This window comes from Simochromis diagramma, unplaced genomic scaffold, assembly GCF_900408965.1.
Source record: "Simochromis diagramma unplaced genomic scaffold, fSimDia1.1 OVJJ01000197.1, whole genome shotgun sequence".
NCBI lineage: Eukaryota > Metazoa > Chordata > Actinopteri > Cichliformes > Cichlidae > Simochromis > Simochromis diagramma.
In genome coordinates, this window is record NW_024386935.1 from 836655 (window position 1) to 906765 (window position 70111).

Genomic DNA, 70111 nt, shown 5'->3' on the forward strand with positions numbered 1-70111 from the left:
TCATCTGATTATTGGGGTTTCTTTCTAATATTGTAGGATTAACTTGATAATTCCAAGTTTCTTGAGTACTACTGTTTTTGTTCTGATCATGAAATGCTGTACCAGCTCTTTATGCTCTAGAGTATTCCAGAATGCCTAAACAGCTTACATGTGCTTTGTCACACTTGGAGAAAGCATTTTGTGCCTTGTGGGCAGTTCTTTTCAAATGAAGGTTTTCTTGGGGGAACTGTGGCTCAGGAGGTAGAAGGGGTTGTCTAAAAGTCATAATCATGGCTGGCTTCCTGGCTCCAGTCTGCATTTTCAAAGGATCCTTGGGAAAGACACTGGACCCTGATGTATCCACTGTGAGTGTGTGAATGCTAGACAAGGCACTTTAGTACAGATAAGGTTTGTATGAATGTTTTTGTTATTGGGTGAATGAAACTAGGTTTCCCCCTGGCGAGGTGTTTAAGGCATCTCCTACCAGGAGGACGCCCTGGGCACCAGAGAGAATGAGCTGGAGATGGTGGCTGATGAGGGAAGTCTGGGCTTCTCTGCTAGCAGACGATAGAGGCATGGATGTGGATAGATGTGTACGTCAAGTTGTACGTCATGTCTGGGCTTTAATAACTTCCACATTCATTATTCTGTTATCTTTATCCAGGCTATGTAAGGTAACCAAAACAAGTTGTGTAAAATTTCTAGAAAAGTTATCTTTGCTCCTCCCTCAGAACCTGAAGGCTGCAGACAACGACCCAACAGCACCCCCTTATGACTCCCAGATGGTATTTGACCACGAGGGAGGTGGTTCTGATGCAGGAAGTCTCTCCTCTTTGAACTCTTCAAGTAGTGGAGACCAGAACTATGACTGCCTCAGTGAGTGGGGCCCTCGCTTCAAGAAACTGGCCAACATGTACGGAGGAGGAGAAGATGATGATATGCTGTAATCATACCACATGGCATGGCCTCATGTTTCATTCAAAGCAAGCCAGAAGGGACTTTCAACTACACATTAGTGTTTTGTCTTGTTTTTCATAGATATATATATATGCATTGTGGTTTGCCTTCTCACTGAAATGCCATTATCAGTTATCGGCCACTGCTGAGAAGCCAAAGGATGAGCGCTTTTGTTTTGTTGTTTTTGAATTTCCTGTTTTGATTGCATTAGGCTCTGTGTGCCTTTTTTACATCCCTGTTTGACCTGCAGGCTGAACACATAAATACTTGGGTAGTTTTCTGTTGAATGAGTGCTGGAGCCATGTGTTGCCTTTTTCATAGGGTTTGTGTTTCTGGTCTCTATCTGTTTAATAAGTACTGTTGGGATTCAGAGATTCTTTTATTGCTACCATATAATCTGCCTTATGAAGAATGTATTAATAACATGTTTCACAGTATCATTTATCGGTAATATTTCCTACAGGGTTTATATTGCATTGAATATGTCTGTCATCACATTGACCTTTCTATTTTTATAGGTTGAGTTCATTTTATACACAATGCATAAATGTGCTTGGTTAGAGTTGATGTTCCATTCTAGAAGGTTTTAAGCTTCACTGGTGAGAGTGTCCAGATGATACATGCTGAGGGAAACTAGAACATAGAAGGATAACTGCAATGCATGCTTACAGTACATATAATACATATAATCTAGGAATAGGCCTGAGCAGAGGCCCCAATGTTTCCAGCTTCTTGTTGCAAACCTGTTGCATTTTATTCTACTTGGTAACAGATGAGCAGAGTCAATAATTAGCCTCAGAGACCCTGAGGGCTTAAGATTATTACCTTGTATGGAAAGTGTTATAGAAAAGAGAAGTTCTATGTCTGCTTATAGCTATTAAAAGATGTACAAGATGTACGATTAACTGTGACTAATGTCTGGAACCTATTCTAATCTGTCATTGACGCCATGGGGGGGCGTGTACCCCACTGCTTTATAAGTATCCACAACATGTATTTTGGTCAGAAGACATATGTTGATGTTTTCTCCGGGCTGTTAATAAACTCATCGTTTGATTGCACTTTTCCGGAGCCTCCGTAGTTTGTTGTCTGGTCTAAAGTTGATCGATCTCGCAAAAGTACTCTTGTGTATTTTCATTTTTTCATTTGAACACAATAACACACTTTAGTTCCTGATCAGCCATTATATATATCCGTGTGTGTCATTTCCTGTTTAGGTCAGTTATGTTTGTTTGGGCAGTCATTTGGTAAGTTTGCAGTTCTTTGCCTGAGTTTAGTTTTGTTTCTCTGACCTCTTTTATGAGCTCAACATTTATTACTTTTGTAAATATAATTTTTGGGTTAAATAAATGGAAACCCTATTTTTCTGATAATTCCTGTGACTCCTCTCGTCCATCACAGACAGTAATCTAACCTTTGATAAACAGATTAATGCTGTAATCAAGACCCGTTTCCTTCACCTCTGGCTACTTGTAAAAGTGAAGCAATTCCTCTGTTTTAGAGACTCTGAGAGAGCTATCCATGCTTTCATTTCATCTCACCTCAACTTTTGTAATAGTCTTTACTCAGGTGTCAGTCTGTCATCAGTTAGCTGCCTGCAGCTGGTCCAAAAAGCTGCAGCATGGTTACTAACTGGCACGACATATCTCACATACTAGCATCCTTACACTGGCTGCCAGTTAGTTTTTGAATTGATTTTAAGATTTTATTATTCGTTTTTAAGGCGTTGCACGTGTTAGCACCCTCATAACTTTATGATCTTTTAAATTGGTACACTCCTGCAAGATCACTGAGGCCTGCAGATCAAATGCTCCTGGCTGTCCTGAGGTCCAGATTAAAGCACAGAGGCGACCGGGCCTTTGCTGTGACTGCTCCTAAATTGTGTAACAAAGTGTCCCTTCATGTCAGGGCCTCCTCAACATTAGACACTTTCAAAACGCATCTGAAAACCCACTTTTATTCCTTGGTTTTAAATCAGAATGATTTTGTACTACTTTTGTCTTGTTTCTTACTCAAATCTTCTCATTTCATGCTTCTTTTTCTTATTTTTTTGTCGTGTATTTATAGAGATAAAAATCTTTTTTGATTATCTTAAATGTTGTTCAACAGTTGTTTTAAATGCGCTATAAAAATAAATTTGACTTTAACTTTAATACGACTGGATTTGTGTGGTCTCTAATTTCATGTGAGCTTGGTTCTGTCGGAGGTTTCTTCCTGTTAAAAGGGAGTTTTTCCTTCCCACTGCCGCCAAAGTGCTTGCTCATAGGGGGTCATATGATTGTTGGGTTTTTCTCTGTATCATGAAGCGCCTTGAGGCGACTTTTGTTGTGTTTTGGCGCTATATAAATAAAATTGAATTGAATTGAATTTGAATGGAGGTCTCGCTGACACAAAGTACAGGTTTTCATTTTGTGAATAACTTGAAAATCTCAGCTCAAACAGCTGCAAAACCGATTTCCCCAGCATGGAGATGCTGAATTGTATAAGGCAAAACCATAAATATGTGTCTGAATCTTCTATCAAGAGTTACAGCTATCTCTATGAAGTCGTACAAAAACGCTTTCTTTCGCCAAAGACAGTGCGTTTCTCACTATTGCATGCATTTGAAACAAAGTATACGTTTTCATCTTGTGAATAACTTGAAAATCTTAGCTCACACAGCTGCAAAACCTGTTTGCACAACAGCGGGATGTTGAATTCTATAAGATAAAGCCATAAATATGTGTAAACTTCAAATATCTGAGCCGACCGACACATCGTCTTCAAACCCCCGTGGTCTTTTGCTACTCAGGTTAAACATGATATATAAGTCACTTTGATAACTTAAAAATTTTATTGTTTGGCTTTTTCAGTGTTTTATTTGTTCGTGAGTAAATCGGTTTGGCTGAGATTAAAGTTATTAGATTAGATTAAATTCAATTTAACTGTATTAATCCCTCGGGAGGGTTCCTCCGGGGTTTTCACACAGCTGAATAAACGTCAAACAGAAAATGATTAAACAGAAGAGTGAGACGGTCGAGAGTTTATGTCAGTGCCCGGTTATATTTTAGATAGCAAGGAGCAGACAGCAGAGTTTCACTCCACCGAGGGAGCCTGTGATATACTACCCGGCTTTCTTTAGAAAGCCCGGAAACCCGCTGTTTCCGGGCCGGCCAATAATAACGGTGACATTTAACGTATTTTATCTGATAAATAAACCCTGTAAAATGTATTTACCCCCCCCCCCCCCCCCCCAACAGCCCTTTTGAATGTCTCCCTAGTATGGCCACAAGACCTCACTCTTGGAGCACTTTTTTTGCCACATGTATCGCAAACGACGTCTCAGCTGTTTGTGGAGGTAAAATAAGTCCGCACATGACCCCAATTACGCTCAGCCATAGTTGTGAGTAGTGATGCGCGAATCATGAACGAATCGTTCAGTACTCGAGAATCACTTTACTGACTCATGAATCATGATTCACAAGCCTGGGACAGTGGCGCGGCTGCCCCTCTGTTGGTCTTCCTTGGTCTCTTGTGTTCTGGGGGCCTCTGGATGTCTGGAGTTTTGATCTCCTCCATACCTGCTTCATGCCCTGGAGGACGGGGCTGTGGCCCCCCCACACCCTCTAGCAGATCATTACATGAAGGAACCTTTTAAAAAAACAAGCGCGTCCATGCTCACAGGTGTACACACAGGTGATCACACCCACAAACTACACCCTTTTTGGCTCCTACCTCAAAGCACACTGTGTTCTGTTGATCTTATGTGCTGCACAATAATGTTTAATATTTAGTATTTACTGTCATATTCCCATATATCATTGTGATGTTGTTTATTCTATTACTCTTGTTCTCTTCTGCTTGTTTTCTTTTTTCTTTCTCAGCAGGTGATCCAGGTGATCAATAGATGCATTTTTTTTCTTTTTTTTTTTCCTGCTCATTCTGTTGGTTTTTGTCTTTTGCCCTTCTCCCCCGTCCCTCTTCTCAGCTGTTTCTCTTTCCCTCTTTCTTTCTCCCCTTCTTTCCCCCAGTCAAGTCTGTCCCGTATTCAGTAAGTGAAAATAAAATAAACAATAAAAGGTGAATCAAATGGACCATTACGGCAAGGCTGGGATGGTCAATTTGGTAAAGTAAATCCGTTGGGCATCTTTCTTTGCCTTTAGACAATAATTCTGATGCAAAAGAGCCAAACGGGACAGGCAAAAAAAAAAAAAAAAAAGATTCACAAGCCCAACTGACTCACTGACTCATCCCTGTTGCTGTTAGCAGCAATGTATCTAGCTTATAATTAAAATTGCCGAGAAAAACACAACATTACAGCAGAGAGACTGGATGTGATGTCAGAACCCTCTAAATCTTGTAATTTACAGATGGTAAATGGCCTGTATTTGTACAGCGCTTTACTAGTCCCTAAGGACCCCAAAGCACTTTACACATCCAGTCATCCACCCATTCACACACTGGTGATGGCAAGCTACATTGTAGCCACAGCCACCCTGGGGCGCACTGACAGAGATATTTAATTCCAATGATTTGACTGCATCATTGTGTCTTTGAGTTATGACCCAAACTCTCTATCGACTTTGTGAGAAAAATTCATGTGTGCCCAGGTGTATGATGTGGCTCTTTGCGGTGACACAGTAAAAATTGTGGCTCCTTGTCTGTGACTGGTTGGCTGCCCCAGCCCTGGCCCTTCATGTATTTCAGTAATGTCTTTTTCTCCCGTCTCCTCCTCTCGTTTACATGCTTTGCCCTTGTGACCCATTCCTTCTGTCATGTGTGTTTTCCCCCCCAGCCATCATGTTCTGTTTGTGCTTAGTTATGTCCATGTCTCATCTCCAGTCCCCTTTTCCCTCTGTATGTATTCACAGTGTACGTGTTCCTCGTCGGTTCGTCATGCTAAGTCTGCGTGTCTTATTCCGTCATGTGTCATGTATCACTCCAAATCTCACTGACTTTAACTAATAATAACTGTTTGCTGAGTGTTATGTCTAAAAGGCATTGCACAATCGCCTCTAGTAGAGGATCAGGTTTGTTTTCCACTGATAATGGATTTTAACATGACTGACCAATGATTGTGGAGCACGTCCATGTAGGATCTTATAAATACAACGAGCAAACTTAAATGTTTTAAAATGTTCAAAACTTAATATATTATATTTCTGAAGTATGACGGAAGGAACTCTAGGCCTCGACTTTTATGGAGCATGTGAAGTTTGGGGCAGAGTGGACAAAGAAAAGTTTCTCAGCAGGTTCAACAGGTTGCTACAACACAGGCCGATGGAGTATTGCACTCACTCATCCAAACTGGCAAACATGTAACATACACTCTAAGACTGATCCTGCTTTTTACTCCTTTGCTATGATTTAATTTGATATTATGTAGCCTTGGAGACAGTTTGCATAGATTAGAATGTTAGATTCCTGTGATGTCATCAATGCCCGATGTTTTGTTTTAATGTCTTGTGATAGTTCTAAGTGCAGACAAAGTCAGAATTCAAGTGAGTTTAGTCCAATTTTGATCCAGTTTCTGACATGTGGTCAAAATCTTGGCCGACCTTTACCACACCACGTGCTGTGGGTGTGCGTAAATATCTAGGTGAGTAAAGTCTCCTTTACCTGTTAAATTCAATTTGTTTTGTCTCTCTGTAGAGGACTTTGAAGAAGACATTAAGCCAGACAATATTGTGTTTGACACATCGCCTGATCATCCAGCATTTCTATGTGTCAAATTCATCGATTTTGGTGTTGGAGTCCCTTTTAGACCAGAAGCAGTCACACGAAGAAATGGTAGGTTGTCAGCCTCACTGTTTAAATGTCCTTTCCTGCCCACACGCTTAGTGTCCACATGAATTCCTTACCATGAATAATTACTTTCTGGATTTTAGGGACCAAATCAGCCGCTGTAAACTGGCAGGACTTTAATGCCACCACAGCAGATTGCGTCACAGTTTTGCAGCTGGGTGCGGTGATGGTTTGGCTGGTACGTCACATCATCCCTGATGACAACAACACATCTGAGATGCACACTGACATTTCAGAGGGTAGAAACCTCAGGACTCCCTACAGTTTCTGCAGAGCTCCAAAACCACCGCTTGTCATGGTCCTGGGTCATTTTGACCCAGCGTTTTGTGTTTCCTTGAAGTTCATTTTTGTGCCTTGTGTTTATTCTGATTTTGTACTAGTTTAGGGTTGAACCTGAAGTTTGGTGTATATTCAGCCCTACCTGTGTCTGTCCTTGGTGCTCTGTTCGTGTCCCCGTGTTGTGTTGTAAATCAGTCTGTGTGTTTCCTGCTTTACTTTGAAGGCTCGTGTTCTGGATTTCCTGTTCTATTCTGAAGGTCTGTGTTTGTTGTCATTGTGTTCAGCTTGTGTCCTCCAGTCATCATGTGTATTCAGATCAGCTGTTCTTCCCTCCTATGTGCGATTACCCGATTACCTTGTGTGTGTATATATAGTGGGTGTCGGTCTGTGTTCGTTGTCGGCTTGTCTGTGTTTCTTGGTATCCTGTTCCTTAGTCTGCGGCTCTCTGCCCCACACCCCTTTTGTATGTTCTCAGGTTTGTCATTTAGTTCTCCCAGTTTAGGTTTCTTCAGTTGTTTTCTCATGCTTCGTTGTCTGTTCTGCCACTGTCACCTGTAAATAAACCCTCACTCATATCATCAGTCGGCTGCCTGCATTTTGGGTCCTCCTTTTCCTCCAACACCACACGGCTCACCCCGCCAGCCGTGACACCTCTGCCACAAACAGAAAGATCAAAAATGTGCGCTGCGAGCTTCATGGCATGGATTTCTACAGCCAAGCAAATCTATATGTATGTGGCCAAGAACCTCGTGTCAGTTAGGTCAGCTAGTGGGAGGGCAGAGAGGGCAGCCTTTACATTATTTTATTGTGGAGTGACAGGAAGTGCCTATGAGCTTCTAATCAGGCAGAAGTATTGACAGAAAATATATCAAAGGAAATACATTGATGAAAATCAAGGAAGAGAAATATTTATGTGATGTTCCATTTTCCTGAGAGCTGATTGGCTGTGATGACTCCTTCAAGTACTACATGCTACTTTGTCCTGCTAGTTAAGCCTGCTGTCTGTTCTCAGGCCTCCTCCTGTTTCACTGCCATATATGTCTGTGAAGGTTCTCAGTCATCCAGGTCATCGTAGTCAAAGGAGCTTGCAAAGAAAAGCGTCTGGACTTCTTTAAGTTGCTTGAAGACGTTTCACCTCTCATCCGAGAAGCTTCTTCAGTTCTAAGGTCAAATGGTGGAGAGTCCCAGATATAAACCTAGTGGGAGTATCCCCCCACAGAGGGACAAAAGGACCCCCTGATGATCCTCTAATCGCCTGAGCCAAGGTGTGAAACTGGGTGTGGGTCACAATCAGCCAGAGTTTCGGGTATGTTCATTGTGAAACCTGGCCCCACCTTATCATGCGAATTCCTGAGGTCAGATGGCCCAGGATGTGAGTGGGCGTTAAGGCGTCTGGGAAGGGATCTCAAAACTGGATTATAGATGGCAGAGAGTTGGTGTCGTAAACCCCCGCCTCTGTTCAAAGATGGTTGCTCACAGTGGACATAGATGCTTCTTTCACTCCTCTTTCAAACCATCTGTCCTCTCTGTCCAAAATGTGAACATTGGCATCCTCGAAAGAGTGACCTTTATCCTTAAGATGCAGATGGACAGCTGAGTCTTGTCCTGTGGAGGTGGCTCTTCTGTGTTGTGCCATGCACTTGTGAAGTGGCTGTTTGGTCTCTCCAATGTAGAGGTCTGGGCATTCCTCGCTGCACTGTACAGCATACACCACATTGTTAAGTCTGTGTTTTGGCGTTTTGTCTTTCAGGTGAACCAGTTTTTGTCTGAGCGTGTTGCTGGGTCTGAAATGCACCGGGATGTCATGCTTGGAGAAAACTCTCCTGAGTTTCTCTGATACACCGGCTACATAGGGGATGACAATGTTGTTGCGTCTGTCCTTCTTATCCTCCCTCGCTGGTGTCTGGTCACGCTCAGACAGAAACTGGTTCACCCGAAAGACAAAACGCCAAGACACAAACTTAACAATGTGGTGTATGCTGTACAGTGCAGCGAGGAATGCTCAGACCTCTACATTGGAGAGACCAAACAGCCACTTCACAAGCGCATGGCACAACACAGAAGAGCCACCTCCACAGGACAAGACTCAGCAGTCCATCTGCATCTTAAGGATAAAGGACACTCTTTCGAGGATGCCAATGTTCACATTTTGGACAGAGAGGACAGATGGTTTGAAAGAGGAGTGAAAGAAGCCATCTATGTCCACTGTGAGCGACCATCTTTGAACAGAGGCGGTGGTTTACGACACCAACTCTCTGCCATCTATAATCCAGTTTTGAGATCCCTTCCCAGACGCCTTAACGCCCACTCACATCCTGGGCCATCTGACCTCAGGAATTCGCATGATAAGGTGGGGCCAGGTTTCACAATGAACTCACCCGAAACTCTGGCTGATTGGGACCCACACCCAGTTTCACACCTTGGCTCAGGCGATTAGAGGATCATCAGGGGGTCCTTTTGTCCCTCTGTGGGGGGTTACTCCCACTAGGTTTATATCTGGGACTCTCCACCATTTGACCTTAGAACTGAAGAAGCTTCTCGGATGAGAGGTGAAACGTCTTCAAGCAACTTAAAGAAGTCCAGACGCTTTTCTTTGCAAGCTCCTTTGACTACGATGACCTGGATGACTGAGAACCTTCACAGACAATAAAAACTACAAAAAACCCAAAATGAAAAAAGCATACAGAGCCTAATGCATTCATAACACAACAAAAACTCATCCTTTGGCTTCTGATCAGTGGGCGATAACTACTAACGGGATTGCAGTGAGAAGGCAAACCACAATGCACATATATATCTATAAAAACAAAATGTGTAGTTGAAAGCCCCTTTCTGGCTTGCTTTTACAAATTAAACATGCAGCCATGTGATATGGTATGATTACAGCATGATTACAGCATGATTACGGCCAGTTTCTTAAAGCGAGGGCCCCACTCATTGAGGCAGTCATAGTTCTGGTCTCCACTGCTTGAAGAGTTCAAAGAGGAGAGACTTCCTGCATCAGAACCACCTCCCTCATAGTCAAACACCAGCAGGGAGTCATAAGGGGGTGCTGTTGGGTCGTTGTCTGCAGCCTTCAGATTCTGTTGGAGGAAATTTTACACAACTTACTTCAATTACCTCACATTGAGCACAATAATGTAACAGAATAATAAACGTGACCATTATCAAAGCACAGACATGATGTACTCTTAGCCAAAACATCCATCTTCTGCCACTTATCTGGGAGCAAGTTAAACAACTCCCTCTTTTTCTTCTCTTAAAAACTAAATAAATTAAGATTCCCGTCACCATGACTGGAGCCAAAGTAATGCCATGCAGCTTAAGTATGTCTAAGATTTTAGAGCAGGTCACCTACCAATCGGAAGGTTGGTACACTGCAGACCAAATATCCTTGAGCAAGATACTAACATGTGTGATAACATTAGACAAAAAGCAATGAAAATGTATGCACTCCCTTCAAATGACATAAGTGCTTCCATGAGGCAGTAAGAGCTGCTTAGGTTCCCATTTTCTGTAATACTGTGGTCAATGTTATCAAATGATGCACTGAATTCACACCTCAGTACCACATTTCATTAAGTTTTAAGGAGCTTTAGAATCTCACTCACATCTTCAATGAAGTTGCCAATCTCCTCGGGGTTGGCAGGCCGTGGCCGGTACTGAGGAGCAGGCATGAAGTTTGGCACCACTTCATTCCTTAACACATCGGGGCGGTTGTCCAGGCCACGGTGGAGAACACCCAGGTCATAGTCCTGAAAGAAGGTGATTTAATGATGCATTATTACATGGAATATTTTTGCTGTACTTCTGCAATCCACTCTCTTCATCCACTTAGCCCATTGTCTACTCAAACTTTTCTATCAGTAAAAAGCCTGGGTCAAATCACTGAAATGGAACAAATTTGATCAGCCTTTTTAAACATTTCATCTCAAAAAGAAAATCTCAGGTTTTCTGTTCCTGAGACTTGTGTGTGTGCAGCTTTGATTAATGTGTAATCAGAATGAGTGACCCTTTACCTGATCATCCTCGCCACCTCCTTCTTCATCATAGTAATAGACGTTGTCTCTGACACCATCATCCAGCAGGAGTGGCTCCTTTTTCTCCCTTTTCCTCTGTTTTGTAAACAGCAGCACTAGCAGCAACAGCGCTGAACACAGAGCACAACGTTTAGCACACAGTAACCAACCAAATCCTACTTAGCTGGGAAAGGAAAGAGATGCACCGTCCTGAGACTACAGATGTGTGACTCACCGAGCAGCAGGATGGCTCCAAGTATTCCAAGGATAAGGGGCAGGTTGCTGGCAGCTGCACCATAGCGTCCTGGACCTGAGCATGCAGTGAAGTCTGTGCCCCTGCAGTCACACACTTTAGCTGTGATGATGTTGTCCTGCCCCAAGCCATGTTTGTCTGCCACTGTCAGTATAACACTGTACTCTCCACTGGGGAGCTCAGCGGCTAAATTCAAGATGATGCCCGTTTCTGAAATAAGACAGCAGATATTTTACTTAATAATTCTGTGTTCATGGATTTGCTTTGTCTCACTTTCACAAAGCTTTACCACCTCTTCAAAGCCATGTTGCACCAATTACTCTAATGTCAATGTTCAGTGGTGAACACTGAATCATGTCCGACCTAAACAATCCTGACATTTGCAAATCACATGTTAGCAGGAAAAATACATATTTTGGTTTCTGAACCAAAATATTTAAAAGTCTGGCCATCTTATCAGTTTATACTTGTCACATGTTAGCAGTGTACATACTGGTGTCGTTCATCCTAGCGGTCCAGTTGGTCTTTGACATGCCCTGTAAAGACACCGAGTAGGGAGCTCCAAATTCTGGTCCGTCTTTATCTGTTACTGACAGCAGCTGAGGAGCTGGATCCTTGTTGCACACCTGAGGAAACAAAGTCACAGTGAAGCTTTTCTTCATGCTGATGACCATCCTGTAGTTGGAAATCTTACAAACACACCCATCCTGCACCACAATTAGACAAGTTCAACACAAAACGACTCTTGAGCTATTGGAAATAAGACACACCGTGATTTCACGCTCTTCAATAAATGGAGCATTGTCATTGACATCTTCCAGCTGAATGATCAGAGTACCAGTTCCTGTAGCCGGGACAGCATCTGGTAACAGAACAAACATCAGGAGAACAACATTTATTACAACGATATTTCACTTTATTGAAGAAACCCAAGTTCATAGTAATGCACACAGACTTTCCTCTAGACCTCTGATCCTCATAACTGGCACTTGGCTTTTAAAACAAAGATTTGAGGGCTAAAACTAATGGCTAAGATCAAATTAATTACTGAATTACTAATTATTAAATTTTTCAAATTAAGGGTTGCAATGTTATTAGTTGGGAATGTCCCAGGAAAGGCCGTTTGTGCTGGAATTTGAAAAAAGATTCCATCATTCAGTGATCAGTCTGTGCAACATAGGATTTCTTGTCCTGCAACTTTATCGGGACATTATACAGGCTAGTCCAACTTATCCAATTAAACAAGTGTTCCTCCATAACTTTTCAGAAATGGGAATTTTATTAAACGTTATAAATTGTAATAGTCTTAACTGCCACCTACCATTATCATAGGCACCAATGGTTGCAGTGTATCTGTCGTTTGTGACAAAGATACCCTCTCTGTCCATGGACGCTCTCACTTTAATAAGACCTGTGTCCTTGTCCACGTTCAGCCAGCCTGCTGGGTCAGTCAATATTTTGTACCTGTACAAGACAGTCACAGAAAAGATGGCAATACTGTGCAGGCAGGATGATTACAATTAGCATGTTTCACAATATGGCACAGTGTGTTATTCGATTTTGGACATCCTCTACTTTCTCCTCAGGCTAAATACACGGTGACACCTTAGCGAGAATTAAACACATTAACCGTTACAGGATTCTTGCATCATTTAAAAATACTGGTGGCCAATAGTACCATCCATCAGCCTCCTATATGGTATGAATTTGAATGTCCTAAGTTGCCTCATTCTTAGGTTATCAGATTCACAAACTTTGGTGTCCATGTAATCTAGTAGGGTGGTGACAATACCTCATGAGCTTTTTACAACTAAGGGTTTAAAAAAAAAATGCTTTAAGACCTTAACATTACAAATTAAGACAATGTCAATATAATTAACTGTATTTGGGTCTTTTAAGGGCCTAATATACCATTATGGTAGACAGATGTTTAGTGTTTTATAGCTATAGACAGTATTCTGTAATTTTATCTGCCCAACATAAGGACAGTGAATGAATTTCGACCATCAGACAGAACAAAGAATCTAAATACTCGACATTTATCTGTGAGATTTAACCATTTAGGGTTTCATCCACAAATTTAATCCACTCTATCGAAGGCCTGTTGTCAGCAATACAGACTTGTAATTCTTTTTTAATCTCTTGTACCACAGATTCATTGTTAAGAATACCAGTATTTAATTTCCACAATGATTTCTTATTCTGATTATATAAGTGAATAGTCAAGTGTATGGCGCTGTGATCCGACAGATCAGCTATACCGATATTACACTCTATGACTCTATGTTTATCGCTTCTATTTATCAAAAAGAAATCTATCCTTGAGTGTACCTTATGGGCTACTGAAAAATGTGTATAGTCCTTCTCCAGAGGGTGTAATTCTCTCCATACATCGCAAAGATCCACTTCCTTTATAAGTAAATTAAGAGCCTTGGGTTTATTATTTTTGCGTCTTTTTAAGCTTGTAGTATCTTTAGTATGATTTAATACACAGTTCCAGTCACCCCCACATATCAGAGTCCCTTCACTAAAACTAATAATTTTTTCAGATAGTTTTTGATAGAATTTTGGGTTGCCCTCTGGAGGGGCATATACAGCTCGAGGGGCTTAAGAAGCTGTCTGCCTTATATGACATCATACTGTATGCCTGAGTGAGAGTTCAACCTCCAAACTGAACCCAGTGTGTTACTCGCAGAATCACAGATTTACTCACATTTACTGATTGTTCTGTAGGGTCTTTACAATTTTCAGCCCCTTCAGGTGACTTAACAGGAGAGGAATGGGATGGGATTTGTAGGCAGCAGTGGTCAGTAACAAGCTCCCCCTCGTGGAGGGAATTCAGCTGGAAGAATGTATTTCGTTATTTTATTACCCCAGCCCAAAAATCCAATTATTCTCAGAATACAACATGCTGGAGGCATTGTGGACATGCAACAGCAAATCATTTTCACATTTTTTGGGAATGTCCCCGTGTGGTTCCATTTTGGAAGGAAATACATAAGGTCATGGAAACAATCTTTCAAAAGAAAATACAATTTCATTTTGCATTATTGTACCTAGGCAACCTAGAGAGTCTTAATCTATGCAAACCGGATAAGTATTTGTTCAGTGTGCTGTCGGTAGCTTGCAAAAAGGCCATAACTCGCCTTTGGATTAAAGAGGATATTCCTACCATAGATGAATGGATTGATGTGATATATAATATTTTTGTTATGGAAAGAATAACTTTTAGGCTAAAATGCCAGGCGGACGCATTTGATGAATATTGGTTGAAATGGTTGAAATATGTACAAAATGGGAGGCCCGATTTTGTATAATGTCATTGTATTTCTTGGTTTGTTTATTCTTGTGTTTTGTTTGGTCTTGTTTTGGTCCGTTTGTCTCTTCTGTTGTTGTTCGGTTTGGTTTTGCTTTCCCCCTCACGGTGATTAAATTGAATTTGTTGTATATGTTGTATAAATAAGAAAACTAATAAAACATAAATTAAAAAAAAAAAAAAAAAAGAAGTGTGTGTTTCTGTCGTCATTATTTTACGCATCGGGAGTGAGAACGGGTTGATTTCACTCACATGTGCTGTACCAGTGTACCTGCACATGTGATGTGACAATAAGTGATTTGATTTGAGAGTTCAAACTCACTGCTGTAATAACTTATAATGATTAATATAATAACTAGAATATTGGCCACATATATTTACACTGACTTTAGTCTCATGAATAACATTAACTAATTGTTCAGGGCCCTAGAGTGCGACCAACGGTTCCGGTAACAAACAAAAAAAATCTCTGCAACTCTCCGTGTGGTCAACAACAGACACACATTATGCCCCTATCGTGGACTAAACCAATCAGAGATAGTCAGGGGCGGGACCTCTCTGATTGGCCGTGGTCCAGTTGAAAGTGCAGGTGGAAGAGAGAGGTGAGTAGCTTGAATAAAGCGATATTAATTCATTAACGGATTCCACACAAAGACCTAAACGCAGAGCGGACCCGACACATCAGAATCAGCTTTGTCTTTCTCGGCTTTCTCACCCGACGGCCCGAACACGGACACGCTGTCGGGGCTTAGCGATTCTTCGGGTCCGCTCTGTGATGCAGCCATAAAAACCATGAAAAAATGTTGCCGTAATATGAAGCGATAGACTTTTTCATATCGTCATCCATATGTGTCGTTATATCGAACAGCCCTATTTTGAACTCTCCTCGTCCTTTGAGTGCGCAGTTGCCTTTGTTATATAGCAAAGTATTTAAAATGAATAAATAAATATCCCGTTCATTTCAATACGCATGATCTGAGCATGCGCGGAATGACACGGAGCTATTCTTTGATCCTTTGATCTTCTCAAAGGGGAGACTGTGACGTGACGGTCGACGTCACCATCTCTGCCACATGAGTCCATAAATAGAGGTGCTTTAACACAGTTTACCTTGGTGCTTTTCAGACATGGCCCTGCAGCAGTTCCAAAGTGAGTCAATGGAGAGAATAGCTCAGCGTTTAGAGCTTCTCATAGAGCAAAATAGAAGGCTTAATGCTAGGATGGACAACATTCAAAGGGAGTTGAATGAACTAAATGAAGAGACTGAGAATGTGAGGCATGAGAAAGTACCACAGAGTGCTGTTGCCAACTTCGTGCGTTTCGTAGGTCTAGGTCTAGGTCTAGGTCTTGCCATAACGGGCACTATTCTCGGTGCAGTTTGGGGCAAGTTGTCTCATTAACATGCCATGATCCTGGGCCATGTTGGCCCAGTATTCTTAGTTTCTTGTATTTTGTTCCTTATTTAGGCCATGTTTCCTGAGTTGCCCTGTTGTGTTGTTCCCTAAGTGTTTTCCCTTCATGACTCTTACCCCCTGTGTGCCCCTCTGTGTATTTATGAGCCCTCGTCTCTCTTTGTGTTTATTCCATGTTTCCCCTGCCCATTATGTCTATGTTCTCCCTGTGCTCTCTCTCTCTCTCCTCCTGTCTGAACCCCCGTGTACTTCCTGTTTTACTTTGTGACTCTCGCGCCCGTATACGTCATGTTATGTTCACCCCGCCCTGTCTCGTTATGGTTATCTGTGTCAGCTGTGTCCCCGTGTGTTCCCACTTCCCTCGTTAACCCTCTGTGTATTTATGTGCATGTCTCCCCCAGTCCAGTGTTGCGTCGTCAATGTCTCCTCCCCGAACCTGTGTGGCTTTCTGTTCCCTCGGTCTTCTGTTAATATTTCCGCTTTGGTTCTGTTTCATTACAACTCCTGCAATAAAGCAGTCTTTTGAGTTCAGTTCCTGTCTCCGTGAGTTTTGCGTTTGGGTCCTCTTCTGCCTCCACACAGCCAGTTCATGACAGTACGACGCAACCAGTAATGGACCCAGCAACTCACAACCCCTCCGCTGAGCTCCGGGAGGATTTAATTTATACAGTGGAGTATCACTGTCAGGAGTGGGTGGCGCTGCCAGGGGACGAATACCGGGAGATCGTAGCCGTTCGTCTACAGCGGATGGTGTCCGGACTCCCGTGGCTATTCGGCGCGCTACGCCCCCGCATCCAGGACTTCCTCGTCTCCACTGTAGGCATCCGCCCGGAGCAGCTGCTCCGGTATGAAGAGTCGGAGGATGTTCAGCCCGGTCCGCTGACGGATTCGCGGCCTGGCTTGTCTCCTTCCCCTTCCCGGAGAAAACGGCTTTCACGCCGTCGGCGTTCCCGAGCAGCGGAGCAGTTTTCATCCCTGGGTGAGAGTGACTGTGCGTCACACACTCAGCCCAAGTTTTCTGGACCCGGACTTCATGACTTAGCTACACAAGCCAGCAAGTACCAACGACCGGATTTGGTGTGTGGTAGTAACAGGTAAATGAACTTCTTTTTTAAATTATTTGAATATATATGAGTGCCTATGTATAAATACACAAACAATACACATATGCTTTCAATTGTGTAATTTAAGTGATCTAGTAGCTCTGCTTTGGAAGTTCAGTTCATGCTAGAAATGTGTTTTGGAGTTTGTACGTGTTTTGTCTCTAGGGGCCACCGCATATATTTATATATAAACATATATAAATAAAACCACTTTTTTTTTACATTAGTAATTCGTTTTGTGCATAATTTTATATTATTGTTAATAATAAATTAATTAAAGCAACAAAACAACCTGAAGAGCCGGTTCGGAGCCGAAAGAGCCGGCTCTTTTTAGTGAGCCGAACCGAAAGAACCGGATCTCTAAAAAGAGCCAGAAATCCCATCACTAAAAGAAAATACAATTTCATTTTGCATTATTGTACCTAGGCAACCTAGAGAGTCTTAATCTATGCAAACCGGATAAGTATTTGTTCAGTGTGCTGTCGGTAGCTTGCAAAAAGGCCATAACTCGCCTTTGGATTAAAGAGGATATTCCTACCATAGATGAATGGATTGATGTGATATATAATATTTTTGTTATGGAAAGAATAACTTTTAGGCTAAAATGCCAGGCGGACTCATTTGAAGAATATTGGTTGAAATGGTTGAAATATGTACAAAATGGGAGGCCCGACTTTGTATAATGTCATTGTATTTCTTGGTTTGTTTATTCTTGTGTTTTGTTTGGTCTTGTTTTGGTCCGTTTGTCTCTTATGTTGTTGTTTGGTTTGGTTTTGCTTTCCCCCTCACGGTGATTAAATTGAATTTGTTGTATATGTTGTATAAATAAGAAAACTAATAAAACATGAATTTAAAAAAAAAAAAAAAAGAAGTGTGTGTTTCTGTCGTCATTATTTTACGCGTCGGGAGTGAGAACGGGTTGATTTCACTCACATGTGCTGTACCAGTGTACCTGCACATGTGATGTGACAATAAGTGATTTGATTTGAGAGTTCAAACTCACTGCTGTAATAACTTATAATGATTAATATAATAACTAGAATATTGGCCACATATATTTACACTGACTTTAGTCTCATGAACAACATTAACTAATTGTTCAGGGCCCTAGAGTGCGACCAACGGTTCCGGTAACAAACAAAAAAAATCTCTGCAACTCTCCGTGTGGTCAACAACAGACACACATTATGCCCCTATCGTGGACTAAACCAATCAGAGATAGTCAGGGGCGGGACCTCTCTGATTGGCCGTGGTCCAGTTGAAAGTGCAGGTGGAAGAGAGAGGTGAGTAGCTTGAATAAAGCGATATTAATTCATTAACGGATTCCACACAAAGACCTAAACGCAGAGCGGACCCGACACATCAGAATCAGCTTTGTCTTTCTCGGCTTTCTCACCCGACGGCCTGAACACGGACACGCTGTCGGGGCTTAGCAATTCTTCGGGTCCGCTCTGTGATACAGCCATAAAAACCATGAAAAAATGTTGCCGTAATATGAAGCGATAGACTTTTTCATATCGTCATCCATATGTGTCGTTATATCGAACAGCCCTATTTTGAACTCTCCTCGTCCTTTGAGTGCGCAGTCGCCTTCGTTATATAGCAAGGTATTTAAAATGAATAAATAAATATCCCGTTCATTTCAATACGCATGATCTGAGCATGCGCGGAATGACACGGAGCTATTCTTTGATCCTTTGATCTTCTCAAAGGGGAGACTGTGACGTGACGGTCGACGTCACCATCTCTGCCACATGAGTCCATAAATAGAGGTGCTTTAACACAGTTTACCTTGGTGCTTTTCAGACATGGCCCTGCAGCAGTTCCAAAGTGAGTCAATGGAGAGAATAGCTCAGCGTTTAGAGCTTCTCATAGAGCAAAATAGAATGCTTAATGCTAGGATGGACAACATTCAAAGGGAGTTGAATAAACTAAATGAAGAGAGTGAGAATGTGAGGCATGAGAAAGTACCACAGAGTGCTGTTGCCAACCTCGTGCGTTTCGTAGGTCTAGGTCTAGGTCTTGCCATAACGGGCACTATTCTCGGTGCAGTTTGGGGCAAGTTGTCTCATCAACTTTGGGGCAAGTCGTCACATGTGACGTCGTCGTCACGTCGTCACAGCCTCGCTGCCCATGCCCTCCCAGGCTAAAACTCCGCTGTCAACATTATCGGAACCTGAGATCGCTGCGGCGGGTTTCTGGACCTCCTGAACCCCGAGCGCCAACTCCAGCTCCCGCTAGGATTGGCCTGGTGAACGCCAGATCACTTTTAAACAAAACTTTTATTCTTCGGGACTTCTTCAGTTCCCGTGATCTGGATTTTCTGTGTGTGACTGAGACATGGCTGAGTGTTGGTGAGTCCAGTGTTCTATCTGAACCACCATAACATCCTTTTTGTTTTTGTTTTCATCACCTGTTGAATTATACTGTGAGAAAATAAAGGATGGGTCAGAAATCATGGCAGTGAAAACAGATCTAAAGCCTCCTCATTAGGGATAGAGAATAACGGGCTCATTTTATAGTCTGTGTCATTATATTAGGTTCATTACTTAATGCAAGTCTGCAACTAAACGTGTGGGGAAATATTGTTTTTAAACTGCATTTGCACATTTTACATGTGCTGTCAAAGACTCACCATTCTCTATAGAAACAAGGCACGCAGTTGTTTTGGCCAATCAAACAAGATCATTTTTTTTTGTGTCTTTTGGCACAAAAAAGCCACAACTCACAATTTATGGCAACTGTGACCCAGAGTGAGAAGAAGCTATCATGCAAAGACTTTAAATACATCTGAGCATCACTGAGCATCGTTACTTGTTAAGAATTTTCTTGCTGTTTGCTTTGAAATATTTAGATTCAATGAAACCATTTATTGGAAGATCATTTTGCATGTACACATGATCTTCCAATGTAATTTTGTCATGAACATAAAACCATCCATCCGCTTATCCTTTTCAGGGATGCGGGGGGCGCTGGAGCCTATCCCAGCTGTGATAGGGCGAGAGGCGGGGTACACCCTGGACAGGTTGCCAGTCTGTCGCAGGGCCAACACACAGGGACAGACAACCATTCGCACTCACATTCACCCCCACATTCACACCTAGTGGCAATTTGGATTATCCAATTAACCTGTCCCCACAAGCTGCATGTCTTTGGATGGTGGGAGGAAGCTGGAGTACCCGGAGGGAACCCACGCAAACATGGGGAGAACATGCAAACTCCACACAGAAAGACCCGGCCTAATGGTGGAATTAAACTCAGGACCTTCTTGCTGTGCGGGAACAGTGCTAACCACCGTGCCACCGTGCTGCCTAATGAACATTGTGGGTTTTTGCTGTGTCAGTATGTGTGAGTGTCTTTATTTCAGGTAATAACAAGTATAACATATGGAGGACACAACGTATTGCAAATTCAAAATACAATGTAACGGCGTGTCAAATTAAACAGTTAAGATACATATCAACATTAAAAGGGGAGATAAGAAAAGGAAATAAAAAAATAAATTAAAGAAAATAATGAAAATTGAAAAAAATTGAAAAAGCGAGAGCTACAGTGACATTTAATAATTAAACAAGGACGTTAAACATATTACCAACATTTACAGTTTTTACAGCTTTCATGTTGCGAGAGGAGTAAATTGTATTCACATAGAGTCCAATTTCTTTCCAAAAAGTGAGAAAGTGAGGTTCCTTGCTTGAGAACTTACATTTATGGATGTGGTATTTGGCGAGGAGTAAAATCAGATTAATGAGGTAAAAAGCATTCGAGTCTTTTCGACTAAAGTCAGTGTAACCAAATAACACATTTTGGTAAAAAAGCACAAAATTTGATAAGATACTCTTAGAGATGAAACTAGCGATATCTTTCCACAAATTCACACCTTTACAAGAGGAGAAACAAACCTGACCTAAAGGAGCCTCTCAGGACAGGGCGGCACAAGAACAGGAGTGGGGAGGCAGTGGTATTTCTAAACAACATGGACAGACCAGACGGTATGGCATCAAAAACAATACAAAACTCCCTTGGGGATACTGGGATGTTATATCTGGATAGGAACTCTGAGTAACTGTATAACAAGCTTGCGGTATTGAATAGTTGACTCACCAGAAGAATACCATTATTAAACCAGTTTTCAAAGATCAGCGACTTATTCTTGTAATTAGTGTTACAGTTGTTCCAAATATAAAACCTTTGTGAAGAAAAGTTATGTTTATAGATTAAGGACTATGCCAAAAGAGCTTGTTGATGAAAGTTTGAGAGTTAATTGGGATTTTCTGAATATTGTACTTGCAGAGTAGCTGAGATGTTTTTTAATCCAATTTATTTCGAAAGTGTAATTTAGGGAGCTGAAATCTATAAAATCTAAGCCACCATTGTTATAATTGTTCATAACTACGGATTTTCAAATGTAGTGAATTTTGTTTTTCCACAGAAAAATAAATAATATTTTATCAACAGATTTGCATGCAGAGTTATTGACATGTAAAGATTGAGCAGCATAGGTCAGACGAGACAAACCCTCGGCTTTGGTGAGCAGTGTTCTACCCTTTAGGGACAAATCCCTTTGCAACCAATTGTTGAGAACATTTTGAGTTTTATTGATGATAGGGTTAAAGTTTAGAGCGTTCCTAGAATTCATATCCTTGGTAATAACGATTCCCAAATATGTTACACAACTTTTCACTGGGATACCGGAAACATAGGACATGGTACACTTGTTCACTGGTAGCAGTTCACACTTGTTGAACCTGCTGAGAAACTTTTCTTTGTCCACTCTGCCCCAAACTTCACATGCTCCATAAAAGTCGAGGCCTAGAGACCTCTGCATAGTTATTGCAATTAGCATTAGGTTATCAGTATCATCTGATATATATGACATTTATAGTACAGTACTCACACATGACATACGAGGGAATAAATATGAACTTTTTGACATAAATTTGATCATATGAAATTGGATTTTTCTTTTTTTTTTTTAATATGAAAAAACTTCCGTCATACTTCAGAAATATAATATATTAAGTTTTGAACATTTTAAAACATTTAAGTTTGCTCGTTGTATTTATAAGATCCTACATGGACGTGCTCCACAATCATTGGCCAGTCATGTTAAAATCCATTATCAGTGGAAAACAAACCTGATCCTCTACTAGAGGCGATTGTTGTTCTGACTGTTGTCAAATTTGTACATGTTTTGTTTTGTTTGGTTAGTGCACTGGCCCTTTAAGAGAAAGGCATGGTCCGTGTGCAGACAGGGGAAGTGTAAGAGGGACTCAGACAATCTACTGAATGTGATCTATGCTGTGATCTACACTGTGAAAGGCTGATAAAAAGCCATTCCCTGTGAGTATGCATTATTGTTTGGCACTTTATATTGATTAATAGCAGTTACTTAGATGCTGTATTACACATGCTAATTTATGGTTGTAGATAGTTGTTTTTGTGTTAGCATTAGCACTTGGTCACGCAGCTCCTCAAGTAATTATTTTAATTTGACAGTCATATACGCTGTATTTTGTTGTTACAGTTTCACACCTGCCATATAAAGCAAAGTCTAAACCTACTCTGGCGTCAGTGACTTTTGTGTAACTCCTGGATAGTAGAAAGTGGTTCTACGAGGCCAGTACAATTGTGCAATGCCTTTTAGACATAACACTCAGCAAACAGTTATTATTAGTTAAAGTCAGTGAGATTTGGAGTGATACATGACACATAACAGAATAAGACACGCAGACTTAGCATGACGAACCGACGAGGAACACGTACACTGTGAATACATACAGAGGGAAAAGGGGACTGGAGATGAGACATGGACATAACTAAGCACAAACAGAACATGATGGCTGGGGGGGAAAACACACGTGACAGAAGGGATGGGTCACTTAATGATTTAATTTTAGATAATAAACTTGACTGTTTATTTTTAACTGAAACATGGCTGGGTTCGGATGCACCAGTTGTTCTCACTGAGGCCTCCCCACCAAATTTTAATTTCTCTTTTTCTATTAGAAGTGGTAAGAGAGGTGGTGGGACTGCATCTTTAGCCAACAACACACTCACCTCCAAACAAATTTTATTTGATCATTTTACCACTTTTGAATTCCACGCTATTGTTTTCAGCAGCCCTTCAGTTTTATCTGTCACAATTTATAGACCACCTAAAGACAGTGCTGCTTTTATCAAGGAATTCTCAGAATTTTTAACAAACATACATTCAAAATATAATATGATCATTTTAACTGGTGATTTTAACCTGCACATAGATAATCCTTCTGACCCTGCAGCAAAAGAATTCTTAAACATTCTTCACTGTTTGGATTTTACCAGCACGTCACACAGCCGACTCATAACAGAGGACACACTCTGGACCTGGTCATCACCCATGGGCTGTCCACCAGCGTGTCCTCTGTTGTTGACTTGGCTGTCTCTGACCACTACTGTGTGTTTTTTAACATCACCGGTTTTATTCAGCGGGAGACCTCGGTGCGAACTGTGAGGAGGCGCTATCTAACCTCTGAAGTGGCTGCAAATTTTACCAGGGTTTTAGACGAATGCCCCCCTGTGATTCTACCTGCACCCTGCGATTTGATTTTTAGTTATTTTAACAGCAAACTGAAGAAAAGCCTTGACTCCGTTGCTCCACTCACCACCAAAAAGATTAACGTAAAACATGCATCACCCTGGAGAAACGAAGAAGTCAAAAAACTCAAAAGAAACTGCAGGGCAGCAGAAAGGAGGTGGAGGAAAAATAAAAATACTATCAACCATCGAATATTTTGCGAGCAACTTAAAATGTACAATAATACATTAAGGAACTCAAGAAATTCATACTTCGCCAAAATAATCAGTAATAACAAAAATAATCCCAAGGTCCTGTTTTCCACCATAGATCATTTATTTAACCCTGATTTTAACAGCTCCCAAAGAAGCCCCACAGACTCACTCTGTGAGCAGTTTGCAGACCACTTCAGGGGAAAAATCAGCGCCACCAGATCTGATATTTTATCTAATCGCGATATGTTTGTAAACACATCTGAGGGCTCGATTGTACCTGAGGAGACACTGGACAGCTTTGTCCTGGTTAATGCTGAGAACCTTCAGAAAGTTTTCTCCACAGTGAGACCCACCACATGTCTTTTAGATCCAATCCCTTCTTCACTCTTTAAAACACTTTATGGATTTTTTGAGGCTGAGCTTTTATACATGATGAATTGCTCTCTTCAGTTGGGTGTCTTCCCTGCAGCCTTTAAAACGGCGGTGGTGAGGCCCCTTCTGAAGAAGAGCAATTTGGATTGTAATGATTTTAATAACTACAGACCTGTATCCAACTCACCATTTTTAAGTAAAATCTTAGAAAAACTTGTTTTTACTCAGATTAATGACTTTTTGAATGATAGACAGATCCTGGAGATATTCCAGTCTGGATTTAGGGTGAACCACAGCACAGAGTCGGCTCTCCTAAAGGTTCTACATTTACCATCTTAGATGTAACTGGGACTCCCAAAAGCTCTCAGTCCTGGTGCTACTGGATCTAAGCGCAGCCTTTGATACAGTAGACCACGCTATTCTTTTAAACAGACTGAAACACATGGTGGGCCTCTCTGGTGCTGTACACAACTGGTTCACTTCCTATCTCTCTGACAGAACTTTTATGGTGAGTATGGATACATGCTCCTCTAAGATCCATAAAATGACATGTGGTGTGCCTCAAGGGTCGGTTCTAGGCCCTGTACTTTTTGATTTGTATATGCTCCCTCTCGGCGGTGTCATCAGGAGGCATGGAGTGAACTTCCACAGTTAGGCTGATGACACGCAGCTGTACATCTCTGTGTCTCCTGATGACACCAGACCAATGGATGCCCTTTTTAACTGTATTTTAGATATAAGATCTTGGATGGCAGAAAACTTTTTACAGCTTAACCAGAACAAAACTGAAGTTTTAATCGTCGGTCCCGAGGTTCAGAGAGATGAGAGTGTGGGGAGTGAGTTGGAGGGTGGGGTGGGCTGCTTTTAACTATGTAAAGCACTTTGTGCTACATTTTTTGTATGAAAAGTGCTTTATAAATAAAGACTGATTGATTGATTGTGGTTAGTGCCTTCTATTCGATGTACAGACTGAATAATAACACCTTCTAATTAGTATGCGGCCTGTTCTGTCTCCTGTTGGTGCTCTTCTACGAGTAATCAGTGCTTGATGGCTTACTAAGCTTAACTTTTTTCACAATATTGATAACAAACATACACAAAACAACAACAACATATATTATCTAAAAAAAACTTGATTGGACCAAAGTTTTGATGTTCATCCTACATGTTTATTGAGATTGTCTAGTGTCTGCGACGGTATCTTCTCCCACGTCTGCGGACACCCGAGGCCTTGTGGGGTCTCTTGTGTCTGCGAGCGGGGCGAGAGGACCTCGCATGTTTGCGTCTATGCCTGCGTCGTGGCATTGTCCAAAACGGCGGTACCTGCTCCACGTCACGGGTTCTATTTATGGACTCACCTGGCAACTTTAGTGATGTCACTGCTGATGTTGTCACTATTGGCGTGACTCATTCATGCTATCTGAACTGTGGTGTAATTATGAGGTCACAGGGGGACGTGAATTTATTCACAAAGTTGATAGAGAGTTTGGGTCATAACTCAAAGACACAATGATGCAGTCAAATCATTGGAATTAAATATCTCTGTCAGTGCGCCCCAGGGTGGCTGTGGCTACAATGTAGCTGCCATCACCAGTGTGTGAATGGGTGGATGACTGGATGTGTAAAGTGCTTTGGGGTCCTTAGGGACTAGTAAAGCGCTGTACAAATACAGGCCATTTACATCTGTAAATTACAAGATTTAGAGGGTTCTGACATCACATCCAGTCTCTCTGCTGTAATGTTGTGTTTTTCTCGGCAATTTTAATTATAAGCTAGATACATTGCTGCTAACAGCAACAGGGATGAGTCAGTGAGTCAGTTGGGCTTGTGAATCATTTTTTTTTTTTTTTTTGCCTGTCCCGTTTGGCTCTTTTGCATCAGAATTGTTGTCTAAAGGCAAAGAAAGATGCCCAACGGATTTACTTTACCAAATTGACCATCCCAGCCTTGCCGTAATGGTCCATTTGATTCACCTTTTATTGTTTATTTTATTTTCACTTACTGAATACGGGACAGACTTGACTGGGGGAAAGAAGGGGAGAAAGAAAGAGGGAAAGAGAAACAGCTGAGAAGAGGGACGGGGGAGAAGGGCAAAAACCAAAAACCAACAGAATGGGCAGAAAAAGAAAAAAAAAAAAAAAAAAAATGCATATATCAATCACCTGGATCACCTGCTGAGAAAGAAAAAAGAAAACAAGCAGAAGAGAACAAGAGTAATAGAATAAACAACATCACAATGATATATGGGAATATGACAGTAAATACTAAATATTAAACATTATTGTGCAGCACATAAGATCAACAGAACACAGTGTGCTTTGAGGTGGGAGCCAAAAAGGGTGTAGTTTGTGGGTGTGATCACCCGTGTGTACACCTGTGAGCATGGACGCGCTTGTTTTTTTTGTTATTTTAAAAGGTTCCTTCATGTAATGATCTGCTAGAGGGTGTGGGGGGGCCACAGCCCCGTCCTCCAGGGCATGAAGCAGGTATGGAGGAGATCAAAACTCCAGACATCCAGAGGCCCCCAGAACACAAGAGACCAAGGAAGACCAACAGAGGGGCAGCCGCGCCACTGTCCCAGGCTTGTGAATCATGATTCATGAGTCAGTAAAGTGATTCTCGAGTACTGAACGATTCGTTCATGATTCGCGCATCACTACTCACAACTATGGCTGAGCGTAATTGGGGTCATGTGCGGACTTATTTTACCTCCACAAACAGCTGAGACGTCGTTTGCGATACATGTGGCAAAAAAAGTGCTCCAAGAGTGAGGTCTTGTGGCCATACTAGGGAGACATTCAAAAGGGCTGTTGGGGGGGGGGGTAAATACATTTTACAGGGTTTATTTATCGGATAAAATACGTTAAATGTCACCGTTATTATTGGCCGGCCCGGAAACAGCGGGTTTCCGGGCCCACTGTTTCGCGGTCTATAGAAAGCTGGGTAGTATATCACAGGCTCCCTCGGTGGAGTGAAACTCTGCTGTCTGCTCCTTGCTATCTAAAATATAACCGGGCACTGACATAAACTCTCGACCGTCTCACTCTTCTGTTTAATCATTTTCTGTTTGACGTTTATTCAGCTGTGTGAAAACCCCGGAGGAACCCTCCCGAGGGATTAATACAGTTAAATTGAATTTAATCTAATCTAATAACTTTAATCTCAGCCAAACCGATTTACTCACGAACAAATAAAACACTGAAAAAGCCAAACAATAAAATTTTTAAGTTATCAAAGTGACTTATATATCATGTTTAACCTGAGTAGCAAAAGACCGCGGGGGTTTGAAGACGATGTGTCGGTCGGCTCAGATATTTGAAGTTTACACATATTTATGGCTTTATCTTATAGAATTCAACATCCCGCTGTTGTGCAAACAGGTTTTGCAGCTGTGTGAGCTAAGATTTTCAAGTTATTCACAAGATGAAAACGTATACTTTGTTTCAAATGCATGCAATAGTGAGAAACGCACTGTCTTTGGCGAAAGAAAGCGTTTTTGTACAACTTCATAGAGATAGCTGTAACTCTTGATAGAAGATTCAGACACACATATTTATGGTTTTGCCTTATACAATCCAGCATCTCCATGCTGGGGAAATCGGTTTTGCAGCTGCTTGAGCTAAGATTTTCAAGTTATTCACAAAATGAAAACCTATACTTTGTGTCGGCGAGAACTCCATTCAAATTCAATTCAATTCAATTTTATTTATATAGCGCCAAAACACAACAAAAGTCGCCTCAAGGCGCTTCATGATACAGAGAAAAACCCAACAATCATATGACCCCCTATGAGCAAGCACTTTGGCGACAGTGGGAAGGAAAAACTCCCTTTTAACAGGAAGAAACCTCCGACAGAACCAGGCTCATACGAAATTAGAGACCACACAAATCCAGTCGTATTAAAGTTAAAGTCAAATTTATTTTTATAGCACATTTAAAACAACTGTTGAACAACATTTAAGATAATCAAAAAAGATTTTTATCTCTATAAATACACGACAAAAAACTAAGAAAAAAGAAGCATGAAATGAGAAGATTTGAGTAAGAAACAAGACAAAAGTAGTACAAAATCATTCTGATTTAAAACCAAGGAATAAAAGTGGGTTTTCAGATGCGTTTTGAAAGTGTCTAATGTTGAGGAGGCCCTGACATGAAGGGACACTTTGTTACACAATTTAGGAGCAGTCACAGCAAAGGCCTCTGTGCTTTAATCTGGACCTCAGGACAGCCAGGAGCATTTGATCTGCAGGCCTCAGTGATCTTGCAGGAGTGTACCAATTTAAAAGATCATAAAGTTATGAGGGTGCTAACACGTGCAACGCCTTAAAAACGAATAATAAAATCTTAAAATCAATTCAAAAACTAACTGGCAGCCAGTGTAAGGATGCTAGTATGTGAGATATGCCATGTAGTCGTGCCAGTTCGTAACCATGCTGCAGCTTTTTGGACCAGCTGCAGGCAGCTAACTGATGACAGACTGACACCTGAGTAAAGACTATTACAAAAGTTGAGGTGAGATGAAATGAAAGCATGGATAGCTCTCTCAGAGTCTCTAAAACAGAGGAATTGCTTCACTTTTGCGAGTAGCCAGAGGTGAAGGAAACGGGTCTTGATTACAGCATTAATCTGTTTATCAAAGGTTAGATTACTGTCTGTGATGGACGAGAGGAGTCACAGGAATTATCAGAAAAATAGGGTTTCCATTTATTTAACCCAAAAATTATATTTACAAAAGTAATAAATGTTGAGCTCATAAAAGAGGTCAGAGAAACAAAACTAAACTCAGGCAAAGAACTGCAAACTTACCAAATGACTGCCCAAACAAACATAATTGACCTAAACAGGAAATGACACACACGGATATATATAATGGCTGATCAGGAACTAAAGTGTGTTATTGTGTTCAAATGAAAAAATGAAAATACACAAGAGTACTTATTAAACAGATAGAGACCAGAAACACAAACCCTATGAAAAAGGCAGCACATGGCTCCAGCACTCATTCAACAGAAAACTACCAAAGTATTTATGTGTTCAGCCTGCAGGTCAAACAGGGATGTAAAAAAGGCATACAGAGCCTAATGCAATCAAAACAGGAAATTCAAAAACAACAAAACAAAAGCGCTCATCCTTTGGCTTCTCAGCAGTGGCCGATAACTGATAATGGCATTTCAGTGAGAAGGCAAACCACAATGCATATATATATATCTATGAAAAACAAGACAAAACACTAATGTGTAGTTGAAAGTCCCTTCTGGCTTGCTTTGAATGAAACATGAGGCCATGCCATGTGGTATGATTACAGCATATCATCATCTTCTCCTCCTCCGTACATGTTGGCCAGTTTCTTGAAGCGAGGGCCCCACTCACTGAGGCAGTCATAGTTCTGGTCTCCACTACTTGAAGAGTTCAAAGAGGAGAGACTTCCTGCATCAGAACCACCTCCCTCGTGGTCAAATACCATCTGGGAGTCATAAGAAGGTGCTGTTGGGTCGTTGTCTGCAGCCTTCAGGTTCTGAGGGAGGAGCAAAGATAACTTTTCTAGAAATTTTACACAACTTGTTTTGGTTACCTTACATAGCCTGGATAAAGATAACAGAATAATGAATGTGGAAGTTATTAAAGCCCAGACATGACGTACAATTGACGTACACATCTATCTACATCCATGCCTCTATCGTCTGCTAGCAGAGAAGCCCAGACTTCCCTCATCAGCCACCATCTCCAGCTCATTCTCTCTGGTGCCCAGGGCGTCCTCCTGGTAGGAGATGCCTTAAACACCTCGCCAGGGGGAAACCTAGTTTCATTCACCCAATAACAAAAACATTCATACAAACCTTATCTGTACTAAAGTGCCTTGTCTAGCATTCACACACTCACAGTGGATACATCAGGGTCCAGTGTCTTTCCCAAGGATCCTTTGAAAATGCAGACTGGAGCCAGGAAGCCAGCCATGATTATGACTTTTAGACAACCCCTTCTACCTCCTGAGCCACAGTTCCCCCAAGAAAACCTTCATTTGAAAAGAACTGCCCACAAGGCACAAAATGCTTTCTCCAAGTGTGACAAAGCACATGTAAGCTGTTTAGGCATTCTGGAATACTCTAGAGCATAAAGAGCTGGTACAGCATTTCATGATCAGAACAAAAACAGTAGTACTCAAGAAACTTGGAATTATCAAGTTAATCCTACAATATTAGAAAGAAACCCCAATAATCAGATGACCTCCTGTGAACAAGCCTCTGGTGACAGTGGGAAGGTGAAACAGGACCCGTCACTGCTTGCCATGTTGCCAAGGGAAATTCCAGACTAGAGTAGAGTCTAGCTGTTTTCCAGGACACTGGTTCCAAGTTGTGAACCAGATTAAACTTTTAAATTCATGCACTTGCTCAGGCTCCTTTCTTACCACGCAACCAACTCCATCATGTCCTCAGAGCCAGTCTTAACAGCCAGGGATCAGACTGCCAGGGCCTGCACACATAACAGCCATCCAACACACAATGCACCTTAACCCCTATGGTACCTCCCGTGGGTGGTGAGCCCACTTAAGTGAAATCTTGTAACCATGCTTGAGTAAGTTTCAAGGTACTTTAGAATCTCACTCACATCTTCAATGAAGTTGTTCATGTCTTCTGGGTTGGTGGGCCGAGGCCGGTACTGAGGAGCAGGCATGAAGTTTGGCACCACGTTACTTCTTAACACCTCAGGCCGGTTGTCCAGACCACGGTGGAGAACACTCAAGTCATAGTCCTGATAGAAAGTGATTTAATGATGCATTATTATATGGAATATTTTATGCTGTACTTCTGCAATCCACACTCTTCATCCACTCACTGCTTTAGGCCTGTTGTGTACTCATACTTTTCTATCACTAAAAGGCCTGGGTCAAATCACTGAAATAATACAGCAAATTTAATCAGCCTTTTAAAACTCTCCGTTTTTCTTTTTGGCATTTCACCCAACTCCCCTCCTTTTTCATCCAGGCTTGGGAACGGCAATGGCAGAATTCTCCAGTACTCCAATAAACACAGTGACATATTTTCCAAGGTTTTCTGCTCCTGCGTGTGCAGCTTTGATTACTTTGTACTTGTGTAAATGTGTAATCGTGTAAATGTGTCCATTTACCTGATCATCCTCTCCACCTCCTTCTTCATCATAGTAATAGATGTTGTCCCTGACACTATCATCTAGCAGCAGTGGCTTCTTTTTGTCCTTTTTCCTCTGTTTTGCAAACAGCAGCATTAGCAGCACCAGTGCTGAACACAGAGCGTAAAGTTTAGCACACAGTAACCAACCAAAACCTGGGAAAGGAAAGAAATGCTCTGACCTGAGACTACAGATGTGTGACTCACCGAGCAGCAGGATGGCTCCAAGTATTCCGAGGATAAGGGGCAGGTTGCTGCCACCTATAGCACGGTCTGTGCATGTCGCCTCTGCTCCCTTGCCCTTGCAGTGGCAAACTTCAGCTTTGATGATGCTGTCCTGCTCCAGGCCATGCTTGTCTGCCACTCTTAGTATAACACTGTAATCTCCACTGGGCAGCTCAGTGCCTAAATTTAAGATGACCCCTGTTCCTGAAATAAACAAGACAGCAGAAATGTAGCTTTATAGTTCTGTGTTGATGGATTTGTTTTCTTACATATTTTTGAAAATGAGACATCTGAATAAAGCCAATCCTTCTTTTAAGTATGTTGTGTTAGGGTTTCTTTTCTGGCAGTACTCACTCTCCTCACACAAGCACCAATCACTCTAATCTCAGTGATGAAAACTGAATCATGTATGAGCTAAACTTTAGCCTTTGGAAGGAAGCAGCCCTGATGTTCACAACAGGAAATATTTTTGTTATCGCAAAAGAACACAGCTGATAAAATATCAGTGAAATTTATGAACCAAAATATTTCAAATTCTGGCCATCTTATTGGACAGCACAAGTTTGTACTTGTCACATGTTAGCAGTTTACATACTGGTGTCGTTCATCCTAGCGGTCCAGTTGGTCTTTGACATGCCCTGTAAAGACACCGAGTAGGGAGGTCCAAATTCTGGTCCGTCTTTATCTGTTACTGACAGCAGCTGAGGAGCTGGATCCTTGTTGCACACCTGAGGAAACAAAGTCACAGTGAAGCTTTTCTTCATGCTGATGACCATCCTGTAGTTGGAAATCTTACAAACACACCCATCCTGCACCACAATTAGACAAGTTCAACACAAAACGACTCTTGAGCTATTGGAAATAAGACACACCGTGTTTTCACGCTCTTCAATAAATGGAGCATTGTCATTGACATCTTCCAGCTGAATGATCAGAGTACCAGTTCCTGTAGCTGGGACTGCATCTGGTAACAGAACAAACACATCAGGAGACCAAAATGTATTTAAATAAAATCTGTATTATTGCTCAAAAACTTTGCTCTGGACTGATTCTTATAACTAACATTTGGCTGTTAAACATAAACAAATAAAGGCAGAGCAATTAAGGGCTACAGTGTTATTAGCTATGAGCATCCAAGGGACGTCAGTTTGTACTGGAATTTTGTTTAAGGAGAAGAAAAAAACTTCAGGGCAATAACACACTTTCATATCACTATTATTTTGCTACTGGGAACTTCAGACCAGCTATTGCAGCTTTTACACTGATTTCAGATGTGATATCCAATTTAAGCTTGAGCCTCTGTTTTTTTAAAGATACACATCGTTTCAATACTTGTGAAGATCAAAATAGTATAATCAACAGAAAGTATTGATTTCTAATAATTTCTCATGAAAACTGTTTTAATGTCTTTATTATGGAAGCGAATTAGATGACAATACCGCAGATGTGTTAAAATATATTTCTTTCAATTCAGCTCAAAATAAAATGAGGTCAGTCAGCTGAAACCTGTCTGAGGCACCTTTTTTGTGCTTGTACTGCACATCTCTCTTTTTGTGAGAACCAACAGTATTCACCCATCATACTCAATTTTCCCTGATATTGGTTGCATGAATGCTTCACAAACTGATCGTTTAGTTGGCCTCAGTTTCCTTTTGAGCTCAATGTCAAGTATGAGTTCACAGATTTCAGGACAAACCTAATTTTAGCTTCACTTTTTTTTCACTTTATTTCTAAAGACAGAACATATTTCTTGAAACAAAACGTATTTCCTAAATGCTGAAACGCGCTGCTGTTTCTGTCCATTCATCTTCGTTGTTCAGTACTTGGAACATCATACTGTAAACCAGGATGTGTTAGACAAAAACAGTTTTCAGATTCTTATTCAGCAAGTGAAAGTTCCTGAAGTAAAGGTGAAGGAATCCCAGAAGCAAAACTCTTGTTGACCAGTGTAATTATTCAGACACTTGTAATTTAATAAAATCATATCAGTGGTCATTGTGTATGGGAGTCAAATGATGATAATAGTGTGCAGCAGTCTGAACTCCCACCTACCATCATCACATGCACCAATGTTTGCGATGTATCTGCTGTTTGTGACAAAAGGAGCTTCTCTGTCCATGAATCTTCTCACTTTAATAAGGCCTGTGTCCTTGTCCACATTCAGCCAGCCTGCAGGGTCATTAATCATTTTGTACCTGCACAAGACAGTCACAGAAAAGATGGTAATACTGTGCAGGCGGGGTGATTACAATTAGCATGTTTCACAATGTGGCGCAATGTGTTATTTGATTTTTGACATAGACTTACTTTTTCCTTAGGCTAAATACACAGTGACAGGTTAGGCGCAGAATGCCATTTATTCAGTATTCAGTATTATTTATATTGTGATAAATCACAACAACAGTCAATTCAATTTGCAAAACCTCATGAAACACATTAACTGTCACAGGGTTCCTGTATCCTACCAGTGCTACCCCTGAGCTCATTAGTAGACACACCTATTAATCAGGATTTTACGGCTGAAGGGTAAAAAAAAATGCTTTTCTTCAGAAAAAGAAATAAAAAACAGAGAAAAAATAGAAATAATAATAATATTAATAATGGCTTTTAAGACCTTACTGATAACGATAATCCAAAGTAGTATTAGGAGTCATTAAAAATCATGAGGGAGGTGTGGTCTGTGGCTCTGCTGCAGAGGGGGTTTGGTTCAGCAGGCCCAAGGGACAGTACAAGAGAGGCTGGCAGGGCAGCTGAAAGCAATTCAGTTATTTCAGGGGCATCAGGACCAGAAGGAAGATAAACGTCACGGGGCTTCAGCAGCAGACCTTGAGCTTATTTAAGATGCTGAAGGCAGGAATCTGATTTACCAAAAAAATTATTGGAGGCCGGAAAAAACAAAGGCAAAAGCGCACTGAGATAAACTAACTAAAAATCTAAACTGGGAATAAACTATGATTAACTGTGACTTTAGAGCATAAACATGAATCTGAAACGGTGCATGTGGAAAAGAAAAACATGAACATGCACCTGAGCAGAAAGCATGGAAACAACCATCCAGTCACTTGGATGAGTGACCAAACATTTCTCCCACAAAACGCTACGTCCAGATGAACAGAATCAACTTTTTGGAGATTTACTTTCCTGGATGATTGAGAGTGCATCAAGACGTTTTCACTAGCAGCAATGCGAATGTTGTTCGTGTGACCTAATTATCTCACATTAGGCCTGAGAAAATGAACTCTGGCTTTAAAGATTCTAAGACTGTTTACTCAGACTCTGAGAACTCAAAGACTCCTTGCTCAGGATCTGTGATCATTAAGACTGTTCACTTTATTGGCACTTGTTTAAAAGCTGTGGGCACTAAGGACTGTTTTTTCACCTGCCCTCTCAGAGTGTGGAGTTATGTCCCAACAGACTGTTTCCCCTCAGGCTTCAGCTCGGCTACCAGCTCAGCCTCCTGTTCAGCTCTCTGATTTGCCAGGGGTCTCCATACCGGTCCTGCATCAACTTCTGCTGGACGTACAGGTCAAGCCCAGCAACCAGTGGCCCCAGTACCATTGTCTGCCTCAGCTGGAGGTTCAGGAGACAAGCAGCCAGCATGTCTCGTCGGCTTGGTGACCATGGACTCTTGTGCTGTTGTTCAGGTCACCCACTGACCTGGTGGCTTTTGGTTTTTGGCCATGACACCCTGGGTTGATGAGCTCTTGGACCAGTTTGGTACTGCTCGTATTTTGACGACACTGGATTCAACTAAAGGCTACTGGAAGATTCCCTTGTCTAGTGAGTCTAAGAGAAAAAGCGCCTACCCCACAAAGGCCTTCTCCAGGTGCAGCTTTCTGCACCATCTTTTCAAAATCGTCATATTTACCACCACAAAGTGTTTTTATGTGCTAAAAGGAAGGAATCATTTCCTTCCATGTTAGTAAAACCAGTTCTGAAGTATGGTTTCACTCTGAGGGTATAGCAACCGTGGCACCCAGTTTCTTGAAAAAACTTAACTTTGAGCTGTAATTTTAAACTATTTAGGGGTTTCTGCTACTATGGCAGTTTGTGGGAGGTGGTATGGTGGTTAGCACTGTTGCCTCGCAGCAAGAAGGTCCCGAGTCCTGGGTCTGTGTGGACATTGCATGTTCTCTCCGGCTATTGCAGCTTTCTCCCACTGTCCAAAGACCTGCGTGCCCATAGTGTGGGGGAGAGTGAATAATTGTTTGTGTTGGCTCTGCGAGACACGGTGTACGCTGCCTCTACCACAGCTGACATAGGTTCCAAATTCTACTTTTTAGGTAAAATGCTTTTCATCATTAGAGATCATTTTATGATTCTACTGTGTGTTGTCATAATTCAGTTTTCCTTATATTGTCATTAATGAGAACTTAATTGCAGCGACAGTGCAAAATCTGGTAGATGGATTGATTCTTACACAGCACTTTTCTGCTCCACCTTAGCACATAACATGCCACATTTACCCATTCAAACATTTTTTGTATAACAAGTGTGTTCTATCTAACATTCATATTCACTTGGGGTTAGTAGAGATTTCAGTACATCTATGTGGTAGCCAGAGAATGTTCTTTTTCAGAAATATTTGGGCACCACATTTATTTTGCATCACAGAAAAATATATAAACCAAATGCTATTTCCATCCATCTTCATCCGCTTTATCCGGGGCCGGGTCGCGGGGGCAGCAGCCTAAGCAGAGAAGCCCAGACCTCCCACTCCCCAGCAACCTCCTCCAGCTTATCCGGGGGAACACCAAGGCGTTCCCAGGCCAGCCGAGAGACATAATCTCTCCAGCGTGTCCTGTGTCTGCCCCGGGGCCTCCTCCCGGTGGGACATGCCCGGAACACCTCACCCAGGAGGCGCTCAGGAGGCATCCTTGTCATATGCTCGAACCACCTCAGCTGGCTCCTTTCGATGTGGAGCAGCAGCGGCTCTACTCTGAGCCCCTTCCGCAAATGTTATTTAAAATCTATAATTAGTCTGTGTGACGATTATGAAGTACCAATCAGCTATCAACAACACTCTGTACTGTTAAGATTGTACACTTATTGTTATCATCAAGTGTTTTCATAAATGAGAGAACCAATTTATTCTGTTTATCTCTCTCTGGTGCACAATGCAAGTTTTGGGCTCGACCCCGTTGTGCTTGAAAACATTCTTCAAAGTTTTTGGTCTACGTTGACATGACATCATCATGCAGATTTGTCAGCTCTGGAGCCATCATGCAAATCTCCCATTCCATCCCAACAGCGTGCCATTGGATTGAATCTCGTGACTGTGGAAGCAACTTGAGTACAGTGAACTCACTGCCTTGTTCAAGAAACCAGTTTGAGATATGGTCTGTGGTCCTGCTGGAAGCATCAATAAGAAGGCAGGTACACTGAAGGGAGGGACATGTAGCAGGCTGTGTAATTTATGTTACTGACAAATTCTGTTCCTTTCAACAGAAACAAAACTCTTTCAGACCAGAAAATATTCTTCCAATCTTTGTTTGTCCAGGTGTGGTGTAAACTGTAGCCTCAGTTATCTATTCTTAGCTAACAAATCACCCAGTCACCCAGTTTGATCTTTAACTGCTGTAACCCATCTGCTTTAAGGTTGAATGTGCTGTGCATTTAGAGATGCTGCTCTGCATATGATGGTTATCCAAATCTACAAGGGGTGCAACAATACATGTATCAATATTCAACCGTTCGATACAGTGCTTTCGGTTCGGTACGCATATGTATCGAACAACACAACATTTTTAATTTATTTTATCAACTTTTCTTCTGACGATGCTGTCTGTGTTGAGCGCTCAGTGGATCTGCGTTCGACTACTCCGCCTAGGCTGCACTGTCGAGTGCATATCCACTGAGCGCAGCGCAAGCTAGCAAGACAGAAGCTAAGCTCGTTGAAACATGGCAACTGCCTCAACGCTACCCGAAATTGAACCTCCCCCACCCTCATTCAGATCTGGCCTTTGGACCTATTTTGGTTTTCATGTGAAGTATGACCCTGATGGTAAGCGCATCATGGACAAAAGTAAAACAGTATGTCGGATGTGCTACGCAATGCTCAATTGGTGGGAACTAGTGCGTTAGCGCAGTTAGGTTGTTAACGTGTCAACGCCGTCCAGGGCGATCCGCGGTAACTTGTTAACGGAGATTTGCGGCGTTATGGCGTTAATGTCATTTTAACGAGATTAACGCTGACAGCACTAGTGGGAACACAACGAATATGACTGCGTATTTACGCTGACATCATCCTAGTGCAAAGACAAGTGGAAGCAGACAAAAACAACAAACACGCATGTTTTATCCGATTCATTTAGACAGCCGTTAGCACATGATTCTCCTTATGGGGACCTGATATGTTTAATATGCTGCTGAGAATAGAGCCCAGAAGAAGCGTATAGTATAGCTTTTATTTTGGAAAGAGCCATTTCTCTGTAATAAAGAGAAATGGCCAAAGATGAGTGTTTTCTCGATCAGATAGATTTATTTTTTTTATTATTTTGTTGTTTCAGCAACATTAAACTTAAAAACTGTACCTTTGAGTTAAAATATATATTTATAATTTTAATAAATGACAAATTAAAAAGGCATGAACATTTTTTTGTATCGAAAACATATCGAACCGTGACACCAAAGTATCGAACCGAACCGAACCGTGAATTTTGTGTATCGTTGCACCCCTAATATCTACATATGAATCTCTAGTGGTAGTTTGAGTCAAGGCTAGCTTCCTATGAGCTCAAAGCAGTCTGGCCGTTCTCCTCTGATATCAAGAAAACATTAAGAAAACAATTAAACTTTTCAAGCCCGTCTGTCAGCTTGTTGGGTGCTAAAAAGCAAATTCTGACTAATACTAGGGGTGTTTTATAGTGTGGGGTTTTTTTTCAATATTTTGAAAGTAATGTAATGTTTGCTTATGAGGTTGGTGACACATTTTTTGTTTACCTTTTTACTTCAAATGTTGTTTGAAGTAAAAAGATGTTTGGGGGGGGTTAGTTCCTAGTTGACTTACGTGACTTTCTGCTTGCGTGCAGTGTCTGGGTCTGAAGCAGTGTACTGCACCACAACTTCATCCACAGGAAGGTCCTCTGGTTTTACCACAAGCTTCTCCTTTGGATCAAAGACTGGAGCTTCATTCACATCTCTCACACTCACCACCACTGTGGCGGTAGAAGTGACCACAGAAACACCAGGAGCAAAAGGAATCTCATTCTCCACTGAAATCAACAGAGTGTGCTTGCTGGCCGTCTCAAAGTCCAGCTCCTGGTTGGAAGGAAGGGAGAAAAAAACACATCATAAGGGTGTTGGCACAGATTTTTATTAAGTCCCAACAAATCACAGAAAATGCTTCCATCAACTAATCACTGATGATAAATATCTCCCAATATTATGAATGAATTCCTGATTTTCTTCGTACCTTTGCAGTAGAAAGGATTCCTTCCTGTTTGTTAGTTCTTGTTTTTACTGTGAAAAGTCCATCAGGATCACCACTGACGATCTTGAAGATGGCGTTCCAGGCTGGAGTTTGTGGTTCATCTTCGTCTGTTACTATCATCTTAACCACCTCAACATTCTTTTTGTTTTCATCAACTGTCGCACTATACTGTGAGAAAATTAAGGATGGGTCAGAATCATGGGAGTCAAAACAGATCTTGGTGTTCTGCTCTGTTCTGTTTTTGCTGTGATGGGTCATCGGAGTCTAATAATAATGGATTTATATAGCGCTTTTCAAGGCACCTTACAATTCCATTATTCATTCACTCTCACACACTGGTGGAAGCAAGTTACAGTTGCAGCCACAGCTGCCCTGGGGCAGACTGACAGAAGCGAGGCTGCTATATATATATATCGGCCTCTATGGCCAACACCAGTAGGCGGTAGGGTAAATGTCTTGCCCACGGACACAACGACCAGGACAGAGAGCCTGGGGATCGAACAGGCAACCTTCCGGTTACAGATGCGCTTCCCAACCTCCAGCGCCACGGTCACCTAACCGCCAAATAACTTAAATTGTACATCAATAATTCATGTTCAATTCCGTCTAATCTTATTGCAGACATATACTTCTTGCAAGAAACTGACTTGCTCACTATGAAATCCGAAATCTTAAAGTACAAAGTTTGACAAGATATAATATCAAACATATAATAGTAAACCGCAAGGAGGTGAAAAAAACATTAATTTGTAATACATCTCTCAGTGATCCAATAAGATTATCAGTTTATCCCTAAGTAATAAAATATTCATGCTAGTCAACATTTGTGGCCCCAGCAATGACAATCCATCTTTCTTCCACAACCTCTTTTCATTATTAACCAAATCAACAAACATAATTATCAACTAAAACTTCAGCACAGTCATCAAACTCACCCACCTGGCCCAAAAATGTGAATTTTTAATATTTAAATACCAACTTACTTAAACTAGACATACAATTCAACTCCAGCAACTGAATATAGACCTTCTACTTACAAAAATAAATGGGTAAATACCTGTCAAATGGATTACAACACAAAAAGGAAAGTAGCCAGCAATAGTCTTCTGACCAAAACTCAACACAACAAATCACAATCTAAAGACAAAGCAGACATGTTAGATGAACCCATTAACTTCATAAAGCACTCAGCAAAATATCAAAAAACTAATTACTTAAGAGTGATGACAAATTCTCTATTTGTTAACAAGACTGATGTGTTTACTTTAAGAGTAACACAAGTTTTTAGCAATTTCTGGGCTCAGTCTGCTTCATCTTTTGTTGTAGACTTTCTGGAATGTCATGTCATCAGGTTTATTCGAAACATTGTCAAGCAAAGCTAGAAGCTTGCATAGTACTAGATGCAGCATTTAATTTATTTTAAATAAGATAAAGATTTCTTTTGAAATTATTAAAAAAAGAGAATAGCTTAGAGCTGAAAAATCTTGCTTGTTTTATTTTTCTCCTTGAAAGCAGTGGCTATTTTTGACAGATGTTAATGAATTCACAGCACAGTCTTCTCTTTCTCTCTTCTGATATGAACGAATGGAGCTAAATATTCAGTCTGTGGTTTTCTCTCTCCTGTATTAGAGTAATCATTCTAATAAGACAATATTTATTATTTATACTGTAGATTCCATTGTTTACGTGAATGGATGGTCTATACTGCCTTTCAGGATCCTCAAAACAATTATGGGAGATGGGGTGTTGTTTTCTTCTGTACATGTCTGGCACCCTGAGTATTTTAAGTATCAAAAACAAGTCTAAGAATTGTTGTTGAAGTTCTTTTAATGTTGCCATCACCTTTTTTGCTTTTGTTGTGACAATAGTTTACTTCATAGCATAGAGTGAAAAGCTCGTTTGCTCCCATCTGATGTGGTGTTAAAGTGATATTTAGTTTCACCAGTAGGTGGCAATGGTGGCCACTGCCACCTACTGGCTCAGACAAATTAGTAACTGGCAAAGTAATCCCTTACAAAAGTGTCACGTTCTGAGTTTTAGTTTATTTTGATGTTTATGGTATGTTTAAGTTCTTTAGGTTATCTAAGTTCATTTGTTATTAGTTTCCCCTTGTGTTTTCAACCCCTGTTAAGTCCCCCTTGCCCTTCATGTGTTTCATGTCTCTTCTTATGCTGTCAAGTTCATGTAGTCATGTCTGCGTTTCATTATGTTTCCTATTTTATTTTGTATGAGGTCCTGTGTTCTGTGTTTTGTCTTACTCTTTCCCTGTGGCGTTGTTATGTCCACGTTGTGTCTACTGTGCCTTTCTGTCCCATGTTTCAGGTCCCTATGTTCTTTCTCCTCAGTTGCTGTTCACATGTCTAGAGTTCAGTCAGTGTGTTTCCTGTTTTACTTTGAAGGTCCGTGTCTTATGTCAGTGTTTCTAGTTTTGCTTCCCTTGTCTGGTCCAGCCTGATTACTCCCAGCTGTGCTCTCCTTCTGTGTCTCATTCCCTTGTTATCCCTCAGTGTATTTAAGCCCTGTGTTTCTCTTTGTCAGTGTTGTAGTCTCCCTCAGGGCGGTGTTTCTCTGTGTGTCAGTTTATCCATGTCCCAGTTTAGTTTAGTTTTTCCATGCTATTCTACAATAAAGCAGCTTTTTGAGTTTAATTTTGTTGTTGTGAGTTTTCTGTTTGGGTCCTTTTTCTGCCTGCACACAGCTGAAACATGACAAAAAGTAACACAGGCCGGTTATTGTATGGAAGCCATCAGTAACACAGAACTGCTGTTTTGCTGTGTTTCAGGTGAGAGCAGCATACGAGCACTATACACATTTATGTAAAGTTGATACTTATTTAAAGTAACATATTTGGGATGTAAACAGGGATTGAAGATAAGATAAGATAACTCTTTATTGTCACTGCACAGTCATACCAAGTACAATAGCACAACGAAATTGGAAACTGTCCCACGTCGGCACTGCGCACAACACAACACAACACAACACAACACAACACAGTAACTTATCTTAATAAATAAAAAGAAAGAACGTATGTTTATTGTACGTTGTTTTTATTATTGTTATTGCCCCCCAAAAAGTCTAGGGAGGTAGTCACTCAGGTCAGCTGTTAGAATTGGTTAGGTCTATTGCCCTGTTGCAAAAGCTGTCCCTGAGTCTGTTTGTCGGGGACCTCAGCAGCCTGAATCTCTAGCCAGACGGCAGCAGCTTAAACATTCTGGGTGTGTACAGTCCCGTAGGATGCTGCGTGCCCTCTTGAGATAGCGAGTGCTCTACAGGTCCTTTAGGGAAGGAAGAGGATGGACAATGGTTTTTTTGGGCCATAATAATGACCCTCTGAAGTGCTTTACCATTACTTGGTATCACTACAGCCTTCTTCCTCTCCTTATCAAAAACTATTATGTCCAGTTAGTTAGCCATCACCAGTTGTAGCTGTCTGTAGCTGGGAGTCACACAGGATCATAGCTTGGTCATTCTCAATCATCTTGGAGAGGGTGTATCCCAAATTGACCTTGTATACTATACCAGTCTGCTAGCATCTTTTATCCTGCTGCTATGTGTTGGATTCTCTCAAGGGGGTTCTTTGCACAGCCTGCACCAGGGATCTTGAGTGGTGTGGTAGCCCCCCACTCTCTATCAATCTTCTGCTTAGGACTCGTTCATGTCTTGCTATGATGATGAAGCGTTTCTGTGCTATCTTTCAGTCCCACTACTTAAACAATCCAGGTGGTTCACAAGTTCGTCAGTCTGGTCTTACAGTGTTGAGCAACTGCTCTATCTACTGGGAGCTAGTGTCTTGCCCCTCTGACATCCGACAGGCCTTTCCATGTTGTGCTAAGATAAGTTATTGGCTGGTACTTGAATGGGAATAGTCCCATCTGGGGATCCTTGGGAGATCAGGCTTTCTGGCATCTCATTCATCCACAGCTGGTTCATTTGTACTAGAGATGCAGTAGAGATTGTCCATAATTTCAAAGTTGTTCTTTGGACATTGACTGCTTTAATGCTTCAATGCCTTTGCATGAAGGGGAATCTTTTTTCAAACTGTGTTCTAACTTTGCAGTCATTCAAATTATAATGTATTAGACCAGGGTTAACTGGTGGATGTGTGGGTGTGAAACTCATATCAGCTGTCTGGATTAAGTTTTGTGGGGACTTGGCTGATGTCTTAAATTGGGAAGTGGGGCACTCACAAAACAGGACATTAGAAAACAACCAGTAAAATGACGTCTCAAAAACTATGTGAATTACATAAATATTTGCTACTTGATTTTCAGGGGTTTTTTTTAATCAGAGTTTTTTATGGAATGATGATTTTATGGAGTGATTCAGCCACTAATTACATTCACAGTAGTCACTCAGTGTGTCTTTAGGGATTTGCTAGCTTAGCTTAGCTCATAGCAAACCCGCTAGCAGCATGGCCTCTTTACCTGTCCCTCGTGCACTTTCCTGCTCAGATGTTTAGTTAGTCATCGGCCTGCTTTAGCAATAACAACACTTGTAATAGGCTGTAAAAGGCTTCTACTTGTGCAGACTCCTGCTCACACTGGAGTGGTTCACATCCATGTGAAGCGGCAGGAATGACAATCAGCATCTCCAAGTCTGAGACCATGGTCCTCAGCCGGAAAAGAATGGAGTGCCCACTCTGTGTCAGGGACAATTTACTGTCCCAAGTGGAAGAGTTTAAGTTTTAATTTAAATTCTTGTTCACAAGTAAGAGGAGCAGGAGATCAACAAAGATTGGTGCTGCGGCTGCAGTGACACTGTACCAGTCCATCATGATGAAAAGAGAGCTGAGTATAAAAGCAAAGCTCTCAATTTAATGGTCAATCTACATCCACACCCTCACCTATGGTTATGAGCTTTGGGTAGGCCCGAAAGAAGAAAATCGAAGAAATGATCTTTCTCCGAAGGATGGCTCGACTCTGCCTCTTAGATATAGAGTGAGGAGTTCAGCCATCTGGAACGGGCTCAGAGTACAGCCACTACTGCCCCACATCGAAAGGAGTCAGTTGAGTCAGTTCAGGCATCTGTCAATGATGGTTCCTAGGTGCCTCCTGGGTGAGGTGTCCCAAGCATGTTGCAGCACAGACCAATGACACGCTGGAGAAATTATATCTCTCAGCTGGCGTGGGAATGCCTTGGTGTTACCCCGGATAAGCTGGAGGAGGTGGCCGGAAAGAGGGTGGTCAGGACTTTTCTTCTTAGGCTGCTGCCCCCCTCAACCTGGCCTTGGAAAAGTGGAGATGGATGTTCTGGGACATGTGAAGCTAGAGACACCAGCAATCATAGTCAAGTGCCTTCCAGGGACATGAAGAGGCAACACTGAGGGACATTTAAAACTGCTGGCTAAGGGTAAATGTAAATTCTGTAAAATTATAATTCACATCGACAGAAACCAGAGGACCTTGCTGTGGATGAAGTCATGGTAAAAAAAAATCAGGTAATTCATCAGGTCCCAACCAGCCCAAATATCAAAGGGAAATTAAAATGCATGCCGTGGAAGAGTTCGGGTCTTAGGAGGTTAAAGAAAATAAGAACAATCCTAGGTTTCTCTTCAGCACCGCAGCCAGATTCACATGTATATGTCAAATGTCAGAGCTTTGTTAAGCCAACCATTCTGTGGATGGTATATAATAATGACATCATGAATTTCTTCACAAATAAAATTTTAGCCATTAAAGAAAAAAAATACTCCAACAAATCACAAACATAAAATTATGTGCAGCTACTTTTAATACCACTGATATTTATTTAGACAATTTTTTCCAAGAGATCTTTCTGAGTTAACTTTGGTAATCACTTCTAGTAAAGGATGAACATTTCTTTCAGACCCAATTCCTACAAGACGGCTCAAGTCCTACCATTAATTAATACTAAAATCTTAAATATGATGAGATGAGATGAGAGGTGAGATAGCCTTTATTTGTCAGTTGCAGGTCTTTTGCCCACAACCGAGATGAACCTATCGCTAATAACCGGCTAGTCATACCAGACCAAAAGTCTTTTTCCATGGCCTCTCCAAACTTCTCCCACATCCGAGTTTTTGCTTCAGCCACTGCCCGAGCCGCATTCCGCTTGGCCTGTCGATACCTATCAGCTGCCTCCGGAGTCCCACAGGCTAACCAAGCCCAATAGGACTCCTTCTTTAGCCTGGTGCCTCCCTTCACCTCTGGTGTCCACCATTTGGTTCAGGGGTTACCATCACGACAGACTCCAACAACCTTGCGGTTTGCAGCTCAGTGTAGCAGCTTCGGCAATGGAGGTGCTGAACATGGTCCATTCGGACTCAGTGTCTGAATGGACAAGCTCTCTAAAAGATAAAGAGAGAACTGAGCGTAAAAGCAAAGCTCTCAATTTACTGGTCGACCTGCATCCCTACCCTCAACTATGGTCACGAGCTGTGGGTAGTGACCGAAAGAATGAGATTGCGGATACAAGGGGTGGAAATTAGCTTCCTCTGAAGGGTGGCCGGAATCTCCCTTAGAGATAGGGGGAGAAGTTTAGTCATCCGGGAGGGTCTCAGAGTAGAGCCGCTGCTCTTCCACATTGAAAGAAGCCAGATGAGGTGGTTCGTGCATCTGACAAGGATGCCTCCTGGGTGAGGTGTTCCGGGCGTGTCCCACTCGGAGGAGGGACAGGACACGCTTGAGAGATTATACCTCTCAGCTGGTCTGGGAACGCCTTGGTGTTCACTGGACAAGCTGGAGGAGGTGGCCGGGGAGAGGGAGGTCTGGGCTTCTCTGCTTAGGCTGCGTCCCCTGCAACCCGGCCTCGGATAAGGAGAAGATGATGGATGGACAACAGACTTTCAAGCTGGCTCTAGTTAAACCATTGCTTAAAAGATGGCCATGACTGACGATGTGCTTAGAGAATAACTCAAGCAGCAGAAACCCAAGAAAGAGGAGCAAGAGTAGGAACCATTATGGAAGGACAGGCCCCTGCAGGATGGATGCAGTAGTTACAATTGTTTCAAAGAAAGTAATAAGCAATGCACTCAACTGCCATGGTCTGTATGCCCACTCACCATGCCATCTACCAAGATGGTCGCTTCAGTAAGACAATGATCCCAAACACAAAGCCAAGGAAAGACTCAGTTGGTAACAGAGAAAGATAATAAAGCTGCTAGAATGGCCCAGCCCTGAGACCAGAATCCACCTGAGCTTCGGCTCTGTCTATACATTTTCAGAATTCATAGAAGTGCCCCACAGAAGCTTCAGGATTTGAAAACTGCTTGTGTATGGAATCAGAACGATGCCACCTTGAAACAAAACCGAAAAATGGATTGAGACCGAAAAAAAATATTGTAACTGAAATAAATGTACTGAAAAATCTTGTATTGAAACCGAAAAAAAAATTGATAGTGAAAAACAATTAATTGAAACTGTAATTTTTTTGTTTTCGCTTACAATTTTTTTTTTTTTCGGTTTCAAACCATTTTTCAGTTTCACTCTGCTGGCACTGTTTTGGCGTACGGGGGCGCGCTGGGGGGCGGGGATTCCGACCCGCATGTATTTGCATATATTATAATGCTGACCAATGACTGGAGAAAACACTGACGACGCGGCTGCGGTCACGGACAAACTCGCACGTGTCTGTTCGGGAATGGCAGATGCCGAGAGGTCCAGCGTTTACATTACCGACTATTTCAAAGTGACAGCCTGAGGTGTTCTTCAGTAAATTGGACTACCGGACAGGAGGACCTGAGGCCCCACCGCATTATTTTTGGTAAGTTAAATGTGTTTGTAAGCTAATCCGTAATTTAGGTCCTTAGCTAGCTACCTAAGGACCTAGCTAGCTAAAATGAGCACTCGGCTGTCGGGGAAACATGTTTTGTAAAGTTCGTTTAGCTACCCCGTGCAGGTGAATGAATTTACCCTGAGTAAAGAAATCAAGAGAAATGCTGCTGCTCAGTCACTAACCACGGTTACTGTACTTTTATTATGAGTATTATACTGTAAGAGCAACAGGCTGGACTCTGCTTCAGCTCCTGTGCAGAGCTGATTATTAAATATGTGCAAACAGCAGCATGTTTTCTGTCGCTTTCCACATGTGGAAGGACATTAAAGCCAACTTTTAAATTCCCCTCATTAGTCAATAGCTACGGATTAAATAGCAAAGCCCGATACTTATGTACTGAAACCAACTACTTCCGCTTGTCAGCTTAAGTTAAAATGTTACATTTTTCCCCTGATTATTTTTTTTAGCTTTTTTTTTTTTTTTTTTTTACTGAGTTTGTTACAAATATTCAGGTTAAAAAGCTGTCCAAATTATTTTTAATGAATTATGTTCACAAAGTCACATGTTCAGTACTCTGTACAGCTTGCATCCTTTAGGACAAATAATTTGAAACGTTAATATTTCTTGTTCAATACTGAGCTGATAACACCTCTGTATGTTGTGACCAGGATGCAGCAGCAGACTGAACCTCGACTGAAACCTGCTCCATCATCTCATCTTTGCAGATGTCCATTTATAAAGCATCAACAACTCAAAGGTAAACATGATATTAGAAAATGTGTTAGTAAGGCCTTTAAAACAAATAAATAAATAAACAGCTGTCGGCAGAACTGTAGGACTGAACAACTTCAGATCCTGAGTGTGTGAGGCCGGAGAAGGATCAGCTGTATTTCAGATTTGAGAGATAAACTTTATATTTCAGTTTGTGATGATTCTGTTCTGTTTGTGATTACAGGAGCTGTCCTCAGATTCAGACCTCAGCACCACCCAGTGACAGCAGACAGATCCTATATCTTCAATCTTTGTAGTAACTCCAAAATTAACTGAAGAAAACAGTACAAAGGTTAAAGTACCACATGTGCTGTCAGTGAAAGCTGCAGCTGTTTTATTGATAAATTTAAAGACAAAAAGTCAAAAGGATTAATGACTCATGTAACTGTGTCACTATACATCAGCATTAACAAGACCTCAGTTTGGTGTTTCAGAAAACTGCTGATCTCAGACCTGCACAACTTCTGTTTTAAACACTGAATGTACTCAGCTACATGAAGAGCACATGATGTTTTCTCTGACACAATTAAATAAAACCTGATTAAAAGTCAAAGGTTGTTACTTGTATTTGAACTAAAAACTTGTGATCTGGAATTCTTTCACTGTTTTTTGACAATAGTGTGTTATTTATCATAAAGTAATTCAGAGTCATTCATACCAGAGTAACCAGTGAGCACAACATATATTTAACTTTCTACAGGACTTAAAGCTATTACTATAGCTTATAGCTATTACTTAACTGCACTACTGTATAGTTCTGTGTAAATAATCATTCTGTACATATGATGATTTTTAATCCTACAACTGTTTATAATTTGCATAGTTCACATTTCTGTATAACTGTATATCTCAGATTTCTGTATAGTTTTTCATATTTATATCCTGTTCATAGCCTGTACATAGTTTGTACTCACTACAGCCTGTACATACTTATAGTTATAGAATATTCACAACATACTTCATACCGTGTACATTGTAACATACCATAATAGACCCATTTCTGTAATATACTTACATATCTATACTATTGCTAATATATATTGTAATATATCTATATCATGGCTAAAGCACTTCTGGATGGATGCAAACTGCATTTCGTTGCCCTGTACCTGTGCATGTGCAATGACAACAAAGTTGAATTCTATTCTATTCTATTATGTAAAAGTCCAGACCCTCTGAGGATTATCTGAGTACTTCTAACATTACACAAAGCAAAGGTCTCCATCAGTGTTCATGAAATGCTGGGTTTATCCTTCTTGTGAGGGAGCTGCTGGTGAAGATCACGAGCCCTGCTTGATCCCGGCGATGAGTTTCAGTCTTCCTGGTGTTTCTGAAATGATGCCTCTCACTGTGGGTCAACAGAACTTCTGGCACAGGACAGCTGTAATGAAAGAAATTGAAGTTTTGGAAATGCCCTATATGTGAGAAGCAGATTTTGTATTTACTTTTCTTTTGCCAATCAAGATAACAAAGTATAATTTTCACCATTCAATTACTAACCTTGTCATCTCCTGCACTGTCTGTTTTGGGCTCTGGGCTCCTCCTTCCCAGCGCTCATGAGACTGCTTTGATGCACTGTGGTATGAGGTGCTAACCTGTTGACAGTGTTGGGAAGGTTAATTTTAAAATGTATTCCACCAAAGATTATAGATTAATGTATTCTGAATACTTTACAACTACATGAATGTGCTATTGCTGTGTGCTTTATTACTATTACTGAAGGCTACTCTCCACACCAACACCAACTAGATGTTAAAATCTTAATATAAATGAGTAACAGTAGGTGGACATTAGGTAAGGCTGCAGCGATCTCGTGTAGAAAACTATTCAGCGCGTATATAAAACAGGTCAGCGGCTCCGAACCGTAGTAAAGGGACCTCTGGCTAATACGTCCGGTTCGTGTCGGGCTCATAGCTGAAAACTAGCTTTACTTTGTTGTCTGGGTCAAGTTTGCTAGCGAGAGACAGAGAGAGGCGTTGAAAGGCTGCTTATTGTTTCGGAGGAAAACACGAACACGGTGTACAGTCGAGTCTTAACAGCTTACTTACAGATGGGCTCGTCAGGCACTCTTTTTGGCTTTAGTGGTTATTATTATATTTACATGCTTCCAGCTCCCGTTTCTGCTCCGTGACAGCTGTACTTTTCCTTTTTCTCCCTCCTCGCTCACAGACACATAACGGGTATGGCAGTCCATTCTCCCTGCAGCACGGACTACACTGCCCATGAGGCTACATTGTTTAGGGCGATGCCTGTAACACTCTGCTTTTGCCTTCATATTAAATCATTTTTGTATAATAATTTTTAGAGGCTCTTATTGTGTGTTTTGTTTGGGTTTCCACCGGCGTGGAATTACCAAAAAATAGAGAGACCATAGGCTAACATATGAAACAGGTAAATACCGCCATGTAATCCATTTATTTCAACAAACTAACTGTATTCTCAATATCACCTATTGAACAGTAATTGTAACGGATACATTTACTCATATTTTGTATTTTAAATACGTAACGCCGGTGCATGTATTATGTTACTGCCCAACACTGCCTGTTGAGATCCTGAGATCCGCTCCTAGAACACCGGCCTCCAACTCCTGAAGAGACACGGGTGTCCCTAAATTTAGCAAATATTAGCTTCAGGCTAGCTTGCTACGACGAATAGGCTAATACCAGCATTTTACCACAACTTCACCAGATGTAGCTAAAAAAACTAAACTAATGTCCAGCCCAGTGGGACAGCAAGAAAAGATGACAAAAAATGATTACTTACTTGCGGTTTGGAGGTTCAAGCTGAAATTGAAGCAGCCATTGAAAGACGGGAAGAGAGAAAGATGGCAGCTTGGTCAGCACTAGTGGCCTCTATAATATATGCAAATACATGCGGGCCGGAAACCCCGCCCCCCCCCCAGCGCGCCCCCGGACGCCAAAACAGTGCCAGCAGATTGAAACTGAAAAATGGTTTGAAACCGAAAAATGGATTGAAACCGAAAAATGGTTTGAAACTGAAAAATGGTTTGAAACCGAAAAAAAATGGATTGAAACCGAAAAAAAAAATTGTAAGCGAAAACAAAAAAATTACAGTTTCAATTAATTGTTTTTCACTATCAATTTTTTTTTTCGGTTTCAATACAAGATTTTTCAGTACATTTATTTCAGTTACAATATTTTTTTTCGGTTTCAATCCATTTTTCGGTTTCGTTTCAAGGTGGCATCGTTCTGATTCCATATGTATTGGGCTGTTCCATTGCAATTTGTTTGCGCGCGTGCACGTGTGACTGTTCGCACGCGCACGTGTGCGCGGGTCTAGGCTTTCAATCATGTGGGATATAAAGCGAAAAGGCGCTACCGTAAAGACTTGTGTAAAAGCGCAAGGAAATTTATGCAGGGGAGAAGAATGACTTCATATAGGGAAAAATATATATCACATATACAGGACACCTTAAACTAGTTTTTTAATTAAGCAGCAAGGCAGAACAAAGTCGGGGCTGTATCAAGACACGAGGACTAAACCCCAATTCAACCAGACCAAGAACTGATCCGGAATTAAAACAGGACTACAACAGTAACCAAGACAGAACCAGAATCAGAACTAGATGATAGTAGCACTAAAAATCATCATAGACCTGCACTATACTTATTTTTTAATTCTACCAAAGTCCAATATTTAGATTGAGAAAAGTTTATATAATTATTTAGCCTTGTTGTGCAAACAAGCCTGCATAACTTAATAAATATAGAATTTGAAAAATAACAAACCTAAAAAGAAACACTAGGTACGAGATACACGAGTACCTATGATACGGTGATACTTTTGGTAAACAACCATTTGACTAACATGTGTGTCTCACCTGCTCTTGTTCATCTCTGTTCTGTCCTCATTCTCCATCTCCCTCTCTGTTCCTCTCTCTCCCTCTTTGTGCTGACAATCATCAAATATACAGTTGAAACCACATATTTATGTACTCTTCAGATCAAAACACAAACACTTTTTTAATTGTAACATCAAATCAGACTAAATGTTTATTTTTTTTTAGATTGATAAATATAAAAAACATATTTGTTAACTTTAAGAGTAAAGAGAGAAACTATCTGTATTTCTTAATTGCAAATGGCACCAAATTGTATTCAAAACTGAGCCACACTTATGGAGCTCCACAGTTCTGATCCTGGTGTTTTGGTTGATGTCTCTTGATTTTCCCATGTCACAGAAACAGGCTCTGTGTTTTGCCTTATATGCATCCACAGCTGTGCCACCAGTTTACTCACATGGACTCTGCTAACCTATCAGAAGCTTCTTCAGCTCAGAATGGAATCTGGAGTTTTCTTATTAATTAACAATAAACTTAGTGTACATGTACTCCTAAATTTGATGAAAGTGATAAAAAATAGACAGCTCTGTCTCTCTTTATTCTGACATTTAACTAATTCAAAAGATATTTCAATATTTATTTAACCAAAACAAAACAAGTTTACTCTAAATTGATGTTGTACAGTAAAAAAATGTTCTTGTGTTTTCCATAAAGTGTATGTAAATATCTGGTTTCAACTGTGAATATACTGCTGTGTATTGAAGTTCCTCTTGTTTTGCATAGAAATATACTGAACAACATACAAAGCATAATATATAAAATACTACCAGAGTTTTTTCTTTGAAAGAAGCCCCTTATGTCCATTCTTGTATATCAGTGCATTACTGAAACCGATTTATTTAGCCGTGGAGGGAAACAACTGAAAATATGAAATAAACACACATGTAAGCTAAGACTCTCTAAAGAAACAGCATTGTTGTTGTTCGGCTTTTCGTTCAGAATGCTGCAGCAAGACTTTTGACGAAAGCTTCTAAATTTTCACATATAACACCGTTGCTTGTGCAGTTACATTGGCTTCCTGTCAAATTTAGAGTCCATTTTAAGATTTTGGTTTTAACTTTTAAGGCTCTTCAACAACAAGCACCACCATATATTATTGAACTTTTACAGCCCTATGCCCCTAGTAGGTCTCTGAGGTCGAGTAGTCAGGGCCTACTTGTCACTCAGTATACGAGACTGAAAACTAGGGGTGATAGAGCTTTTGCTACTGTGGCCGCCAGACTGTGGAATTCCCTTCCTCAGGACTTACGATCCGCTGATTCATTGATTACTTTTAAAAAACAGCTAAAAACACATCTTTTTAAAATTGCTTTTTGCTAACTTTGTTTGTATCTTGTTTTGTTTTTTTAATCTGTTATATCTTGTAAAGCACTTTGTGATTTCTATCTAGAAATGTGCTATATAAATAAAATTTTACTTTTACTTACTTTTCATTTCGCCATTTGTTGATTCACTTGAAGAGCGAGTAACGTAATATTGGTCAAGTGATCCGTTTGATATCAATCTTTCGTGATACACCGTCATATTTACATTATTTGTACAGTACGGATGATGTGCTTCGAATATTGTGTGTACTTTTTGTTTTATACAGTTGTCAGCCAGGCATCTAACTATGAAAAAATTACACCCCAAAAGACCCCGGGCTTCTGACAAAACAACCCGGGCGTAAGCCCAGTAAGCCACCCCCCTCCCGCTCCACCACTGCAGCGGACCACACAGAAATACGAACCATGAACCTTCGCTCCTTTTTCGGTTGCGCTTTGGTTAGACCCCCAAAATGGCGGATCGGGCCAAAATCCTTTCCACGCCCACCCCCGTGACATCACGCTCCAAAGCCCTATACCTTTCTAAAGTGACGTTGTCCCTGGCTCTCTTTCTCTCTCTCTCCCCCACCAGCTCTGTTCCTGTGCTACTGCGAGTGTAACTACCACCCCTCCCCCCCCTTCCCAGCGCAAAGCACAAGGCTGGCGTGTGGAGTGAAGCGGAAAAAAAGTGCGAGAGAGAGGGTGAGAGAAAGGAAAAACAAAACAAAAAAACCCCCCAAAAAATCCACGGCTCCCAATAAGGAGCCGGCTCGCGTCGTTCACTTCAAAGAGTTGGCTCAGAGAGCCATTTCGTTCGCAACCGACACATCACTATTTTCTTGGATGTCTTTAGTCATAACTAAGACATTTTTACTTGACTATTAATTTTAGACTAAAGTAAGAAAAATATAAAGACACAAGTAAAAATCTGTACATTGCTGGCAGAAAGAAAAGTGACCGACACTGGTTCAAGTTCCTCTTTCCTGTCAATCCTACAGTATCTATTAATAAAGGTAAAAAAGGCCAAAATTAAAGCTAAGGGACAAATTTAAAGTTTATTTGTCCCTTACATATAATTAGCCTTTTTGCTCTTTTAATTTTAGCTTATAAATGCTAGAATTTGTCCCATCTCTCTGTGACCTTTCTTTACCTTAAACATCCCGACCCCTCAAGCCCGGTTCTTTTGGATGTTTTTCCAGTTATAAGGAAGGGGTTTTTGTTTTTTTGTTTTTTTCCCTACCCAATGTGACCAAGTGCTTCCTCATAAAGATCAGCTGATTGTTGCTGTGTCTTTCTAATATTGTAGTGTATTAATCCTGCAGCATGGAGTGTCTTGAGGCAACTGTTGTAAACTGAAACTCAAATTAACTAAATCTAAACTGAATGTGAAATGGTTAACAATAAGATTAAGCTAATAAGTCACATTAGTTAAAATAAGTTATTATAATGTTTAGAGAATCTAGCAATCTTGTTGATATGAGATCACAAGATTACAGAGTCCTTCTAAACTGCATTTCAAAATAACCAGGAATGTCTTGAGTTTCTAAAGTGCACAGCCTCTTTATTGTTTAACTCTTACCATAGACAGTGAGAGTGATCTAACTCAGTCCTGTGTGTTTTTTCCAGATCTGCTCCAATGAAGATAAAACAAGGAAGCTCTTTTACAGCATCACTGGTCCAGGATCTGATCTGCCTCCTGTTGGTAGTTTCACCATGAACAGACAGACTGACAATCTGTATGTAACACAACCACTGGACAGAGAGGAAACACACAGTTACATGGTAAGCATCCCCATTTTGTCCAAATGTTTTTCCAAGTGTGCACCTGATTATCAGGTGAGTGTGATGTGTGACCAAGATGGCAGCAGCATGTTTCCTTGTTGAATGTCTGCTTTGAATTTTGGCCTATTTATTGGGACCTCTGCTACTACCAGAAGTCGTCTGCACCACACCAGGGCCTGTGCTGCCGGCTGAGGCCATCCACACCCCACTTTCCTTTTCTTCACGTCAGAGTTTGTTGATCAGTCGCTTTGCTGAAGGACTCCTGCTCGCTTGTTCCCAGTAAAGGTTTAAATGGTGATCCCACGAACAGTGCTGCTGTTTTCTTTAGGAACCTACCAGCACTTCATGCCATATACCTTATACACCATTACTTGACACTGTTGCACATTACCCAACATAGGAAATACCATTCATTCTCTATTCAATTTCTACACATTCATTATCTTCCCTACAAACTTCCACAATAAAGACAGTGCTTGGCCACTCTTTGTTTTAACACTTACACTCCTGTAAACACACGTTTAAGTTCGCATTTGTCTGGGGGCGAGGGTACCTGGACCCGGGGTATAGAGTATGTTTGGGGAGTGTGATTGTGTGTACATGTCCATTTATGTCAATCCTTACGTTGGGTGAGTGCTGAATGTTTGTATATGTGTGCATGAGGGTGGGAATGCATGTTTGTGTCTGTGTGTGCCTGTTTGTCTGTGTCTATATGTCAGGTCGGGTCTTAGACTCCACCTCTCTGGAAACTCCCAGGCCCTCCAAGGCCTATCTCCCCTCACCACACTCCCTGCCAGTGACTGATGCCCTCAGGGGTCGGTGCATTGGTGGTTCTTGGTGTCCGGGGCTGGGCACTCAGTTATGTACTGGCTCACTCCTGGTGGCTACCTGGCGGGGCCTGGCGCCTGTTGCTCGGTCAGGCCTCCTCCGGGGTGCGGGGGGCCCTCGGGCCTCCGGCCTCTGGGCCTGCGGCTCGGTTCACTCTGGCACAGCTGGCTGCCGGCAGAGCCAGCGGGCACGCCGGTGCAGCCCCCTCTAGCTTCTGCTCGGTGGCTACTGAGTGACACCTCGTCTGGGGATCCTCAGCCCTTCCCATGAGGGTGGCACGGATGCCCCTCCAGTGGTCCTCCTTGGGCTCTCGCACTCTGGGGCCTCTGGATGTCTGGGGCCTGGATCTCCTCCATGCCTGCTTCATGCCCTGGGGGACGGGGCTATGGCTCCCTACATCCTCTTGCAGACCATTACATGTGGAAACCATTTGAATACAAGCGCGCTGATCCACACAGGTGTGCACACGGGTGTTCACTGTTCGTAGACTTAAATTACACCTTTCTTGGCTGCTACTTCAAAGCACGTTGTGCGCTGTCTGTCCTGCGTGCTGCACAACAACATTGAATATTTAGTATTTACTGCTGTTTACACTTAGCTAGATTAATGCGATGGTGTTGTGTTTAGTATGTTGCTTTGGGTTTTTTTTTTGCTTGTTTTCTATTCTTCTTCTCTCAACAGGTGATCCAGGAGATTTTGTTTTTCCCCCGTAAAGACGTAAAGACAGAAAGCGATGACTGCGCCGTCGGCGCGTCACCCCTCCAGGGCCTCCCCAGAGGCTGAGTGTCAGCCCTCAGCCCACTCTGGACCCCTGGAGGCTAAGAACCCAGCTAAGGACTGCACTTGGCTGTCGCTGCCTGAGCAGAGTCAGTGCTCCGCGCAGCTGCAGTCTGCTCTGTTTGCCAGAGGCCTGTGCGCCTGCTGGTTTTGTTTTGTTCCTGCCAGAGGCCCGCACGCTTACTGGTTCGGCTCTGTGTTTTCCAGAGGCCCACGTGCCTGCTGGTTCAGCCCTGTGTGTGCCAGGGGCCCCGGTGCCCGCTGGTTTTGGGACTGTTTTCACTGGAGGGCCCGAGGAGCCCATCCAGCCAGCCGCAGCTTCATCCACACCTGCAGCAGCAGCAGCAGCTTCATCCACGCCTGCACCTGGTGGTGTAGTTGGCCGATTTTTTTTGTCATTTCAGCTGTTACCCACCAGCTGACCACCCGGTCAGCTGGTGGGTAACAGGCATCTCCAAAAACATTAGAGCACTTATGCAAATATGTGATGTCTTGATGAATCAAGCAGATATTTGAAGTTTACACAGCACCATTCTCGCATGAAAATATCCTAAAAGTTTATTTTGTGACCCAGAAAGGGTAATATTTCGAACTCCGCCACTCTGTGTTCCTCGTTTGAGTTTTGGACGAAATGGATTCTGGGATATTGCATTTCGTCATTTCGATCTGATTGGAGACCAGAACAGCCAATCAGATTTTTTTTGCTTCCAAGTCCGTGATTGGCTGGTTTTGTGGCACAAATATAACTGTGTACAGAAAGAGTTGAATGCGCACGGACAGAAATGTTGAGAGCGCAAGCAACACATTGCAAGCAAGCGCAAATGCAAAAACTGAGTGAGAGGGGCTGCTATTGTGTGTGTGCGTGTGGATAATAGCAAACACTGAAATACATTTTTTTCACGCAGCAATGAATTTTGTTCACTCAAATTTAGCTTTTCTTTGTTCAAAATAAATGTCTCCTCAAAATGCAACACTTTCCCCATGCAATTGTTTTTTTTTTTAACGTGCACTCAGAAAAGTTTTTTTTTAAAATTTTATTTTATTTATATCGCGCTAAATCACAACAAAAGTCGCCTCAAGGCGCTTCATAGATACAGAGAAAAACCCAACAATCATATGACCCCCTATGAGCAAGCACTTTGGCGACAGTGGGAAGGAAAAACTCCCTTTTAACAGGAAGAAACCTCCGGCAGAACCAGGCTCAGGGAGGGGCGGCCATCTGCTGCGACCGGTTGGGGTGAGAGAAGGAAGACAGAATAAAGACATGCTGTGGAAGAGAGACAGAGGTTAATAACAGATATGATTCAATGCAGAGAGGTCTATTAACACATAGTGAGTGAGAAAGGTGACTGGAAGGGAAAAACTCAATGCATCATGGGAATCCCCCGGCAGCCTATGTCTATTGCAGCATAACTAAGGGAGGATTCAGGGTCACCTGGTCCAGCCCTAACTATATGCTTTAGCAAAAAGGAAAGTTTTAAGCCTAATCTTAAAAGTAGAGATAGTGTCTGTCTTCCAGTCCCAAATCCAAACTGGAAGCTGGTTCCACAGAAGAGGGGCCTGAAAACTGAAGGCTCTCCCTCCCATTCTACTTTTAAATACTCTAGGAACAACAAGTAGGCCTGCAGAGCGAGAGCGAAGTGCTCTAATAGGGTGATATGGTACTACAAGGTCATTAAGATAAGATGGGGCCTGATTATTTAAGACCTTGTATGTGAGGAGCAGGATTTTGAATTCAATTCTGGATTTAACAGGAAGCCAATGAAGGGAAGCCAAAACAGGAGAAATATGCTCTCTCTTTCTAGTCCCTGTCAGGACTCTTGCTGCAGCATTTTGGATTAGCTGAAGGCTTTTCAGTGAGTTTTTTGGACATCCTGATAATAATGAATTACAGTCGTCCAGCCTGGAAGTAATAAATGCATGAACTAGTTTTTCAGCGGCACAAAAATAACACCATAAAAATCCCCCAGCAATATTAAATTCAGAGATAAGTAAAATTGTAGCAAGAAAATCTGAAAAATTGATTTCAAAGTCTTTGTTGGGCATCTCATACAATTCAACATTTGAAGTGAAATGGCTGCATCTTTGTATGTAAATTACAGCATATTGTCAGTAGATCACCCTGCAACTGCAGAATCACAATAATTTATCCCGCTTAGTAAATGTGTCCCATAGCCTATATTATTTAATCATGTTTTTTTCTTGTTTCCCTCCATCTATCACTTATCCCAGCTAACCTAAAGTAAAAATGAATCCTAGAGACTGCAACACAACAAAGGGCATTATTAATAAGCCTGGTTCTGCTGGAGGTTTCTTCCTGTTAAAGGGACTTTTTCCTTCCCACTGTCACTAAAGTTGATAGGTCTGTCTAGCACAGGCCTATTGCTGGAACATTTAGAGACAATTCTACTACAATGGCAAAAACAAGACGCAAGTCGCCAGAGCTCTTTGTGTTGCTCGTGCACGAGAGAGAGAACTGTGACGAGCGCTGTCACTGACACTATCAGTTAGCTCCCCCATAGCACTGCTCTTTATTGTGGTTACATGAATATGCATAGTCTCATTAACATATGACGTCTTACACAGGCATGCATATGAACAAAGAGTACCAGTCTGTATGTACGTGTAGATATGCATGTGTGTGTGGATGTGTGTACATGTGTGTGTAAATGGTAAATGTAAATAGCCTGCATTTGTATAGCGCTTTTCTAGTCCTTAAGGACCCCAAAGCGCTTTACACTACATTCAGTCATTCACACACACAGGCGATAGCAAGCTACATTGTAGCCACAGCTGCCCTGGGGCGCACTGACAGAGGCGAGGCTGCCGGACACTGGCGCCACCGAGCCCTCTGTGTGTGTGTTTGTATGTCAAGATGTGACCTCGTGAACGACTCCCCAAAGCTGGTCCTAAGAGCCCAGCGGTCCACCTAAACACAGGGCTCTTATACTTAAACAGATACAGAGTAGGTGTCCTCCTGTACCATAAATCTATACCATATATCCTATACCATAATAGAAGGTACGACCTCTCTCGTGACCTTAGGATGTGTGGTTATGCCAGAGTGCTCTGGGAGGCACACAGTCTTTGCAGACTGCTAAGGATCAGACATCCTATCAATATGCAACCTATTATATAATTCTAAGAATATATGAGTATATGTTTCTAAGCATAAATGACAATCCAACAATATAAACCTAACAAAAGTGCTTACTCATATGATTGTTGGCTTTTTCTCTATGTATTATTGTAGGGTCTACCTTACAATATAAAGCTCCTTGAGGTGACTGTTGTTGTGATTTGGCGCTGTATAAATAAAACTGAGGTACCATGAAGTGATGTCATAAAAGATAGAAATGCCTTTCTCTTATTCCCCATCTTTATGTGAATCAATTATCAAGAATGTACTGTTACAATCAAGTGATATCACAAAAGAGGGAAGCTCTCTGAGATCTTGGACAAGAAGCTTAGAAAGAGAGCTTTTGGCTCTGGCTCCAAAGGAAGGATAAGGCATGGAGAAAAGAAGGATCTTAAGGCTGCTTGCAGGGAAAAGTAGGAAGACATTCCTATTGCTGTTTACCACCTTAAGATAGCTTTAATGGGGCAAAACATCAGTGAAATCTAGCTACTGTCTGATGGCCCTGCAGCCTGTCTAATGGCAGTGTGACAGACATAATGTGAGGTGTAACAATTTGTGCTCTCACCTTACACCAACAAGGTAATTCGTAAAGAGCAATAAGTAAGAACTTGCCATATCTTGGCATGCTCTGTAGTGTTTTAATAAAAATGTATGGAAACTGGACAAGTATATGACAAAAAAGGCAGCAGGCCTAAAAAAATGATCTACAACAGAATGACTGTATGTGAAAGTCATGTTGTTGGGTTTATCTAGGCACAAAGCCCGCTGGAACACGAGACCGATAACTGCACGACAAACAAGGCAAGAAGGCACTCTCCGTGTTTGTGGCTCGCGAGGGAAGTCAGCCAAAGTTTAGGAAAAGATTCCTTCACCTGAACTCAGCCAACTTCGACTGATTCCTTTGCTACAGCCCTTTTTATTGTCAGCAAGCAATCATTCATGAATATGCAATTACAAATACATGTGACATTCTTAAGCAGGGATATCTGAACTACATCAGTGTCTGTATTCTGTGTGTGTTGGTATGTGTGTATGTGTGTGTGTTTCCAGCTATACCATACATAGACATACGACCTTTCAATGAACTTAAACTGTGTGTGTGAGAAACGCAGAAGTAAGCGTCTCGCTAAATTATAAGAACAGGAACTTGCAATAGGTCATGTCTCAAACGAACATTTAAAGGTGTGATGTCTTGCACTTTAAGAAACAGAACAGAACAGTTTGGTTTCTAAAGCTATAGTGGAAATAACATCGAGGCTGCTTCCTCTCATCTCATGGTGCACAAGTGCACACAGAATCTTATCAGACCTAATAAGGATATGATTCTTAGCAGCATACAAATGATTATATATTTCTAAGCATAAATGACAATATAAAAAATATCAATCCTTACATTCCTCCCTGTTTGCCATTAATCAAGGCACTTAGTGTTATATGCTTCCAGCTCTGACATAACATTTTCAGTGCATGCATCATTTTAAACACGTTTCGGCCATGTCACCCACATCACTTTGCTGCAACAGAATATAGTTAGTAATGTGTTAGCAATCATTTTATTTATCATTGATCTCAGACATGGTAAAATGCAACCTGTGAACAGGCAAAGTAATGTCAACAGTACAAGTACAGGGGTTAACACTCTTCATAGATGTCTGCTCCAGTCATGTAGCATACTCCTTGTTATGATGTAGTTATCAATTTCAAAGTCAGACTGTTCTGCAACACCATTGTTCTGATGTCTTTCTGCTCTTCTCCAAGGGCTTTTCCTAGGGCCTTGGTCAGGTTTATGTGTCTCAACAACACATAACAGCTGATTTCCACGTGGTCTCGTTCCTCTCCCAGGCCATTCCACGGAAACAGGCTTTGACCAAGCATCGCTCCGACTCTCCAAATGAGGAACTGGTACGGCACATCCGTCTGCGCAGTCAGTCCGTCTGCACTGCGCCTTCTGCATGTATTGGGGTGATGCTCCAGTCTTTCCCTTTCAGCTGGGTGCAGTTCTTTAACAAGCGCTCACTCTTTTTGGCTGAAGTTTTGAATGTCATCCTATACAATGAGTTGAACTGGCATTCCTTCGCCCTAGAGGTTGACTTGTGGGCACTGGTCGTGTTTGTACGGCAACCCATGCACCTGGTTTCCTTCTCTGGAAGGCAAAACATGAAAATGGTTTTGCATAGGTGTTGTATCATTTCTCTTATTGTTGGTGATCCATTATTTATCACACACACACAGGCAGCTGGGCTGTGCCCGGCTTCTTTAGCAATATTATGTCCGGCAGTGGGTCTGACACCTGAGGCCGGGCCAGTAATTCCATCTCTTCCAAACAGTCCATGTTACTGGCCAGGCAGGTGACCAATCCTGTGAGGTTTAAAAAAGTGTTGAGAAGGTGGCCGTCATAGCCAATAGACAAACAGTCTTGTTCTCTGTAATGTTGTATGGCCACAGTCTAGATGTGTGTGGAGACAGAGGCATAGGAGCACACACATAGCAGTTTGTCTTATTATTCAGGTGAGCAGTTGTATTCATAAACTGCCACCAGGAGTTCACTTAAAATCCATGAGGGTATTGGGTGTGATTTCCTTGGTCCCAAAACGCTGCGGCGGTTGGGAGTAGAAGCAGGCATTCTTCCTGTAGGGGAAGAGAATCATCTGGCAGATTATTTGCACTCATGACTTCTTTGCTTTTCAGCTCTTGGGTCTCAAGTTCCCCTGAGCATACATGCTTTTACAAAAACGTTTTGAGAGGGTGTTGAACCCTAATGTGTGAAGGTGTTATTCCACTGCTGCTACCTCACTCCTGTTGAGACAGGGCGTGGCCCATGGCTCAAAAACTGCAGCAGTTTCTTACAGATGTTTTAAGAGAGATAGTATACATTAACTTGTAAGCTCCCCTCTTCTTTTTTATTTTTCTCTTTCTGTGCTCTCAGGAGGACTTCATCCTTTGCACTCACTGCAGCCTCAACAGTGATATGTGTGTTTCCTGTCTGAGCTAAATGTGTCAGCAAGAGATATAGTTTGCACTAATAGTGAACTAATGAATAGTGAATTAAAGTGTCTGTCAGGAAGTGCTGTGTGGCAGGCAGGAGTTGGACCCAAGATGCAGGCACTCAGACTCGAGGGATGAACTCAAAAAAACTCAGCTTTATTTGCTGACAGGGGAAAAGCAAATAAAACTAAACTGGGAAAATATAGACTTACACTTTGCAGCGAGGCACACAAGGAAAGACACAGCTTGAGGGACAACACGACACTGACTCAGAGAAACACAGGGTTTAAATACACTGGGAAGTAACAAGGGGAATGAGACACAGAAGGAGGGCACAGCTGGGAGAAATCAGAACTGACGAGACAAGGAAGCAAAGCAGGACACATTCACATAAGACACAGACCTTCAAAGTAAAACAGGAAGTATAACACAGAGACGCGAACTTGATACAGTAGAGACAGCAACTAAGAAACACAGAGACATAACCACAAGGCAAAGAACCAAAAGACTAGAGATGATAAATAATACACAGAGGGAAATCCTGAAACACAAGAAGCTCAAAACATGCGAAGACACAGACCAAGAAACGCGGACTTTACACAGAACAGAGGGGGCACAGGGAAACATGAGGGGCAAGGGATCAAAACTAGAAACCATAAAATAAATCACACAAGTACTCGACAAAATACAAAAATCACAAAAGAACTAAAAACGCTGGGTCAGGAGACCCAGGATCCTGACAGTGTCGTTAAGTGACCTGTTATACAATAAGTCATTTTAGTGCCAATGATGCATGAAACTAATAGCTATAGTTATAAAATAACATCAAATACTTGCAAAACACTTCATGGAATTACAAAATGCAAACATCAGTTAATCATCCTTCCTTTTATAGTGTAAAAACCCCAGCATGGGTCAGTTAATAACACTTCAGAGTTAAATAAAACACTAAGTAAATTAAGACTAAACACTTCACACCGGCAGATACAAAAAGAATGTGTTTTGTGAGTAAATAAATACTGCACAAATATAAAGAGTTTCATTCATATATTTTTGTATGGAGTCTCCCAGGCAATGCATGTAATGTGCCATAACATATCTTGGCATGCTCTGTAGTGTTTTAATAAAACTGTATGGAAACTGGACAAGTATATGACAAAAAAGGCAGCAGGCCTAAAAAAATGATCTACAACAGAATGACTGTATGTGAAAGTCATGTTGTTGGGTTTATCTAGGCACAAAGCCCGCTGGAACACGAGACCGATAACTGCACGACAAACAAGGCAAGAAGGCACTCTCCGTGTTTGTGGCTCGCGAGGGAAGTCAGCCAAAGTTTAGGAAAAGATTCCTTCACCTGAACTCAGCCAACTTCGACTGATTCCTTTGCTACAGCCCTTTTTATTGTCAGCAAGCAATCATTCATGAATATGCAATTACAAATACATGTGACATTCTTAAGCAGGGATATCTGAACTACATCCGTGTCTGTATTCTGTGTGTGTTGGTATGTGTGTATGTGTGTGTGTTTCCAGCTATACCATACATAGACATACGACCTTTCAATGAACTTAAACTGTGTGTGTGAGAAACGCAGAAGTAAGCGTCTCGCTAAATTATAAGAACAGGAACTTGCAATAGGTCATGTCTCAAACGAACATTTAAAGGTGTGATGTCTTGCACTTTAAGAAACAGAACAGAACAGTTTGGTTTCTAAAGCTATAGTGGAAATAACATCGAGGCTGCTTCCTCTCATCTCATGGTGCACAAGTGCACACAGAATCTTATCAGACCTAATAAGGATATGATTCTTAGCAGCATACAAATGATTATATGTTTCTAAGCATAAATTACAATATAAAAAAATATAAATCGTAACACGTCTTTAAAAAGTAGGAAGAAAACTCCATCTACCTTTTGCGTCAACAGAAATGGTCTCAATGGAAGGTTGGCTTTCAAGAAACGTTCTTAAGGAAATGAAATAGGGAGAAAAGGCTGAGATATGCCAAATTTAAAAAAAAAATGGCAACAGGTCTTATTAGTCTTAAACTGGGCATACACTGTGCGATTTTTTTCAGTCGCGTTATTCAGCTTCTGCTCAAACTGTACGATTGACTCGCAGGGCTTAGAAGTTCGTAGGTCACGATGCTCTGCTGCGACCTGAGTGCTCACACTGTGCGTCCATAAAAATGAAGGTTACAACAGAAAATCTGTCGCTCACTCTCCCTCTCTGTCTTTCAGTCACACAGACACACACACCACCATCAACTTTGCTAAATTGCTAATGAAAAACATTGATCAGGCAGCTGTGATTGAGCAGCAGTGTAAATCCAACTATTTTCACGGTTGTTGTGGTCGTGATAATTTTGTGAGGCCACATCGAAAAGGCTCGGATGAGCTTTCCAAAGTTCTACAAGTGCCTCCATCGCTTGTGTCCAGATTAGAGATGGCACGATACCACTTTTTTATGTCCGATACCGATATCATAAATTTGGATATCTGCCGATACCGATATGAATCCGATATAGTGTTTTTTAATCAACAAAACTGTTTTTTTTAAATATCTTGCTGCATTTTGTATAAGTTCATACTCAAGTTTAAAACAACAACTACACTAAAGCTATTCTGTTATACCTGTATGCAAAAAAAAATATTTCATAGTTCAGCAATACTGATCAATCTAATAAACTTAAACCTACACCATCCTCCCTATTCTGGTATTTTAAAGAGTACTTAGCGTAAATATTAAGCAACCTAACTAATAGGGTTCCAACTCCCAGCAACAACAAAAATAAATAAATAAATAAAAAATAGGGAACCACCCCTCACGCTCCACCTCATGATGCTTAATCGACGTAATCAACCTTAATTTGATGCAGTGTGAAAAAAAATGCACAGAAATAAATTATTTTTCAAGAAATATTAAATAGATTCAACATCTTTCTTCAACAAAATTGCAGACTGCACAGATGGTACCTTCCCAAAGGAAAAAGTACTATAGCTTACTAGGGTATATATATTAGACTTAATAGTCACTATATACAGTAATTGACTTCTATTCCTTTTACATCAAATTAAAACTTTGGGTGTCAGATAATTATTTATTAAAAGCTAGACATTTTAAATGAGAATAAGAAAGAAAAGTATGTCTTTGTGCCCCCTTTTCATGCCCTATCGGCCCCCCTGGCTAAACTTTGCTAGATCCGCCCCTGCACAGTTACCAGCGTCAGCTACGTAGAAAAAGATCCTGGTGTAGAAAGTAATATTAAATAAATTCTAACAGCTTATCAAGCTTAAACGTGCTGCTGTTGTTCAGCCGCTGGTTTCCTCTTTCTGGTGCAAAGTGGGCCAAAAACAAACAAGAGAGACGGACTCGCGACAGAAAAGCCGATCAGCTGATCATTAAGCAGTTTCATGATTGAAGTAGTAGCAAGAAGAGGCAGTCGCTTGTTAAGCTTAACGTAGGAATGCTTTACAAACATTCAGAGATGGACTTACACACTTGCTTTACTTCTCTCGGGGATAACTTTGTCGGAGATGAAATGCCGGGTTGCTAGCGAAGCTCCAAATGCTATCCAGACCACTACAGGTCCCGCATGCCACAGCCGCTCTATCACGTGATGCATACTGCTCCGACGTGCTAACGTTCTGAGGTGAGTTACTGCGTGTTGCAAGTTTTGTGAGGTGCTTTCGTGATATTTAATGGATCGGATTACATTTTTTATTTTTCTCCGATATCCGATCCAGTAATTTAGGTCAGTATCGGACCGATACCGATACGTAATATCGGATCGGTCCATCTCTAGTCCAGATCACACGCTGCACTGCTGTGCTACTCCGTCTTTTTCGCCGACATTTATGTGTTTGCGCGTGTGCAGTGTGAGAAGCTGCGGTGACACCCTCACGACGGTCGTGAGGATTTCAAACAGGTTTGAAATCCTCCCAACCAAGCGATTGATGATCGGGAGCTGGTTGTGAGGTGTTAATCGCTTCTCGTTACCCCACGTAAGCTACACGATGCACGACGCACGATGAAGGCCAGAATCGGACCGATCACCAAAACGGTCGCACAACTGAAAAATCGGCTCAAAATGGGCCAAAAATCGCACAGTGTATGCCCAGCTTTACTAGTTCCTGTGGAGGGATGCACTGATGCACAATAAACAGGTTTTGGAGAGGCCTGCACAGGTGGACGATAGACAGTTTCTGTAGAAGTCTTGGGTATAAGAACAGTCTGATGAAGTGTGCTGTGGCCTAGGGGACACAAAGGCTAGGGCTGCATGTACTGACTGGTACTGAATAGTTAAACAAAAAAAACAACAACCCCCCCCGAAAGACTCAAAGTTTGCTTTTTTATAACTCTCAGTTATACAGTCATAAAAATTAGTCATTGGATGAACTCAATTTGACTGATGGCAGGTTTTCCACATAATACATCTATTTTGGTCCAACCTAATCTACATACATCATGACAATTCAATTAAATTGAGTCAGTAGAACACAATTTTTTTTAAATACTGCTAAAATGAAAAAAAGTACATTAAAATGATGTGAAAGGTTTTGGTTGGTTCAACTCAATACAATGTCATTTATTTGAGCAGGATTTTCTTTCGCATTGAAATGATTATTTTGAGTTCAACTAAATCATAATTTTCATTACCAGAAAACTAATTTAATTATTAAAATAATGACAAAATGAATTTGTTTTTACAACTCAGGTTTATTCACTTGAATTAAAAGCAGAAACAGAATATTTTGTAAATAAACATACATGTCACATGGTCAAATCAACCTTAACAAAATCAAAGTGCTCACAAAAAAGTGCCTTACATTTGAAATGAATATCAAATCTGAAAAGCACACACCTTTGTACTACTAGGCAAGACTGAAAACAAACTGGAATCTGTAAAATCAGATTTCACTTCAGAATCATTGTATATATACTTATAGTGACACTTGCAAATTCACAATGATAACCTACTAAACATTGCAATTCACACCATAGTATGCCAGTCACTGAACATTTGAAACAACCCAACAATACTTAAATACAAATATATAATGTGTGTATATATATATATATATATATATATATATATATAAACACCCAGCACGCCCCTGCGGGCGGTTTATCCTTCAAGCTCGGGTCCTCTACCAGAGGCCTGGGAGCTTGAGGGTCCTGCGCAGTATCTTAGCTGTTCCCAGGACTGCGCTCTTCTGGACAGAGATCTCCGATGTTATTCCCGGGATCTGCTGGAGCCACTCGCCTAGCTTGGGAGTCACCGCACCTAGTGCTCCGATTACCACGGGGACCACCGTTACCTTCACCCTCCACATCCTCTCGAGCTCTTCTCTGAGCCCTTGGTATTTCTCCAGCTTCTCGTGTTCCTTCTTCCTGATATTGCTGTCATTCGGAACCGCTACATCGATCACTACGGCCGTCTTCTTCTGTTTGTCTACCACCACTATGTCCGGTTGGTTAGCCACCACCATTTTGTCCGTCTGTATCTGGAAGTCCCACAGGATCTTAGTTCGGTCATTCTCCACCACCCTTGGGGGCATCTCCCGTTTTGACCTCGGGACTTCCAGGTTATACTCGGCACAGATGTTCCTGTACACTATGCCGGCCACTTGGTTATGGCGTTCCATGTATGCCTTGCCTGCTAGCATCTTGCACCCTGCTGTTATGTGCTGGATTGTCTCTGGGGCATCTTTACACAGCCTGCACCTGGGGTCTTGCCTGGTGTGATAGACCCCAGCCTCTATGGATCTTGTGCTCAGAGCTTGTTCTTGTGCTGCCATGATTAGTGCCTCTGTGCTGTCTTTCAGTCCAGCTTTGTCCAGCCACTGGTAGGATTTCTGGATATCAGCCACCTCCTCTATCTGCCGGTGGTACATACCGTGCAGGGGCCTGTCCTTCCATGATGGTTCCTCGTCTCCCTCCTCTTTCTTGGGTTTCTGCTGCCTGAGGTATTCACTGAGCACTCGGTCAGTTGGGGCCATCTTCCCAATGTATTCTTGGATGTTCGTTGTCTCATCCTGGACTGTGGTGCTGACACTCACCAGTCCCCGGCCCCCTTCCTTCCGCTTAGCGTACAGCCTCAGGGTGCTGGACTTGGGGTGAAACCCTCCATGCAGGAGCTTTCTTGTCTTTATGTCAGTGGCTTCTATCTCCTCCTTTGGCCAGCCTATTACCCCAGCAGGGTACCTGATCACGGGCAGGGCGTAGGTGTTGATGGCCCGGATCTTGTTCTTACCATTCAGCTGACTCCTCAGGACTTGCCTGACCCTCTGCAGGTACTTGGTGGTTGCAGCTTTTCTAGCGGCCTCTTCATGGTTCCCATTTGCCTGCGGGATCCCCAGGTACTTGTAACTGTCCTCTATGTCTGCAATGTTGCCTTCTGGTAGTTCAATCCCCTCAGTTCTGACTACCTTCCCTCTCTTTGTTACCATCCGACTACACTTCTCCAGTCCGAACGACATTCCAATGTCATTGCTGTATAGCCTGGTAGTGTGGATCAGTGAATCGATGTCTCGTTCACTCTTGGCATACAGCTTGATGTCATCCATGTACAGGAGGTGGCTGACAACTGCTCCGTTCCGTAGTCGGTATCCGTAGCCAGTCTTGTTAATGATCTCACTGAGGGGGTTCAGGCCTATGCAGAACAGCAGTGGGGACAGAGCATCTCCTTGGTAGATCCCGCACTTGATGGTGACTTGTGCTATGGGCTTGGAGTTGGCCTCTAGTGTTGTACGCCACATCCCCATTGAGTTCCTGATGAAGGCTCTTAGGGTCCCATTGATCTTGTACAATTCTAGGCATTCCAGTATCCAGCTGTGGGGCATTGAGTCATAGGCCTTCTTGTAATCAATCCAGGCAGTGCACAGGTTGGTCAGTCTGGTCTTGCAGTCTCGGCTGACTGTTCTGTCTACCAGTAGCTGGTGTTTTGCGCCTCTGGTATTCTTGCCAATTCCTTTCTGTGTCCCACTCATGTATTGACCCATGTGCCTGTTCATCTTAGCCGATATGATGCCTGACAGGAGCTTCCATGTAGTACTGAGGCAGGTTATTGGTCGGTAGTTGGAGGGGACCGGTCCCTTCTTGGGGTCCTTGGGGATCAGGACCGTCCGACCTTCGGTTAGCCATTCCGGGTGTCTCTCGTTAACTAGCAGCTGATTCATTTGTGCTGTCAGACGCTCGTGGAGTGCAGTCAGCTTCTTTAGCCAGTAGGCGTGAACCATGTCGGGCCCTGGTGCTGTCCAACTCTTCATACTGGAGACCCTTTCTTGGATATCTGCCACTGTGATGGTTACTGGACCCTGTTCAGGGAGGTCGCTGTGGTCTGCCCTCAGATCCACTAGCCACTGAGCATTGCCGTTATGGGTTGCGTCCTTCTCCCATATGCTCTTCCAGTATTGCTCCGTCTCCAGCCTTGGTGGTGCTGTTCTCTTATTGTTCCCTTGCCACTGAGAGTACACCTTTGCTGGCTCATTCTCCTGCCTTCTATCTCTCTGGTGTACCTCCTCAAGCGGCTGGCCAAGGCTGTGAGTCTTTGCGTGGCAGTTTCCAAGGCCTCAGGTATGGACAGCTTGCTGTATTTCTTATGCACCTTCTTGCAACTCCGTTAGTTGGCTAACCTCCCTCCATGCTACTTTGATCTTGCCCTCTAGCCTCCTTCTCCATGGAGGGTACTGCCCCTTGTAGCTGTTCAACTTGTAGCCAAGCATCTCACTGATCACTGCTGCCGTATTGTAGATCAGCTTGTTAGTGTCGGTAATCGTGGTTGTAGGTATTGTCCGTAGTGCTGCATTAACATCTTCTAGCAGACCTTCTGAGGGTACTTCACGTAATCTTGGTAACCGGCTACGGGGGAAT

The 70111-nt window shown here is 41.8% G+C and overlaps 3 protein-coding genes and 2 long non-coding RNA genes across 6 annotated transcripts in view; 2 read left to right on the forward strand and 3 right to left on the reverse strand.

Moving 5' to 3' along the window:
* Nucleotides 1–1997, forward strand: part of LOC120736833 (B-cadherin-like) — a 26329-nt gene extending 24332 nt beyond the window's left edge. The window contains 1 exon segment of the mRNA XM_040037166.1: nucleotides 711–1997. Coding sequence (XP_039893100.1) covers nucleotides 711–926 — 216 coding nt within the window. The 3' untranslated portion in view covers nucleotides 927–1997.
* Nucleotides 1998–9640: 7643 nt separating this feature from the next.
* On the reverse strand, nucleotides 9641–39323 carry LOC120736838 (cadherin-3-like). 2 transcript variants are annotated; one of them, XM_040037171.1, is made up of 9 exons: nucleotides 39033–39323; nucleotides 38628–38878; nucleotides 12593–12735; nucleotides 12042–12133; nucleotides 11765–11897; nucleotides 11254–11481; nucleotides 11019–11149; nucleotides 10611–10754; nucleotides 9641–10082 (listed from the first exon to the last, which is right to left on the reverse strand). In XM_040037171.1, the coding sequence occupies exons 1-9, from the start codon at nucleotides 39306–39308 to the stop codon at nucleotides 9891–9893; spliced, it is 1590 nt and encodes a 529-aa protein (XP_039893105.1). In that variant the 5' UTR covers nucleotides 39309–39323; the 3' UTR covers nucleotides 9641–9890. The 2 variants fall into 2 exon arrangements, with proteins under 2 accessions (XP_039893105.1, XP_039893106.1); XM_040037172.1 differs by having other exon boundaries at nucleotides 9645–10082; nucleotides 11765–11901; nucleotides 12046–12133.
* Nucleotides 28138–32488, reverse strand: LOC120736842 (B-cadherin-like). Its single transcript, XM_040037180.1, has 5 exons — nucleotides 32214–32488; nucleotides 31601–31822; nucleotides 31374–31504; nucleotides 30855–30998; nucleotides 28138–29763 (listed from the first exon to the last, which is right to left on the reverse strand). Exons 1-5 carry the CDS (start codon nucleotides 32392–32394, stop codon nucleotides 29548–29550), a joined length of 894 nt encoding a protein of 297 aa, XP_039893114.1. The 5' UTR covers nucleotides 32395–32488; the 3' UTR covers nucleotides 28138–29547.
* Nucleotides 31507–47926, forward strand: LOC120736847. The gene is made up of 4 exons (XR_005696617.1): nucleotides 31507–31517; nucleotides 41607–41610; nucleotides 46268–47544; nucleotides 47743–47926. It is a non-coding gene; the product is annotated as an uncharacterized LOC120736847 (long non-coding RNA).
* A 690-nt stretch (nucleotides 47927–48616) lies between these two features.
* On the reverse strand, nucleotides 48617–50579 carry LOC120736848. The gene is made up of 3 exons (XR_005696618.1): nucleotides 50325–50579; nucleotides 49059–49153; nucleotides 48617–48939 (listed from the first exon to the last, which is right to left on the reverse strand). It is a non-coding gene; the product is annotated as an uncharacterized LOC120736848 (long non-coding RNA).
* Between the last annotated feature and the right edge of the window lie 19532 nt (nucleotides 50580–70111).

Bases quoted from the DNA above. Each gene is read 5' to 3' on its own strand.
- LOC120736842 (XM_040037180.1), bottom strand. From the start codon at position 32,394: ATGGTCATCAGCATGAAGAAAAGCTTCACTGTGACTTTGTTTCCTCAG. The intron at 31,505-31,600 runs GTGAGTCACACA...CTCTGTGTTCAG, and splicing joins TGGAGCCATCCTGCTGCTCG to CACTGGTGCTGCTAATGCTG. The intron at 29,764-30,854 runs GTGAGTGAGATT...CTCCTCCCTCAG, and splicing joins TGAACAACTTCATTGAAGAT to AACCTGAAGGCTGCAGACAA.
- LOC120736838 (XM_040037171.1), bottom strand. From the start codon at position 39,308: ATGACCCATCACAGCAAAAACAGAACAGAGCAGAACACCAAGATCTGT. The intron at 12,134-12,592 runs GTAGGTGGCAGT...TTCTGTTACCAG, and splicing joins CATTGGTGCCTATGATAATG to ATGCTGTCCCGGCTACAGGA. The intron at 11,898-12,041 runs GTGTGTCTTATT...TTGTTTCCTCAG, and splicing joins TTGAAGAGCGTGAAATCACG to GTGTGCAACAAGGATCCAGC.